The following is a 71,687-nucleotide window of genomic DNA, read 5'->3' as shown; positions in this document are numbered from 1 at the left end:
GCTGGGTCTCCCCTCTCTTTGCTTTGAGTAGCAGGGTTGATGGGAGGGAAAATACATGGCCTGTAAAAGGAGAACGGGGGAACATTAGATGATGCTCCTTTTCTAACACATTCTAAAATATATTACTTTATTTTCAAAGACATTTCCAGAACATTTAAACCTCCAGGTTTTCATAAGCGTTTCTTTCCACTGACAGTAGGTTTTCTAAGTGAGCAAACGGCACGTTGACAAAGGGATTGATGACGCAGCAACAGTCCACCTAAAGTGTAACCGTGAAGTCTCCCATTTACCAATGTCTTCCTCTCTCGTTGCTTCCTTCCCTGCCTGCTGTTAACCAATCAGATGTCTTTACTGTACATTGAGCCTTGCCACTGTAACGTATCCCTGCTCCTGAAAGAGAGGTTGTGGTTCGGTCCTGCATCGCCGTGGAAAATCTGAGTAATCATCATTATTCAGGTCAGTAGCCAAGAGCCCTTCAGTTAAGAGAGGTGAGGCCTGATAGAGGTGTTGGCTTGCCTGGATCTGTATCACAGCAAATACACACACACACACACACACACACACACACACACACACACACACACACACACACACACACACACACACACACACACACACACACACACACACACAGAGAGCACAGAGGGAGAAGTGAGCTCACGTTGAGATTGTCTTCGGGAGCTTATTTTACAGGTTTGACTCAATGTGATCATGATGGAACACTAAGTGTTGGGTTACTGGATGGAAACGACACCAAGACATGAGATCGATAGCACCTTGACGTGGCCCACCCCTGTCTCTCTCTCTCTCACTAGAGCCCACCCTGTCTATCTCTCTCTCTCACTAGAGCCCACCCTGTCTCTCTCTCACTAGAGCCTACCCTGTCTCTCTCTCTCACTAGAGCCCACCCTGTCTCTCTCTCTCACTAGAGCCCACCCTGTCTCTCTCTCTCACTAGAGCCCACCCTGTCTCTCTCTCTCACTAGAGCCCACCCTGTCTCTCTCTCACTAGAGCCCACCCTGTCTATCTCTCTCACTAGAGCCCACCCTGTCTCTCTCTCTCTGTCTCTCTCTCACTAGAGCCCACCCTGTCTCTCTCTCTCACTAGAGCCTACCCTGTCTCTCTCTCTCACTAGAGCCCACCCTGTCTCTCTCTCTCACTAGAGCCCACCCTGTCTCTCTCTCTCACTAGAGCCCACCCTGTCTCTCTCTCTCACTAGAGCCCACCCTGTCTCTCTCTCTCACTAGAGCCACCCTGTCTCTCTCTCTCACTAGAGCCTACCCTGTCTCTCTCTCACTAGAGCCCACCCTGTCTCTCTCTCACACTAGAGCCCACCCTGTCTCTCTCTCTCACTAGAGCCCACCCTGTCTCTCTCTCTCACTAGAGCCCACCCCTGTCTCTCTCTCACTAGAGCCCACCCTGTCTCTCTCTCACTAGAGCCCACCCTGTCTCTCTCTCACTAGAGCCCACCCTGTCTCTCTCTCACTAGAGCCCACCCTGTCTCTCTCTCTCACTAGAGCCCACCCTGTCTCTCTCTCACTAGAGCCCACCCTGTCTCTCTCTCACTAGAGCCCACCCTGTCTCTCTCTCACTAGAGCCCACCCTGTCTCTCTCTCACTAGAGCCCACCCTGTCTCTCACTTGCTAGAGCCCACCCTGTCTCTCACTCACTAGAGCCCACCCTGGTCTTTCTCTCTCACTAGAGCCCACCCTGTGGAGCCCACCCAGAGAGAGCGACAGAGAGAGAGAGCGAGAGAGAGCGAGAAGGAAAAAAAGAGAGCCAGAGAGAGAGCAAAAGAAAGAAAGAGCACGAGAGAGAGGAAAAAGAGAGAGGGAGTGAAAGAGAGAGAGAAGAGAGAGCCAATGAAAGAGAGAGAGAGAAGGAAAAAGAGAGAGGGAGGAAGAGAGAGAAAAGAGAGAGAATGAGAGAGAGAGAGAAAGAGAGAGAGGAGAAAGAGAGAGAGAGAGAGAGAAGAAAAAGAGAGAGAGAATGAGAGAGAGAGAAGAGAAAGAGAGAGAGAGAGAGAGAGAAATGAGAGAGAGAGAGAATGAGAGAGAGAGAATGAGAGAGAGAGAGAATGAAGAGAGACAGAGAGAGAGAGAGAATGAGAGAGAGAATGAGAGAGAGAGAGAGAGAGAGAGAGAGAGAGAGAATGAGAGAGAGAGAGAGAGAGAGAGAGAGAGAGAGAGAGAGAGAGAGAGAGAGAGAGAGAGAGAGAGAGAGAGAGAGAGAGAGAGAGAGAGAGAGAGAGAGAGAGAGAGAGAGAGAGAGAGAGAGAGAGAGAGAGAGAGAGAGAGAGAGAGAGAGAGAGAGAGAGAGAGAGAGAGAGAGAGAGAGAGAGAGAGAGAGAGAGAGAGAATGAGAGAGAGAGGGGAAAAGAAAGAGCGAGAGAGGAGTCACCTGAAACCCTCACCTTTCTGCTGGTGAATGTGAGAGGTAAAGACGTCTTAATGTCCGGTCCACTAGCGCCTGTCAAATAAAAGACAGAAGGGGATTATCCCTAAATAACATCCCAGTTTACTGCAGCTGAACAAGAGCCAGCCACCTAAAGGCAATACTTCATTATTACTTTCACGCTTTCATTGAGTGAGGTGGGGTAGAACTGGGGCGGCAGGGTAGCCTAGTGGTTAGAGCGTTGGACTAGTAACCGGAAGGTTGGAGTTCAAACCCCAGAGCTGACAAGGTACAAATCTGTCATTCTGCCCCTGAACAGGCAGTTAACCCACTGTTCCTAGGCAGTCATTGAAAATAAGAATTTGTTCTTTGCCTGGTTAAATAAAGGTAAAATAAAAAAACTAAATTAGAAAAAACTAGGTGTCTTTACAGTTTGAGCTGAGTGGGACTAACATGGGAGCTGGGGTAGAGCTAGGGTAGCTGAACTTTCATCAGTAGAGGTGAGTGGACTGTCTTTAGGTAGTTTCTGAGCCCTCAGTAGAACTGAACTAGGTAGGTGGACTACATCTGAGCCCTGGGAGGTAGAGGGACTAACATCTGAGCCCTCAGTAGCTAGGTAGAGTGGACTTCTGAGCCTCATGAACTAGAGAGTGTCTTTACAGTTTGCCCTCAGCTGAACTAGTGGGAGGTGGACTACCGTGGGAACTAGGAGAGTGGACTAACATCTTGTTTTAGACTGAACTAGGTCAACATTGCTGTAACTAAATGGACTAACATCTGAGCAGTAGAACTATGCCTGGACTGACATCTGTGTAGACTGAACTAGGTGTGTGTGTAGAACTGTGGTCCCTAAGGAACCCGGTAGAGTGGACTGACTGAGCCCTCAGTCCCTAGGTGCAGCTGAGTCTGAGTTTATTTACCTCAGTAGAACTGAACTAGGTAGAGTGGACTAACATCTGAGCCCTCAGTAGAACTGAACTAGGTAGAGTGGACTAACATCTGAGCCCTCAGTAGAACTGAACTAGGTAGAGTGGACTAACATCTGAGCCCTCAGTAGAACTGAACTAGGTAGAGTGGACTAACATCAGCCCTCAGTAGAACTGAACTAGGTAGAGTGGACTAACATCTGAGCCCTCAGTAGAACTGAACTAGGTAGAGTGGACTAACATCTGAGCCCTCAGTAGAACTGAACTAGTAGAACTGAACTAGGTAGAGTGGACTAACATCTGAGCCCTCAGTAGAACTGAACTAGGTAGAGTGGACTAACATCTGAGCCCTCAGTAGAACTGAACTAGGTAGAGTGGACTAACATCTGAGCCCTCAGTAGAACTGAACTAGAAGAGTGGACTAACATCTGAGCCCTCAGTAGAACTGAACTAGGTAGAGTGGACTAACATCTGAGCCCTCAGTAGAACTGAACTAGGTAGAGTGGACTAACATCTGAGCCCTCAGTAGAACTGAACTAGGTAGAGTGGACTAACATCTGAGCCCTCAGTAGAACTGAACTAGGTAGAGTGGACTAACATCTGAGCCCTCAGTAGAACTGAACTAGGTAGAGTGGACTAACATCTGAGCCCTCAGTAGAACTGAACTAGGTAGAGTGGACTGAACATCTGAGCCCTCAGTAGAACTGAACTAGGTAGAGTGGACTAACATCTGAGCCCTCAGTAGAACTGAACTAGGTAGAGTGGACTAACATCTGAGCCCTCAGTAGAACTGAACTAGGTAGAGTGGACTAACATCTGAGCCCTCAGTAGTACTGAACTAGGTAGAGTGGACTGACATCTGAGCCCTCAGTAGAACTGAACTAGGTAGAGTGGACTAACATCTGAGCCCTCAGTAGAACTGAACTAGGTAGAGTGGACTAACATCTGAGCCCTCAGTAGAACTGAACTAGGTAGAGTGGACTAACATCTGAGCCCTCAGTAGAACTGAACTAGGTAGAGTGGACTAACATCTGAGCCCTCAGTAGAACTGAACTAGGTAGAGTGGACTAACATCTGAGCCCTCAGTAGAACTGAACTAGGTAGAGTGGACTAACATCTGAGCCCTCAGTAGAACTGAACTAGGTAGAGTGGACTAACATCTGAGCCCTCAGTAGAACTGAACTAGGTAGAGAGTGGACTGAACATCTGAGCCCTCAGTAGAACTGAACTAGGTAGAGTGGACTAACATCTGAGCCCTCAGTAGAACTGAACTAGGTAGAGTGGACTAACATCTGAGCCCTCAGTAGAACTGAACTAGGTAGAGTGGACTAACATCTGAGCCCTCAGTAGAACTGAACTAGGTAACTAACATCTGAGCCCTCAGTAGAACTGAACTAGGTAGAGTGGACTAACATCTGAGCCCTCAGTAGAACTGAACTAGGTAGAGTGGACTAACATCTGAGCCCTCAGTAGAACTGAACTAGGTAGAGTGGACTAACATCTGAGCCCTCAGTAGAACTGAACTAGGTAGAGTGGACTAACATCTGAGCCCTCAGTAGAACTGAACTAGGTAGAGTGGACTGACATCTGAGCCCTCAGTAGAACTGAACTAGGTAGAGTGGACTAACATCTGAGCCCTCAGTAGAACTGAACTAGGTAGAGTGGACTAACATCTGAGCCCTCAGTAGAACTGAACTAGGTAGAGTGGACTAACATCTGAGCCCTCAGTAGAACTGAACTAGGTAGAGAGTGGACTCCATCTGAAGTAGAACTGAACTAGGTAGAGTGGACTAACATCTGAGCCCTCAGTAGAACTGAACTTTTAGAACTGAACAAATCATCTGTGGACCTCAGTAGAACTGAACGCTAGAACAACACAAAACTGCTTTTAAAAAACACATCCAACAGCCTGTCACATCTGGTCATTAATGTGTTTGATGTCATCTGCAGAGAACTGAACTAGGTAGATGGACTGATTCACTAGCCCTCAGTTATTACTGGTAGAGGGTACAAACATCTAAGAGACACTGAACTCTTTCCATAACACAGACTGACCAGGTGAAATCTCTGATCCCTCATTGATGTCACTTGTTAAATCCTCTAAATCAGTGTAGATGAAGGAGGTAGACGGGACTAAAGATGAGCCCTCAGGGGAGAACTAGGTTAAAGATGAAGGGAGCCCTCAGAGACACTGAAAGGAAGTGGACTAACATCTGTCAAGATGAAGGGGTAGAGAGGACTAACATCTGAGCCCTTAGATGAACTAGGTAGAGGGACTAAAGATGAGGGGGGAGACTGAAAGATGAAGGGGAGGAGACATCTGGTGAACTAGGTAGAGGACTAACATAAAGATGAACTAGGGGAGTGGACTGACATCTGAGCCCTCAAGATGAAGGGGAGGAGACAGGTTAAAGATGAAGGGGTAGGAGAACATCTAAAGATGAAGGGAGGAGACGGGTTAAAATAGATGAAGGGTTTCATTTGGACATTCATGTTAAAGATGAAGGGGAGGAGACAAAAACGTTGGTTAAAACACCATTAAAACGTTGTGAGAACAACACAAAAACTGGTTAAAGATGAAGGGGAGGAGACATGTTAAAGATGAAGGGGAGAGACTTCATTAAAGATGAAGGGGAGGGTAGACATTAAGAACACCTGTTAAAGATGAAGGGGAAATCTATGATCCCTTATTGATGTCACTTGTTAAAGATGAAGGGGGAGGAGACGGGTTAAAGATGAAGGGGAGGAGACGGGTTAAAGATGAAGGGGAGGAGACGGGTTAAAGATGAAGGGGAGGAGACGGGTTAAAGATGAAGGGGAGGAGACAGGTTAAAGATGAAGGGGAGGAGACGGGTTAAAGATGAAGGGGAGGAGACGGTTAAAGATGAAGGGGAGGAGACGGGTTAAAGAGAAGGGGGGAGGAGACGGGTTAAAGATGAAGGGGAGGAGACGGGTTAAAGATGAAGGGGAGGAGACGGGTTAAAGATGAAGGGGGGAGACGGGTTAAAGATGAAGGGGAGGAGACGGGTTAAAGATGAAGGGGGGAGACGGGTTAAAGATGAAGGGGAGGAGACGGGTTAAAGATGAAGGGGAGGAGACGGGTTAAAGATGAAGGGGAGAGACGGGTTAAAGATGAAGGGGAGGAGACGGGTTAAAGATGAAGGGGAGGAGACGGGTTAAAGATGAAGGGGAGGAGACGGGTTAAAGATGAAGGGGAGGAGACGGGTTAAAGATGAAGGGGAGGAGACGGGTTAAAGATGAAGGGGGTTAGATGAAGGGGACGGGTTAAAGATGAAGGGGAGGAGACATGTTAAAGATGAAGGGGAGGAGACATGTTAAAGATGAAGGGGAGGAGAGAAAGATGAAGGGGAAAGATGAAAGATGAAGGGAGGAGACGGGTTAAAGATGAAGGGGAGGAGACATGTTAAAGATGAAGGGGAGGAGACATGTTAAAGATGAAGGGGGAGACATGTTAAAGATGAAGGGAGGAGACATTAAAGATGAAGGGGGGAGAAGGGGTTGTTAAAGATGAAGGGGAGGAGACATGTTAAAGATGAAGGGGAGGAGACATGTTAAAGATGAAGGGGAGGAGACATGTTAAAGATGAAGGGGAGGAGACATGTTAAAGATGAAGGGGAGGAGACATGTTAAAGATGAAGGGAGGAGACAGGAGACAAAAATGAAGGGGAGGAGACATGACATGTTAAAGATGAAGGGGAGGAGACATGTTAAAGATGAAGGGGAGGAGACATGTTAAAAATGAAGGGGAGGAGACAGGTTAAAAGATGAAGGGGGGAGGAGACATGTTAAAAATGAAGGGGAGGAGACAGGTTAAAAATGAAGGGAGGAGGAGACAGGTTAAAAATGAAGGGGAGGAGACAGGTTAAAAATGAAGGGGAGGAGACAGGTTAAAGATAAAAATGAAGGGGAGGAGACATGTTAAAGATGAAGGGGAGGAGACAGTTAAAGATGAAGGGGAGGAGACAGGTTAAAGATGAAGGGGAGGAGACAGGTTAAAGATGAAGGGGAGGAGACAGGTTAAAAATGAAGGGGAGGAGACAGGTTAAAAATGAAGGGGAGGAGACATGTTAAAGACGAAGGGGAGGAGACATGTTAAAAATGAAGGGGAGGAGACATGTTAAAGATGAAGGGGAGGAGACAGGTTAAAGATGAAGGGGAGGAGACATGTTAAAGGAGGAGTTCTCAGCCTTGAGACCAATGAGACGTGGATTGTGTTTGTGTCAGAGGGTGAACAGCCAAGACAGAATATTGAAGTGTATTTGAACCTGGTAGTATTGAACCTTACTTAACTAGGCAAGTCAGTTAATTAAGAACAAATTATTATTTACAATGACGACCTACACCGGCCAAACGACGCTGGGCCAATTGTGCGCCACCCTATGGGAGTCCAAATCACGGCCGGTTGTGATACAACCTGGATTCGAACCAGGGACTGTAGTGACGCCTCTGCACTGAGATGTAGTGCCTTAGACCGCTGCCCCACTCGGGGCCAAGAAGGTGCCAGGCTCACAGGTTTGCGTTAAGAACTACAACGCTGCTGGGTTTTTCATCCTCAACAGTTGTCTGTGTGTATTAAGAATGGTCCACCACCCAAAGAACATCCAGACAACTTGACACAACTGTGTGAAGCACTGGAGTCAACATGGACCAGCATCCCTGTGGAACACTTTCAACACCTTGTAGAGTCCATGACCTGATGAATTGAGGCTGTTCTGAGGGCAATAGGGTGGTGGAGTGGATTAGTATGAAGGTGTTCTTAATGTTTTGTCCACTCAGTGTAGAGTCCCTTTCTCTTCTGAAATTCTCTCTTCTATAAAAAATAAATAAATCCAAGTAGCCTATGCACACAAATTCGATGAAAATGTCTAAACATAATTTGCAATACATCTTTCATCGATTTGGCATCACGCGAATGTTATTAATACTCAAGTGTTAGCAGGCTGTGTACCCCAACTAACACGTACATACCTATAACATGCATCATGTTCACCCAGTGATTAAACAGGCTATTTGTGCTTTAGTACTTACATTGTAGACAGAGAAGAACACATTAAAAGTAACTGAATCACTACATTCTATAGAGCCTCTGTGTACAAATAAATAATACATTCTACAGAGCCTCTGTGTACAAATAAATAATACATTCTACAGAGCCTCTGTGTACTAATAAATAATACATTCTATAGAGCCTCTGTGTACTAATAAATAATACATTCTATAGAGCCTCTGTGTACTAATAAATAATACATTCTATAGAGCCTCTGTGTACTAATAAATAATACATTCTACAGAGCCTCTGTGTACTAATAAATAATACATTCTATAGAGCCTCTGTGTACTAATAAATAATACATTCTATAGAGCCTCTGTGTACTAATAAATAATACATTCTATAGAGCCTCTGTGTACTAATAAATAATACATTCTATAGAGCCTCTGTGTACTAATAAATAATACATTCTATAGAGCCTCTGTGTACTAATAAATAATACATTCTATAGAGCCTCTGTGTACTAATAAATAATACATTCTATAGAGCCTCTGTGTACTAATAAATAATACATTCTATAGAGCCTCTGTGTACTAATAAATAATACATTCTACAGAGCCTCTGTGTACTAATAAATAATACATTCTATAGAGCCTCTGTGTACTAATAAATAATACATTCTATATGCAGATATTTATAAAATGTTTTCTGTGGCAGTAACTCACCCTACGTCCATCTCTGTTGCAGAGGCTTGTGGGAATGCTGGTGTGTGGTCTGGGCTGTGTGCCTCTGTCTGACCCCACCCCCTGTCCCAGCCTAGTCTACTCTCTCTGCCTCCACCCCTGTCAGCCACAGCCTAGTCTACCCTCTCTGCCTCTCTCTGCCTCCACCCCTGTCAGCCACAGCCTAGTCTACCCTCTCTGCCTCCACCCCTGTCAGCCACAGCCTAGTCTACCCTCTCTGCCTCTCTCTGCTCTGCCTCCACTCTGTCAGCCACAGCCTAGTCTACCCTCTCTGCCTCCACTCTGCCTCCACCCCTGTCAGCTACAGCCTAGTCTACCCTAGTCTGCCTCTCTCTGCCTCCACCCCTGTCAGCTACAGCCTACTCCTCACCGCCTGGCTAACCAGTGTCTTCACTGTTCGTCAACATGCAGCAGAATCTTCTACAGTTTCTCCCATCCTCCAGGTAGAGCAGAAGGACGTGTCTTCTGACTCTTCCAGCCGTCATTCTCCACGCCGTCTACTGCCACCTAATTAGTCTTTCAGAGTGCTGCTTGGGTTACGCTTGAATAAGTCATAAAACACACACAGATGGGTGGTGTGTCAACGTGTTCCTCTGTGTTTCTGGTTGTAAGAACCACGCCATGTCTGTTGACGGATATTTTGTTCTTTAGTTTTAATGAAGGAAGTAGTTGATGACTAAATGAGTGACGGTGTGGTCCTGTGGGGTCCTGTGACGGTCTGGTCCTGTGACGGTGGGGTCCTGTGGGGTCCTGTGACGGTGGGGTCCTGTGACGGTCTGGTCCTGGGGGTCCTGTGACGGTGTGGTCCTGTGACGGTCTGGTCCTGTGGGGTCCTGTGACGGTCTGGTCCTGTGACGGTGGGTCCTGGAGGTGGGGTCCTGTGACGGTGGGTGTGCTGTGACGGTGGGATCCTGTGGGGTCCTGTGACGGTGGGGTCCTGTGACCCTGGTCCTGTGGGGTCCTGTGACGGTGGGGTCCTGTGACGGTCTGGTCCTGTGGGGTCCTGTGACGGTGGGGTGCTGTGACGGTGGGTCCTGTGGGGTCCTGTGACGGTGGGGTCCTGTGACTGTGGGGTCCTGTGACTGTGGGGTCCTGTGACGGTGGGGTCCTGTGGGGTCCTGTGACGGTGGGGTCCTGTGACGGTGGGGTCCTGTGGGGTCCTGTGACGGTGGGGTCCTGTGGGGTCCTGTGACGGTGGGGTCCTGTGGGGTCCTGTGACGGTGTGGTCCTGTGACTGTGGGGTCCTGTGACGGTGGAGTCCTGTGACGGTGGGGTCCTGTGACGGTGGGGTCCTGTGACGGTGGGGTCCTGTGGGGTCCTGTGACGGGTCTGTCCTGTGGGGTCCTGTGACGGTGTGGTCCTGTGACGGTGTGGTCCTGTGACGGTGTGGGTCCTGTGACGGTGGGGTCCTGTGGGGTCCTGTGGGGTCCTGTGACGGTGGGGTCCTGTGACGGTGTGGTGCTGTGGACGGTGGGGTCCTGTGACGGTGGGGTCTGTGGGGGTCCTGTGACGGTGTGGTCCTGTGACGGTGGGGTCCTGTGGGGGTCCTGTGACGGTCCTGTGGACCTGTGGGGTGGGGTCCTGTGGGGGTCCTGTGACGGTGTGGTCCTGTGACGGTGGGGTCCTGTGGGGTCCTGTGACGGTGGGGTCCTGTGACGGTCTGGTCCTGTGGGGTCCTGTGACGGTGTGGTCCTGTGACGGTGGGGTCCTGTGGGGTCCTGTGACGGTGTGGTCCTGTGACGGTGGGGTCCTGTGACGGTCTGGTCCTGTGGGGTCCTGTGACGGTCTGGTCCTGTGGGGTCCTGTGACAGTCTGGTCTTGTGACGGTGTGGTCCTGTGACTGTGGGGTCTTGTGACGGTGGGGTCCTGATACGGTAGGGTCCTGTGACGGTGGGGTCCTGTGACAGTGTGGGGTCCTGTGACGGTGGGGTCCTGTGACGGTGGGGTCCTGTGACGGTCTGGTCCTGTGACGGTGTGGTCCTGTGACGGTGGGGGTCCTGTGGGGTCCTGTGACGGTGTGGTCCTGTGGGGTCCTGTGACGGTGGGGTCCTGTGACGGTGTGGTCCTGTGACGGTGGGGTCCTGTGGGGTCCTGTGACGGTGGGGTCCTGTGACGGTGGGGTCCTGTGACAGTGGGTCCTGTGACGGTGTGGTCCTGTGACGGTGTGGTCCTGTGACGGTGTGGTCCTGTGACTGTGGGGTCCTGTGACGGTCTGGTCCTGTGGGGTCCTGTGACGGTCTGGTCCTGTGGGTGGGGTCCTGTGACGGTGGGGGTCCTGTGACGGTGGGGTCCTGTGACGGTGGGTCCTGTGACGGTGGGGTCCTGTGACGGTGGGGTCCTGTGACGGTGGGGTCCTGTGACGGTGGGGTCCTGTGACGGTGGGGTCCTGTGACGGTGGGGTCCTGTGACGCTGGGGTGCTGTGGGGTCCTGTGACGGTGGGGTCCTGTGACGGTCTGGTCCTGTGACGGTGTGGTCCTGTGGGGTCCTGTGACGGTGTGGTCCTGTGACGGTGTGGTCCTGTGACGGTGGGGTCCTGTGGGGTCCTGTGACGGTGTGGTCCTGTGACGGTGGGTCCTGTGACTGTGGGGTCCTGTGACGGTGGGGTCCTGTGACGGTGGGGTCCTGTGACGGTGGGGTCCTGTGACAGTGGGGTCCTGTGACGGTGGGGTGCTGTGGGGTCCTGTGACGGTGTTGCCCTGTGACGGTGGGGTCCTGTGACGGTGGGGTCCTGTGACGGTGTGGTCCTGTGACGGTGGGGTCCTGTGACGGTGGGGTCCTGTGACTGTGGGGTCCTGTGACGGTGGGGTCCTGTGACGGTGTGGTCCTGTGACGGTGGGGTCCTGTGACGGTCTGGTCCTGTGGGGTCCTGTGACGGTGTGGTCCTGTGACGGTGTGGTCCTGTGACGGTCTGGTCCTGTGGGGTCCTGTGACGGTGTGGTCCTGTGACGGTGTGGTCCTGTGACGGTGTGGTCCTGTGATGGTGGGGTCCTGTGATGGTGTGGTCCTGTGACGGTGTGGTCCTGTGACGGCGGGGTCCTGTGACGGTGGGGTCCTGTCCTGACGGTGGGGGTCCTGTGACGGTGGGGTCCTGTGGGGTCCTGTGACGGTGGGGTCCTGTGATGGTGGGGTCCTGTGACGGTGGGGGCTGTGATGGTGGGGTCCTGTGGGGTCCTGTGGGGTCCTGTGACGGTGGGGTCCTGTGACGGTGTGGTCCTGTGACGTCCTGTGGGGTCCTGTGACGGTGGGGTCCTGTGACGGTGGGGTGCTGTGACGGTGGGGTGCTGTGGGGTCCTGTGACGGTGGGGTAAGGTGACGGTCTGGTCCTGTGGGGTCCTGTGACGATGTGGTCCTGTGGGGTCCTGTGACGGTGTGGTCCTGTGACGGTGGGGTCCTGTGGGGTCCTGTGACGGTGGGGTCCTGTGACGGTGTGGTCCTGTGGGGTCCTGTGACGGTGTGGTTCTGTGGCGGTGTGGTCCTGTGACGGTGTGGTCCTGTGATGGTGGGGTCCTGTGACGGTGTGGTCCTGTGACGGTGGGGTCCTGTGACGGTCTGGTCCTGTGGGGTCCTGTGACGGTGTGGTCCTGTGACGGTGTGGTCCTGTGACTGTGGGGTCCTGTGACGGTGGGGTCCTGATACGGTGGGTCCTGTGACGGTGGGGTCCTGTGACAGTGTGGTCCTGTGGGGTCCTGTGACGGTGTGGTCCTGTGACGGTGGGGTCCTGTGACGGTCTGATCCTGTGGGGTCCTGTGACGGTGGGGTCCTGTGGGGTCCTGTGACGGTGGGTCCTGTGATGGTGGGGTCCTGTGACGGTGTGGTCCTGTGACGGTGGGGTCCTGTGATGGTGGGGTCCTGTGATGGTGGGGTGCTGTGACGGTGGGGTCCTGTGACGGTGGGGTCCTGTGATGGTCTGGTCCTGTGATGGTGTGGTCCTGTGATGGTGTGGTCCTGTGACGGTGGGGTCCTGTGACGGTGGGGTCCTGTGGGGTCCTGTGGGGTCCTGTGACAGTGGGGTCCTGTGACGGTGGGGTCCTGTGACGGTGGGGTCCTGTGACGGTGGGGTCCTGTGGGGTCCTGTGACGGTGGGGTCCTGTGACGCTGTGGTCCTGTGGGGGTCCTGTGGGGTCCTGTGACGGTGGGGTCCTGTGACGGTGGGGTGCTGTGATGGTGGGGTGCTGTGACGGTGGGGTCCTGTGGGGTCCTGTGACGGTGGGGTCCTGTGGGGTCCTGTGGGGTCCTGTGGCGGTGGGGTCCTGTGGGGTCCTGTGACGGTGTGGTCCTGTGATGGTGGGGTCCTGTGACGGTGTGGTCCTGTGGGGTCCTGTGACGGTGTGGTCCTGTGACGGTGGGGTCCTGTGACGGTGGGGTCCTGTGGGGTCCTGTGACGGTCTGGTCCTGTGGGGTCCTGTGACGGTCTGGTCCTGTGACGGTGGGTCCTGTGACTGGTGGGGTCCTGTGACGGTGGGGTCCTGATACTGTGGGGTCCTGTGACGGTGGGGTCCTGATACGGTAGGGTCCTGTGACGGTGGGGTCCTGTGACGGTGTGGTCCTGTGGGGTCCTGTGACGTTGTGGTCCTGTGACGGTGGGGTCCTGTGACGGTCTGGTCCTGTGGGGTCCTGTGACGGTGTGGTCCTGTGGGGTCCTGTGACGGTGTGGTCCTGTGATGGTGGGGTCCTGTGACGGTGTGGTCCTGTGACGGTGAGGTCCTGTGACGGTGGGGTCGTGTGATGGTGGGGTGCTGTGACGGTGGGGTCCTGTGACGGTGGGGTGCTGTGATGGTGGGGTCCTGTGATGGTCTGGTCCTGTGATGGTGTGGTCCTGTGACGGTGGGGTCCTGTGACGGTGGGGTCCTGTGGGGTCCTGTGACGGTGGGGTCCTGTGGGGTCCTGTGACGGTGGGGTCCTGTGACGGTGGGGTCCTGTGACGGTGGGGTCCTGTGGGGTCCTGTGGGGTCCTGTGACGGTGGGGTCCTGTGACGCTGTGGTCCTGTGACGCTGTGGTCCTGTGGGGTCCTGTGGGGTCCTGTGACGGTGGGGTCCTGTGACGGTGGGGTGCTGTGATGGTGGGGTGCTGTGACGGTGTGGTCCTGTGGGGTCCTGTGACGGTGGGGTCCTGTGGGGTCCTGTGGGGTCCTGTGACGGTGGGGTCCTGTGGGGTCCTGTGGGGTCCTGTGACGGTGGGGTCCTGTGGGGTCCTGTGACGGTGGGGTCCTGTGACGGTGGGGTCCTGTGACGGTGTGGTCCTGTGGGGTCCTGTTACGGTGTGGTCCTGTGACGGTGGGGTCCTGTGACGGTCTGGTCCTGTGGGGTCCTGTGACGGTCTGGTCCTGTGGGGTCCTGTGACGGTCTGGTCCTGTGGGGTCCTCTGACGGTGTGGTCCTGTGGGGTCCTGTGACGGTCTGGTCCTGTGGGGTCCTCTGACTGTGGGGTCCTGTGACGGTGTGGTCCTGTGACGGTGGGGTCCTGTGATGGTGTGGTCCTGTGACGGTTGGATCCTGTGACGGTGGGGTCCTGTGGGGTCCTGTGACGGTGTGGTCCTGTGACGGTGGGGTCCTGTGATGGTCTGGTCCTGTGGGGTCCTGTGACCGTGGGTCCTGTGATGGTGTGTCCTGTGACGGTGGGGTCCTGTGACGGTGTGGTCCTGTGACGGTGGGGTCCTGTGACGGTGGGGTCGTGTGACGGTGGGGTCCTGTGACGGTGGGGTCCTGTGACGGTGGGGTGCTGTGACGGTGGGGTCCTGTGACGGTGGGGTCCTGTGACGGTGGGGGTGCTGTGATGGTGGGGTCCTGTGATGGTCTGGTCCTGTGATGGTGTGGTCCTGTGACGGTGGGGTCCTGTGACGGTGGGGTCCTGTGACGGTGTGGTCCTGTGGGGTCCTGTGGGGTCCTGTGACGGTGGGGTTCTGTGGGGGTCCTGTGACGGTGGGGTCCTGTGGGGTCCTGTGACGGTGGGGTCCTGTGGGGTCCTGTGACGGTGTGGTCCTGTGACGGTGGGGTCCTGTGACGGTGTGGTCCTGTGGGGTCCTGTGACGGTGTGGTCCTGTGACGGTGGGGTCCTGTGACGGTGTGGTCCTGTGGGGTCCTGTTACGGTGTGGTCCTGTGACGGTGGGGTGCTGTGACGGTGGGGTCCTGTGGGGTCCTGTGGGGTCCTGTGACGGTGGGGTCCTGTGACGGTGTGGTCCTGTGACGGTGGGGTCCTGTGGGGTCCTGTGACGGTGGGGTCCTGTGGGGTGCTGTGACGGTGGGGTGCTGTGGACGGTGTGGTCCTGTGACGGTGGGGTCGTGTGACGGTGGGGTCGTGTGACGGTGGGGTCCTGTGACGGTGTGGTCCTGTGACGGTGGGGTGCTGTGACGGTGGGGTCCTGTGACGGTGGGGTCCTGTGACGGTGGGGTGCTGTGATGGTGGGGTCCTGTGATGGTCTGGTCCTGTGATGGTGTGGTCCTGTGACGGTGGGGTCCTGTGACGGTGGGGTCCTGTGACGGTGGGGTGCTGTGACGGTGGGGTCCTGTGGGGTCCTGTGACGGTGGGGTCCTGTGACGGTGGGGTGCTGTGACGGTGGGGTCCTGTGGGGTCCTGTGGGGTCCTGTGACGGTGGGGTCCTGTGACGGTGTGGTCCTGTGACGGTGGGGTCCTGTGGGGTCCTGTGACGGTGGGGTCCTGTGGGGTGCTGTGACGGTGGGGTGCTGTGACGGTGGGGTGCTGTGACGGTGGGGTGCTGTGACGGTGGGGTCCTGTGACGGTGGGGTCCTGTGACGCTGTGGTCCTGTGACGCTGTGGTCCTGTGGGGTCCTGTGGGGTCCTGTGACGGTGGGGTCCTGTGACGGTGGGGTGCTGTGATGGTGGGGTGCTGTGACGGTGTGGTCCTGTGGGTCCTGTGACGGTGGGGTCCTGTGGGTCCTGTGGGGTCCTGTGACGGTGGGGTCCTGTGGGGTCCTGTGGGGTCCTGTGACGGTGGGGTCCTGTGGGGTCCTGTGACGGTGTGGTCCTGTGACGGTGGGGTCCTGTGACGGTGTGGTCCTGTGGGGTCCTGTTACGGTGTGGTCCTGTGACGGTGGGGTCCTGTGACGGTCTGGTCCTGTGGGGTCCTGTGACGGTCTGGTCCTGTGGGGTCCTGTGACGGTCTGGTCCTGTGGGGTCCTGTGACGGTGTGGTCCTGTGGGGTCCTGTGACGGTCTGGTCCTGTGGGGTCCTCTGACTGTGGGGTCCTGTGACGGTGTGGTCCTGTGACGGTGGGGTCCTGTGATGGTGTGGTCCTGTGACGGTGGGGTCCTGTGACGGTGGGGTCCTGTGACGGTGTGGTCCTGTGACGGTGGGGTCGTGTGACGGTGGGGTCGTGTGATGGTCTGGTCCTGTGGGGTCCTGTGACCGTGTGGTCCTGTGATGGTGTGGTCCTGTGACGGTGGGGTCCTGTGATGGTGGGGTCCTGTGACAGTGTGGTCCTGTGACGGTGGGGGTCGTGTGACGGTGGGGTCGTGTGACGGTGGGGTCCTGTGACGGTGTGGTCCTGTGACGGTGGGGTCCTGTGACGGTGGGGTCCTGTGACGGTGGGGTCCTGTGACGGTGGGGTGCTGTGATGGTGGGGTCCTGTGGGGTCCTGGTCTGGTCCTGTGACGGTGTGGTCCTGTGACGGTGGGGTCCTGTGACGGTGGGGTCCTGTGACGGTGTGGTCCTGTGGGGTCCTGTGGGGTCCTGTGACGGTGGGGTTCTGTGGGGTCCTGTGACGGTGGGGTCCTGTGGGGACCTGTGACGGTGGGGTCCTGTGGGGTCCTGTGACGGTGTGGTCCTGTGACGGTGGGGTCCTGTGACGGTGTGGTCCTGTGGGGTCCTGTGACGGTGTGGTCCTGTGACGGTGGGGTCCTGTGACGGTGTGGTCCTGTGGGGTCCTGTTACGGTGTGGTCCTGTGACGGTGGGGTGCTGTGACGGTGGGGTCCTGTGGGGTCCTGTGGGGTCCTGTGACGGTGGGGTCCTGTGACGGTGTGGTCCTGTGACGGTGGGGTCCTGTGGGGTCCTGTGACGGTGGGGTCCTGTGGGGTGCTGTGACGGTGGGGTGCTGTGACGGTGGGGTGCTGTGACGGTGGGGTCCTGTGACGGTGGGGTCCTGTGATGGTGGGGTGCCTGTGACGGTGGGGTGCTGTGATGGTGGGGTCCTGTGACGGTGTGGTCCTGTGACGGTGGGGTGCCTGTGACGGTGGGGTCCTGTGACGGTGGGGTCCTGTGACGGTGGGGTGCTGTGATGGTGGGGTCCTGTGATGGTCTGGTCCTGTGATGGTGTGGTCCTGTGACGGTGGGGTCCTGTGACGGTGGGGTCCTGTGACGGTGGGGTCCTGTGACGGTGGGGTGCTGTGACGGTGGGGTCCTGTGGGGTCCTGTGGGGTCCTGTGACGGTGGGGTCCTGTGACGGTGGGGTCCTGTGACGGTGGGGTCCTGTGGGGTCCTGTGGGGTCCTGTGACGGTGGGGTCCTGTGACGGTGTGGTCCTGTGACAGTGGGGTCCTGTGGGGGTCCTGTGACGGTGGGGTCCTGTGGGGTCCTGTGACGGTGGGGTCCTGTGACGGTGGGGTCCTGTGACGGTGGGGTGCTGTGACGGTGGGGTCCTGTGACGGTGGGGTCCTGTGACGGTGGGGTCCTGTGATGGTGGGGTCCTGTGATGGTCTGGTCCTGTGACGGTGGGGTCCTGTGACGGTGGGGTCCTGTGACGGTGGGGTCCTGTGATGGTGGGGTCCTGTGGGGTCCTGTGACGGTGGGGTCCTGTGACGGTGTGGTCCTGTGACGGTGGGGTCCTGTGGGGTCCTGTGACGGTGGGGTCCTGTGACGGTGGGGTGCTGTGACGGTGGGGTCCTGTGGGGTCCTGTGACGGTGGGGTCCTGTGACGGTCTGGTCCTGTGGGGTTCTGTGACGGTGGGGTCCTGTGACGGTGGGGTGCTGTGACGGTGGGGTCCTGTGGGGTCCTGTGACGGTGGGGTCCTGTGACGGTGGGGTCCTGTGACGGTGTGGTCCTGTGACGGTGGGGTCCTGTGGGGTCCTGTGACGGTGGGGTCCTGTGTGGTCCTGTGACGGTGTGGTCCTGTGACGGTGGGGTCCTGTGGGTCCTGTGACGGTGTGGTCCTGTGACGGTGGGGTCCTGTGGGGTCCTGTGACGGTGGGGTCCTGTGACGGTCCTGTGACGGTGGGGTCCTGTGACGGTGGGGTCCTGTGGGGTCCTGTGACGGTCTGGTCCTGTGGGGTCCTGTGACGGTGGGGTGCTGTGACGGTGGGGTCCTGTGGGGTCCTGTGACGGTGGGGTCCTGTGGGGTCCTGTGACGGTGTGGTCCTGTGACGGTGTGGTCCTGTGGGGTCCTGTGGGGTCCTGTGACGGTGTGGTCCTGTGGCGGTGTGGTCCTGTGGGGTCCTGTGGGGTCCTGTGACGGTGGGGTCCTGTGACGGTAGGGTGCTGTGAAAGTGTGGTCCTGTGGGGTCCTGTGACGGTGTGGTCCTGTGGGGTCCTGTGATGGTGGGGTCCTGTGACGGTGGGGTCCTGTGACGGTGTGGTCCTGTGGGTCCTGTGACGGTGGGGTCCTGTGACGGTGTGGTCCTGTGACGGTGGGGTCCTGTGACGGTCTGGTCCTGTGACGGTGGGGTCCTGTGACGGTGGGATCCTGTGGGGTCCTGTGACGGTGGGGTCCTGTGACGGTGGGGTCCTGTGATGGTGGGGTCCTGTGTGGTCCTGTGACGGTGGGGTCCTGTGGGGTCCTGTGGGGTCCTGTGACGGTGGGGTCCTGTGACGGTGGAGTCCTGTGACGGTGGGGTCCTGTGACGGTGGGGTCCTGTGCTTGATCAGGATAATATTTGGAGCATCATTCTCCGTAACACACAGCTAATTCATGCAGACCTACAGCGTCCACTTATCGTTTGTTCTAACATCTCTAATACACTCCAACCAACTTTTCTCCCTCATTCCCCCATTTATCCCTCAACCCCCATATCCCTCCCTCTACACCTCTCTCTCTCTCTCTCTCTCCATCCATCACCCCCATTTCTCCCTCCATTCATCCCCATCTCTCACTCCACCCCCCCATCCCTCCATCCCCCATCTCTCCCTCTATCCCTCCATCCATCTCCCACTCCATCCCCCATTTCTTCCTCCATCCCACTTCTCTCCCTCATCCCCCATTTCCCATCTCTCCCTCCATACCCCATCTATCTCTCCCCTCCATCCATACCCACTCTCTCTCCCTCTATCCCTCCCTCCACCCCCCATCTCCCCATCCCCCCATCTATCCCTCCATCCTTCCCTCCCCCATTTCTTTCTCCATCTCCCATCTATTCCCCCATCCCTCCCTCCATCCCCCATCTCTCCTTCTATCCTTCCCATCTCTCCATCTATCCCTCCACCCCCCGTCCTCCATCCCTCCCTCCATCCCCCACTCCATTCCCCATCTATTCCCCCACCCCCCATCTCCCTCCACCCCCCGTCCTCCATCCATCCCCCACTCCATTCCCCACTTCTCCCTCCATCCCCCATCTCTCCCTCATCTCTCTCCCCATCCCCCACTTCTCCCTCCATCCCTCATTTCTTCCTCCATCTCACTTCTCGTCCTCCATCTATCTCTCCCTCCCTCCATCTCCCCATTCTATCCCTCCAACCCCCTCTGTCCCTCATCCATCCCTCCATCTCCCATTTCTTCCTCCATCCCACTTCTCTCCCTCTATCCCTCCATCTCCCCATTCTATCCCTCCAACCCCCCTCTGTCCCTCATCCATCCCTCCATCTCCCATAGAATAAAGGAGAGGAGACATCTCTATTGGTTAGAATAGAGGAGAGGAGACATCTCTATTGGTTAGAATAAAGGAGAGGAGACATCTCTATTGGTTAGAATAAAGGAGAGGAGACATCTCTATTGGTTAGAATAAAGGAGAGGAGACAGGGAGACATTGGTTAGAATAGAGGAGAGGAGACATCTCTATTGGTTAGAATAAAGGAGAGGAGACATCTCTATTGGTTAGAATAGAGGAGAGGAGACATCTCTATTGGTTAGAATAAAGGAGAGGAGACATCTCTATGAGTTAGAATAAAGGAGAGGAGACATCTCTATTGGTTAGAATAGAGGAGAGGAGACAGGGAGACATTGGTTAGAATAGAGGAGAGGAGACATCTCTATGGGTTAGAATAGAGGAGAGGAGACATCTCTATTGGTTAGAATAAAGGAGAAGAGACAGGGAGACATTGGTTAGAATAGAGGAGACATCTCTATTGGTTAGAATAAAGGAGAGGAGACAGGGAGACATTGGTTAGAATAGAGGAGAGGAGACATCTCTATTGGTTAGAATAGAGGAGAGGAGACATCTCTATTGGTTAGAATAAAGGAGAGGAGACATCTCTATGGGTTAGAATAAAGGAGAGGAGACATCTCTATGGGTTAGAATAAAGGAGAGGAGACATCTCTATTGGTTAGAACAGAGGAGAGGAGACAGGGAGACATTGGTTAGAATAGAGGAGAGGAGACAGGGAGACATTGGTTAGAATAGAGGAGAGGAGACATCTCTATGGGTTAGAATAGAGGAGAGGAGACATCTCTATGGGTTAGAATAGAGGAGAGGAGACATCTCTATTGGTTAGAATAAAGGAGAAGAGACAGGGAGACATTGGTTAGAATAGAGGAGACATCTCTATTGGTTAGAATAAAGGAGAGGAGACAGGGAGACATTGGTTAGAATAGAGGAGAGGAGACATCTCTATTGGTTAGAATAGAGGAGAGGAGACATCTCTATGGGTTAGAATAAAGGAGAGGAGACATCTCTATGGGTTAGAATAAAGGAGAGGAGACATCTCTATTGGTTAGAATAGAGGAGAGGAGACAGGGAGACATTGGTTAGAATAGATGAGAGGAGACATCTCTTTTCATGGGTTAGAATAAAGGAGACTCATCCTGGAGACATCTCTATTGGTTAGAATAGAGGAGAGGAGACATCTCTATTGGTTAGAACAGAGGAGATCAGAATCAGGACATTGGTCATAGAAAAGGAGAAGACAGGGAGACATTGGTTAGAATAGAAGAGAGGAGACATCCGTGTCATGGGTTAGAATAAAGGAACTGAGTGAGACATCTCTATGGGTTAGAATAAAGGAGAGGAGACATCTCTATGGGTTAGAATAAAGGAGATAGAGAACATTGTCTATTACATTGAACAGAGTGAGGAGACAGTGGAGACATTGGTTAGAATCCTCAAAGATGGTTTAAAAGTTGTGTTGTGGTGGTGTGTGTTGTAGGCAACTGACGTCATTCTAAATTTGCGTCTGAATGATAAAGTTGATCCTGGATGGAAGTAGCTGCTTCAGAACAGAGAATTCAGTACTTTATTTTACAGTTTCCAATGGTATTTACCTGGTAATTACTAGGAAATGATGCAGTAACACAGAATTCAACACAATTACTTTCTGAAATAAATGTAATTAGCTACCTACATAGTCAAGTTTGAGATATAAGTACTATTTTACTTTGTGACTCATCCTGTCCTCCTGTGTTCCAACAGTGTGACATGATCAATGTATAGTTTAATGAACAATCAATAAATAACCTGTTATTCTGCATTTACATTCCACTGAAAACAAAATGATCCCGTTCAGGTCTGTTCCAACTCAATCTCTTTTCACATAGTGCAAGAACTGTCACAAGGCAAAGTGAATCATTACGACTCTTATCTACTGTAATTCTGTCTCAATAAATATTATCTCATTACAGTCCTTGTAAAAGAGATTATATACAACGATCTCATCACCAATCAGGACATTTCATAGAAAAACAATACAAAGTGGATGAATTATTACGGTTGCCAGACATCACGAAGAGAAGCATCGACACCCGTGTCATTGGACACTGGCTGGCCTGCCAGAGGAACTGTAGTGTGAGGTCTTCTTCCTCACTCACACCTCCGGTAGAAGTTGAAGTGGTAGTCTGTGAACAGCGCCCCCACGAAGCCACGGTCGGTATTGCAGTCTGCCTGGCCCTGGATGGAGATAGACCAACATTGTCTATTACATTGACAAGTGACGGCTCTAACAGTGGAGATACTGTACAAGTCCTCAAAGATGGAAGGCAAGCGTGAGGAGGCGAGATCAGGTGGAACCATTCTAGCCAATGACAGGGTAGATAGGCCTTAGAGATAGAGTTCTCATCTTTGTATCTGTGCCATTTTAGCTTCTGCGCCAGCATGGGCAGCATCTCCATTTTAATGTAGTCAATTTTCTTCTTCTTCACTATTGTTCAGTTTCCAATACCAGTGTGAGACGAGAGCATTACGGGGAGACGATGAGACGAGAGCATTACGATGAGACGAGAGCATTACGGGAGACGAGAGCATTACGGGGAGACGAGAGCATTACGGGGAGACGAGAGCATTACGGGGAGACGAGAGCATTACGGGGAGACGAGAGCATTACGGGGAGACGAGAGCATTACGGGGAGACGAGAGCATTACGGGGAGACGAGATGGGGAGACGAGAGCATTACGGGGAGACGAGAGCATTACGGGGAGACGAGAGCATTACGGGGAGACGAGAGCATTACGGGGAGACGAGAGCATTACGGGGAGACGAGAGCATTACGGGGAGACGAGAGCATTACGGGAGACGAGAGCATTACGGGAGACGAGAGCATTACGGTGAGACGAGAGCATTACGGGGAGACGAGAGCATTACGGGAGACGAGAGCATTACGGGGAGACGAGAGCATTACGGGGAGACGAGAGCATTACGGGGAGACGAGAGCATTACGGGGAGACGAGAGCATTACGGGGAGACGAGAGCATTACGGGGAGACGAGAGCATTACGATGAGACGAGAGCATTACGGGGAGACGAGAGCATTACGGGGAGACGAGAGCATTACGGGGAGACGAGAGCATTACGGGGAGACGAGAGCATTACGGGGAGACGAGAGCATTACGGGGAGACGAGAGCATTACGGGGAGACGAGAGCATTACGGGAGACGAGAGCATTACGGGAGACGAGAGCATTACGGGGAGACGAGAGCATTACGGGAGACGAGAGCATTACGGGGAGACGAGAGCATTACGGGGAGACGAGAGACGATTACAGGGAGACGAGAGCATTACGGGAGACGAGAGCATTACGGGGAGACGAGAGCATTACGGGAGACGAGAGCATTACGGGGAGACGAGAGCATTACGGGGAGACGAGAGCATTACGGGGAGACGAGAGCATTACGGGGAGACGAGAGCATTACGGGAGACGAGAGCATTTACGGGAGACGAGAGCATTACGGGAGACGAGAGCATTACGGGAGACGGAGCATTACGGGGAGACGAGAGCATTACGGGAGACGAGAGCATTACGGGGAGACGAGAGCATTACGATGAGACGAGAGCATTACGGGAGACGAGAGCATTACGGGAGACGAGAGGGAGACGAGAGCATTACGGGGAGACGAGATCATTACAGGGAGACGAGAGCATTACGGGGAGACGAGAGCATTACGATGAGACGAGATCATTACAGGGAGACGAGAGCATTACGGGGAGACGAGAGCATTACGGTGGGTTGAGTAAAGGGAGGGTGTGGTTATCATACTAATGTTATCATACTAATGTTTAACAACTCTATTAGATTGTGGTTATAAGATCGGGTCGTTTTCCCCCCACAACAAACAACACGTAGTAGTTGTGAGGCTACTGGGACAGTGTCGTTTGACATTGATATTTTAGGAAAGGACACATTGGAGAAATCTTTTAGTTCTTACAGCCACTGCTGAGCGGAAGTGGTAGGAGCTCCTGTAGAATCGAGACACTGGCAGAGGCCATTCATGGACGTAGCCCTGGAGAGAACAAAAGAGAAACACTTTCAAGCTTTATACTCTCTTACTTTCTTTGTTCACTTTTATCACACAAAGAGCAGAGAGTTTGCAATTATCAAACAGAGAGCAACCACAGTATAGTGTTGTCTGTGGATGCCATACCTGTGTATTTATGAAATTGTATTCTTCGTTGGTTTGATCGTGGTCCATCAAGGCAGAGCATTTAAACATCTCATCATTATGACACAGGTGGACAACCAGCAGCTCTGTAGTACTGCGTCAGAGGAGAGGAGACACCTAGTGGTCATTTACGGTACTTTCAACAAACCCACAGTGCAAGTACCAAGTGCTCTGTGACCATTTGTAATTAGTGTGAACAACAATGAGAGAATGTGCCTTATGCAACTCTGTCTTAGTAGAGGCCTTCATCTCCTCATACAGAACAGGAAGTCCTGCCACACTGGGGTCCAATGTCTGATTCAGACAAAGCCTCAAGTCTCGATTCAATCCGTAGCGCTGAAGGTCTGCGGTAGTATGGTGTGATTGACATTTAAAGGTAATTTCCCATTGAGACGACATACGCAGCAACTACGTGACTGCAGTCTCCGCAAATGCCCAGAAACATTGCCTTTAAATTCTAAATCGCAACCCTACTGCACTAAGGATTAAATGGAGCCCTTAGACTCACAAGCTCCCGCTAGTTCCCCCCCCGTGCATGGACTCTGCTAGTTCCCCCCCCCGTGCATGGACTCTGCTAGTTCCCCCCCGTGCATGGACTCTGCTAGTTCCCCCCGTGCATGGACTCTGCTAGTTCCCCCCCGTGCATGGACTCTGCTAGTTCCCCCCGTGCATGGACTCTGCTAGTTCCCCCGTGCATGGACTCTGCTAGTTCCCCCTGTGCATGGACTCTGCTAGTCCCCCCCCGTGCATGGACTCTGCTAGTTCCCCCGTGCATGGACTCTGAATGTCTGGGAGGATCCAGACCATCATCAGCCCCGGAGGTAAAACAACCTCTTAGAAACTATCCCCTGCTCCTTCCAGAGTCCACAGTCAATGCCAACCTGTCACCACCACAGTGGGAAGACAAGACCTATTGCATTATTCAAGTGGAAAACAAAGTGGAGACAAGAGGAAGCATGTCTCATGTCCTGGTCACTCACTTCATCTGGACAGTGACACGCATGTTGGTGGGGACGAACTTGCTGATAGGGATTTGGAAGGAGTAGTTTCCTGACCTGAATGGAAACAGATCAACATAGAGATGAAGTATACCATCGGTTTGGCAGTCTGAATCTACATCTATTAAATGAGTTCAAACGGACTGAATTACGTACCCGCAGCTTCCCCTCTCACAGTACCGAGAGTCAATGATCTGTTCGTTTTCTTTGATGAAAAAGACTTTATTGTTGTGTTTGTCCCTGAAAATAGAACAACAATCTGATGTCCAACTCTAAAGTATTGTGAAATAAAGTCAGAAAATAACACATTTGGATTAAGCATTAAAACGTGTGTTCAAACGTATGTGATAGAATTTGACTTACAATCTCCGGCACCTTTGATTTCTTCATTGAATTTGTCTTTCCCTTTATCTGAGAAGGCAGAATTGGAACCAAGAGAAGAAGTGAGATTACTGCCTGTCACAAGCAGCACAATGCCAACACTTTATAGAGCATCAGAATTATGTCTATGTGGTCCTTCTGTGGCACAGTTGGTAGAGCATGGCGCTTGTAACGCCAGGGTAGTGGGTTCGATTCCCGGGACCACCCATACGTAGAATGTATGCACACATGCACACATGCACACATGACTGTAAGTCGCTTTGGATAAAAGCGTCTTCTAAATGGCATATATTATATGTCTCATTCAAGGTCAGCAACATGTAGGTTTTACGTCAAGATAAGCTAGCATGAAGAAAGAAATACAGTGGAGAATGCTGTTGGTAAATGAAGACAGGAGTAGCCAGCTCACCTGCTAGAGAGGGCCAGGTAGTGGGAGATACAGGAGTAGACAGCTCACCTGCTAGAGAGGGCCAGGTAGTGGGAGATACAGGGAGTAGACAGCTCACCTGCTAGAGAGGGCCAGGTAGTGGGAGATACAGGGAGTAGCCAGCTCACCTGCTAGAGAGGGCCAGTTAGTGGGAGATACAGGGAGTAGACAGCTCACCTGCTAGAGAGGGCCCGGTAGTGGGAGATACAGGGAGTAGACAGCTCACCTGCTAGAGAGGGCCAGGTAGTGGGAGATACAGGGAGTAGACAGCTCACCTGCTAGAGAGGGCCAGGTAGTGGGAGATACAGGGAGTAGACAGCTCACCTGCTAGAGAGGGCCAGGTAGTGGGAGATACAGGGAGTAGACAGCTCACCTGCTAGAGAGGGCCAGGTAGTGGGAGATACAGGGAGTAGACAGCTCACCTGCTACAGAGGGCCCGGTAGTGGGAGATACAGGGAGTAGACAGCTCACCTGCTAGAGAGGGCCAGGTAGTGGGAGATACAGGGAGTAGACAGCTCACCTGCTAGAGAGGGCCAGGTAGTGGGAGATACAGGGATAAGACAGCTCACCTGCTAGAGAAGGCCTGGTAGTGGGAGATACAGGGAGTAGACAGCTCACCTGCTAGAGAGGGCCCGGTAGTGGGAGATACAGGGAGTAGCCAGCTCACCTGCTAGAGAGGACCAGGTAGTGGGAGATACAGGGAGTAGACAGCTCACCTGCTAGAGAGGGCCAGGTAGTGGGAGATACAGGGAGTAGACAGCTCACCTAATAGAGAAGGCCAGGTAGTGGGAGATACAGGTAGTAGACAGCTCACCTGCTAGAGAGGGCCCGGTAGTGGGAGATACAGGGAGTAGACAGCTCACCTGCTAGAGAGGGCCTGGTAGTGGGAGATACAGGGAGTAGCCAGCTCACCTGCTAGAGAGGGCCAGGTAGTGGGAGATACAGGGAGTAGACAGCTCACCTGCTAGAGAGGGCCAGGTAGTGGGAGATACAGGGAGTAGACAGCTCACCTGCTAGAGAGGGCCTGGTAGTGGGAGATACAGTGGAGGAGAGGAGCTCACCTGAGAGATGGTGCTGGTATTATCCATGGAGGCTGTAGTGGGACAGCAGAACACTTCTTCACAGTAGATCAGGCTACAGAAGTCCACATCAGGGGTCCACGGGACAGGGGGTTGTTGGGTTTACTAATAAATAAACAAACAAACAAACGTCAATTTCCACATAAAGGACTACTCATGACAGACAGCAATACTTTTACCACCTCTTTGTACAATAGAATTGAATGAGACACCACAACGTTACTACGGTGAGACACCACAACGTTACTACGATGAGACACCACAACGTTACTACGATGAGACACACAACGTTACTACGATGAGACACCACAACGTTACTACGATGAGACACCACAACGTTACTACGATGAGACATCACAACGTTACCACGATGAGACATCACAACGTTACCACGATGAGACACCACAACGTTACTACGATGAGACATCACAACGTTACCACGATGAGACATCACAACGTTACCACGATGAGACACCACAACGTTACTACAATGAGACACCACAACGTTACTACAGATGAGACATCACAACGTTACCACGATGAGACATCACAACGTTACCACGGTGAGACACCACAACGTTACTACAATGAGACACCACAACGTTACTACGATGAGACACCACAACGTTACCACGATGAGACACCACAACGTTACTACGATGAGACATCACAACGTTACCACGATGAGACATCACAACGTTACTACGATGAGACACCACAACGTTACCGTGATGGGACACCACAACGTTACTAAATGAGACACCACAACGTTACTACGATGAGACACCACACCGTTACTACGATGAGACACCACACCGTTACCACGATGAGACATCACAACGTTACCACGATGAGACATCACAACGTTACTACGGTGAGACACCACAACGTTACTACGATGAGACACCACAACGTTGTACGATGAGACACCACAACGTTACTACGATGAGACATCACAACGTTACTACGATGAGACATCACAACGTTACCACGATGAGACATCACAACGTTACCACGATGAGACATCACAACGTTACTACAATGAGACATCACAACGTTACTACGATGAGACATCACAACGTTACCACGATGAGACACCACAACGTTACTACAAGACACCACAACGTGAGAGACATCACAACGTTACCACGATGAGACATCACAACGTTACCACGATGAGACATCACAACGTTACCACGATGAGACACCACAACGTTACTGTGATGAGACACCACAACGTTACTAGACACCACAACGATGAGAGACACCACAACGTTACTACGATGAGACACCACAACGTTACTACGATGAGACACCACAACGTTACCACGATGAGACATCACAACGTTACCACGATGACTGATGAGACATCACGTTACGATGAGACATCACGTTACTGATGAGACACCACAACGTTACTACGATGAGACACCACAACGTTACTACGATGAGACACCACAACGTTACATCGATGAGACACCACAACGTGAGACACACAACGTACTACGATGAGACATCACAACGTTACTACGATGAGACACCACAACGTTACTACGATGAGACACCACAACGTTACTACGATGAGACACCACACCGTTACCACGATGAGACATCACAACGTTACCACGATGAGACATCACAAGACACCACAACGTTACTGGTGAGACACCACAACGTTACTACGGTGAGACACCACAACGTTACTACGGTGAGACACCACAACGTTACTACGATGAGACACCACAACGTTACATCACAACGTTACTACGATGAGACACCACAACGTTACCACGATGAGACACCACAACGTTACGATGAGACACCACAACGTTGAGACACCACAACGTGAGACATCACAACGTTACTACAATGAGACACCACAACGATGAGACATCACAACGTTACTACGATGAGACACCACAACGTTACCACGATGAGACATCACAACGTTACCACGATGAGACACCACAACGTTACCACGATGAGACACCACAACGTTACTGTGATGAGACACCACAACGTGAGACATCACAACGTTACGATGAGACACCACAACGTTACTACGATGAGACACCACAACGTTACTACGATGAGACACCACAACGTTACCACGATGAGACATCACAACGTTACCACGATGAGACACCACAACGTTACTACGATGAGACACCACAACGTTACAACGTACGATGAGACATCACAACGTTACAACGTTACTGATGAGACATCACAACGTTACTACGATGAGACACCACAACGTTACTACGATGAGACACCACAACGTTACTACGATGAGACACCACAACGTTACCACGATGAGACACCACAACGTTACTACGATGAGACACCACAACGTTACCATGAGACATCACAACGTTACTACGATGAGACACCACAACGTTACCACGATGAGACACCACAACGTTACTACGATGAGACACCACAACGTTACTACGATGAGACACCACAACGATGATGAGACATCACAACGTTACCACGATGAGACATCACAACGTTACTACGATGAGACACCACAACGTTACTACGATGAGACACCACAACGTTACTACGATGAGACATCACAACGTTACTACGATGAGACACCACAACGTTACTACGATGAGACACCACAACGTTACTACGATGAGACACCACAACGTTACTACGATGGGACACCACAACGTTACTACGATGAGACACCACAACGTTACGATGAGACACCACAACGTTACTACGATGAGACATCACAACGTTAGACACCACAACGTTACTACGATGAGACACCACAACGTTACTACGATGAGACACACAACGTTACTACGATGAGACACCACAACGTTATGAGACACCACAACGTTACGATGAGACACCACAACGTTACTACGATGAGACACCACAACGTTACTACGTTAGACACCACAACGTTACCACGTGAGACATCACAACGTTACTACGATGAGACACCACAACGTTACTACGATGAGACACCACAACGTTACTACGATGAGACACCAACGTTACCACGTTACAACGTTACTGATGAGACATGATGAGACACCACAACGTTACTACGATGAGACACCACAACGTTACTACGATGAGACACCACAACGTTACTACGATGAGACACCACAACGTTACCACGATGAGACATCACAACGTTACCACGATGAGACATCACAACGTGAGACACCACAACGTTACTACGATGAGACACCACAACGTTACTACGTTACAACGTTACTACGATGAGACACCACAACGTTACTACGATGAGACACCACAACGTTACTACGATGAGACACCACAACGTTACTACGATGAGACACCACAACGTTACTACGATGAGACACCACAACGTTACTACGATGAGACACCACAACGTTACTACGATGAGACACCACAACGTTACTACGTTACTACGATGAGACACCACAACGTTACTGTGATGGGACACCACAACGTTACCACGATGAGACACCACAACGTTACTACGATGAGACACCACAACGTTACCGATGAGACATCACAACGTTACCACGATGAGACACCACAACGTTACTACGATGAGACACCACAACGTTACTGATGACACCACAACGTTACTACGATGAGACACCACAACGTTACTACGATGAGACATCACAACGTTGACACCATGAGACACCACAACGTTACTAGACACCACAACGATGAGACACCACAACGTTACTACGATGAGACACCACAACGTGATGAGACACCACAACGTTACTGTGATGAGACATCACTACGTTACCACGATGAGACATCACAACGTTACTACGATGAGAGACACCACAACGTTACATACAATGAGACACCACAACGTTACTGAGACACCACAACGTTATGATGAGACACCACAACGTTACTGTGATGAGACATCACAGTCCAACGTTACTGGATGAGACATCTGAGGTAGACACCACGTTACTGTGTGGTGATGAGAGACATCACAACGTTACTGTGATGAAAGTAGAACTATATAAAGAGCATTTATGGGTTGTTTACCTAAGGTAGTCCTGACTGTTGTGGTGTAGAGAGGTTGTTTACCTAAGGTAGTCCTGACTGTTGTGGTGTAGAGAGGTTGTTTACCTGAGGTAGTCCTGACTGTTGTGGTGTAGAGAGGTTGTTTACCTGAGGTAGTCCTGACTGTTGTGGTGTAGAGAGGTTGTTTACCTGAGGTAGTCCTGACTGTTGTGGTGTAGAGAGGTTGTTTACCTAAGGTAGTCCTGACTGTTGTGGTGTAGAGAGGTTGTTTACCTAAGGTAGTCCTGACTGTTGTGGTGTAGAGAGGTTGTTTACCTGAGGTAGTACTGACTGTTGTGGTGTAGAGAGGTTGTTTACCTAAGGTAGTCCTGACTGTTGTGGTGTAGAGAGGTTGTTTACCTGAGGTAGTACTGACTGTTGTGGTGTAGAGAGGTTGTTTACCTAAGGTAGTCCTGACTGTTGTGGTGTAGAGAGGTTGTTTACCTGAGGTAGTCCTGACTGTTGTGGTGTAGAGAGGTTGTTTACCTGAGGTAGTCCTGACTGTTGTGGTGTAGAGAGGTTGTTTACCTAAGGTAGTCCTGACTGTTGTGGTGTAGAGAGGTTGTTTACCTGAGGTAGTCCTGACTGTTGTGGTGTAGAGAGGTTGTTTACCTAAGGTAGTCCTGACTGTTGTGGTGTAGAGAGGTTGTTTACCTGAGGTAGTCCTGACTGTTGTGGTGTAGAGAGGTTGTTTACCTAAGGTAGTCCTGACTGTTGTGGTGTAGAGAGGTTGTTTACCTGAGGTAGTACTGACTGTTGTGGTGTAGAGAGGTTGTTTACCTAAGGTAGTCCTGACTGTTGTGGTGTAGAGAGGTTGTTTACCTGAGGTAGTCCTGACTGTTGTGGTGTAGAGAGGTTGTTTACCTGATGTAGTCCTGACTGTTGTGGTGTAGAGAGGTTGTTTACCTGAGGTCGTCCTGACTGTTGTGGTGTAGAGAGGATGCACAGTAGTCTCGTTGCTGCAAATAAATAAAAACATGATATGACCTTTGAAATGAATTTCACATTCCCATTCTGGATAGCATTTGGCACAGAGGATACAGTTTGAGTCTCAGTAGTATTCTTGGCACCGTATTCTTGGCAGATAAAGGCTGGCGGCAACTGTAGTTGGTGACGCCAGATCAGTGGTGTATCTTACGTGTTTCCAGGAAGCAGCATGCCGGCGTCGTCTCTCAGAGTCAGCATGTAGAGAGCTGTGATGGCAATAGAACTGTGGAAGAGACATAGGGATGTCATAACCCTTCATAACACATTCATAAACATTACATAAGAAGAAAAAAACCGTTGTCAGGCCCAGACCAGGGGACTTACAATACAGGTACATCAACAACAACAAAAACTTAGAGTCGATTTATGAAAAGGAATAGTAAACTTCTATATTCTAAACTCTCCAATGCTTTTATACAGTCATGTCCCACCCCATCTGATCTGATAGTCAACCTTTTCTCACATTCTCTGATACAGTTGCGAGTTCAAACCCCCGAGCTGACAAGGTACAAATCTGTCGTTCTGCCCCTGAACAGGCAGTTAACCCACTGTTCCCAGGCCGTCATTGAAAATATGAATATGTTCTTAACTGACTTGCCTGGTTAAATAAAGGTCAAATAAAAAAATAAAAAAATAAAAATAAATAAAGTTATCAGAATAGATAAAGCTTTATGCATTCAATATTATGTTATATTCAGGTAGAGGTAACTGCCAAAATAATGGAAACACTTGAGTAAATGAGGGATACAAAGTATATTGAAAACAGTCGCTTCCACAGAGGTGTGGTTCCTGAGTTAATTAAGCAATTAACATCCTGGCCTGCTTAATAAGGGTTATTATTTATATGACCATGTCTAAGGGTTATTATTTATATTATCATGTCTAAGGGTTATTATTTATATTATATTATCATGCTTAATGGTTATTATTTATATTATCATGTCTAAGGGTTATTATTTATATGACCATGTCTAAGGGTTATTATTTATATTACCATGTCTAAGGGTTATTATTTATATTATCATGTCTAAGGGTTATTATTTATATTACCATGTCTAAGGGTTATTATTTATATTATATTATCATGCTTAAGGCTTATTATTTATATTATCATGCTTAAGGGTTATTATTTATATTATCATGTCTAAGGGTTATTATTTATATTATCATGTCTAAGGGTTATTATTTATATTACCATGTCTAAGGGTTATTATTTATATTATATTATCATGCTTAAGGGTTATTATTTATATTATCATGCTTAATGGTTATTATTTATATTACCATGCTTAAGGGTTATTATTTATATTATATTATCATGCTTAAGGGTTATTATTTATATTATCATGTTTAAGGGTTATTATTTATTTTATCATGCTTAAGGGTTATTATTTATATTATCATGCTTAAGGGTTATTATTTATATTATCATGCTTAAGGGTTATTATTTATATTATCATGCTTAAGGGTTATTATTTATATTATCATGCTTAAGGGTTATTATTTATATTATCATGCTTAAGGGTTATTATTTATATTATCATGCTTAAGGGTTATTATTTATATTATCATGCTTAAGGGTTATTATTTATATTATCATGCTTAAGGGTTATTATTTATATTATCATGCTTAAGGGTTATTATTTATATTATCATGCTTAAGGGTTATTATTTATATTATATTATCATGTCTAAGGGTTATTATTTATATTATCATGCTTAAGGGTTATTATTTATATTATATTATCATGCTTAAGGGTTATTATTTATATTATATTATCATGCTTAAGGGTTATTATTTATATTATCATGCTTAAGGGTTATTATTGATATTATCATGCTTAAGGGTTATTGTTTATATTATCATGCTTAAGGGTTATTATTTATATTACCATGCTTAAGGGTTATTATTTATATTATCATGTCTAAGGGTTATTATTTATATTACCATGTCTAAGGGTTATTATTATTTATATTATCATGTCTAAGGGTTATTATTTATATTATCATGCTTAAGGGTTATTATTTATATTATCATGCTTAAGGGTTATTATTTATATTATCATGTCTAAGGGTTATTATTTATATTACCATGTCTAAGGGTTATTATTTATATTATATTATCATGCTTAATGGTTATTATTATTTATATTATCATGTCTAAGGGTTATTATTTATATTATATTATCATGCTTAAGGGTTATTATTTATATTATATTATCATGCTTAAGGGTTATTATTTATATTATATTATCATGCTTAAGGGTTATTATTTATATTATCATGCTTAAGGGTTATTATTTATATTATATTACCATGCTTAAGGGTTATTATTTATATTATATTACCATGCTTAAGGGTTATTATTTATATTATATTATCATGTCTAAGGGTTATTATTTATATTATATTACCATGCTTAAGGGTTATTATTTATATTATATTACCATACTTAAGGGTTATTATTTATATTATATTATCATGCTTAAGGGTTATTATTTATATTATCATGCTTAAGGGTTATTATTTATATTATCATGCTTAAGGGTTATTATTTATATTATCATGTCTAAGGGTTATTATTTATATTATCATGCTTAAGGGTTATTATTTATATTATCATGCTTAAGGGTTATTATTTATATTATCATGCTTAAGGGTTATTATTTATATTATCATGCTTAAGGGTTATTATTTATATTATCATGCTTAAGGGTTATTATTTATGTTACCACACTTAAGGGTTATTATTTATATTATCATGCTTAAGGGTTATTATTTATATGACCATGTCTAAGGGTTATTATTTATATTATCATGCTTAAGGGTTATTATTTATATTATATAATCATGCTTAATGGTTATTATTTATATTACCATGCTTAAGGGTTATTATTTATATTACCATGCTATGATGATGACAATGCCCAGATCCACAGGGGTCGAGTGGTCACAGAATGGTTTGATGAGCATGAAAACAAAGTAAACCATATGCCATGGCCGTCTCTGTCACCAGATCTCAACCCAATTGAACAATTATGGTAGATTCTGAAGCAGCGCCTGAAACCACCGTCAACAAAACACCAAATGATGAATTGTCTGGTGGAATAATGGTGTCACATCCCTCCAATAGGGATCCAGACACGTGTAGAATCGATGTCAAGGTGCATTGATGCTGTTCTGGCTGGTGGAGACCCAACGCCCCTCGTAAGACACTTCATGTTTCCTTTACTTTGGCAGTTACCTGTATATTGCAGTGCTTCAATATCCAGAGGTATTTTCTAACAAAGCAGTCATACTTTTTGTTTCAATATGAAAGTAACATGAACATCTGCTCCTCAGTTGTAACAGGAAGTCTTACCAGAAAGCCATTGTTGCTGCCAGAATGATCACGCTGACTTGAACAAACTTGTGTTTTAAGCAGCGGTGGAACTTTGCCTACAAGAGAATAAATATGAATATTAATGGTTTTAGTTTAGTTTGATTCAGACTTGCTGTACACCTGTTCTTATACAAGTCTACAGTCTTTCTGCAGTTCTCCCTCACCTTGACAGATTTGAGAGGTGTTGGCTTCTGTGGTGGTGGAACACTGCTGTGTCTGTTTATTTTCCTGTGTGACACAACACATATATTATCAACACAGCACGTTAAATAATGACAGTTGAAACACGTTAAATAATGACAGTTGAAACACGTTAAATAATGACAGTTGAAACACGTTAAATAATGACAGTTGAAACACGTTAAATAATGACAGTTGAAACACAGCACGTTAAATAATGACAGTTGAAACAAAGCACGTTAAATAATGACAGTTGAAACACGTAAAATAATGACAGTTGAAACACGTAAAATAATGACAGTTGAAACACGTAAAATAATGACAGTTGAAACACGTTAAATAATGACAGTTGAAACACGTTAAATAATGACAGTTGAAACACGTTAAATAATGACAGTTGAAACACGTTAAATAATGACAGTTGAAACACGTTAAATAATGACAGTTGAAACACGTTAAATAATGACAGTTGAAACACGTTAAATAATGACAGTTGAAACACGTTAAATAATGACAGTTTAAACACAACACGTTAAATAATGACAGTTGAAACACAACACGTTAAATAATGACAGTTGAAACACGTTAAATAATGACAGTTGAAACAAAGCACGTTAAATAATGACAGTTGAAACAACACGTTAAATAATGACAGTTGAAACACGTTAAATAATGACAGTTGAAACACATTAAATAATGACAGTTGAAGCACGTTAAATAATGACAGTTGAAGCACGTTAAATAATGACAGTTGAAACACGTTAAATAATGACAGTTGAAACACGTAAAATAATGACAGTTGAAACACGTTAAATAATGACAGTTGAAACACAACACGTTAAATAATGACAGTTGAAACACGTTGAATAATGACAGTTGAAGCACGTTAAATAATGACAGTTGAAGCACGTTAAATAATGACAGTTGAAACATGTTAAATAATGACAGTTGAAACACGTTAAATAATGACAGTTGAAACACGTTAAATAATGACAGTTGAAACAACACGTTAAATAATGACAGTTGAAACACAGCACGTTAAATAATGACAGTTGAAACACGTTAAATAATGACAGTTGAAACAACACGTTAAATAATGACAGTTGAAACACAGCACGTTAAATAATGACAGTTGAAACACACACGTTAAATAATGACAGTTGAAACACGTTAAATAATGACAGTTGAAACATGTTAAATAATGACAGTTGAAACATGTTAAATAATGACAGTTGAAACATGTTAAATAATGACAGTTGAAACACGTTAAATAATGACAGTTGAAACACGTTAAATAATGACAGTTGAAACACGTTAAATAATGACAGTTGAAACACGTTAAATAATGACAGTTGAAACACGTTAAATAATGACAGTTGAAACACTTTAAATAATGACAGTTGAAACACGTTAAATAATGACAGTTGAAACACGTTAAATAATGACAGTTGAAACACTTTAAATAATGACAGTTGAAACAACACGTTAAATAATGACAGTTGAAACAACACGTTAAATAATGACAGTTGAAACACGTTAAATAATGACAGTTGAAACAAAGCACGTTAAATAATGACAGTTGAAACACGTAAAATAATGACAGTTGAAACACGTAAAATAATGACAGTTGAAACACGTAAAATAATGACAGTTGAAACACGTTAAATAATGACAGTTGAAACACGTAAAATAATGACAGTTGAAACACGTTAAATAATGACAGTTGAAACACGTTAAATAATGACAGTTGAAACACGTTAAATAATGACAGTTGAAACACGTAAAATAATGACAGTTGAAACACGTTAAATAATGACAGTTGAAACACAACACGTTAAATAATGACAGTTGAAACACGTAAAATAATGACAGTTGAAACACGTAAAATAATGACAGTTGAAACACGTTAAATAATGACAGTTGAAACACGTTAAATAATGACAGTTGAAACACGTTAAATAATGACAGTTGAAACACGTTAAATAATGACAGTTGAAACACGTTAAATAATGACAGTTGAAACACAACACGTTAAATAATGACAGTTGAAACAAAACACGTTAAATAATGACAGTTGAAACACGTTAAATAATGACAGTTGAAACAACACGTTAAATAATGACAGTTGAAACAACACGTTAAATAATGACAGTTGAAACAACACGTTAAATAATGACAGTTGAAACACGTTAAATAATGACAGTTGAAAATGTATTAGAAACCAAAGAACGTTGAGCATTCAGTCAGCCAGTCCATTACAAGTATAAACTCAGTCCCTCCAAAAGGCGAGATTCCTAAGCTACAATAAAGTGGAGATATTTGACAGTACAGGAGGCACAATGCAGAAGGCTGTTATGGTTGAGCTGAGAAAGTGTTGATGGTCCCCATGAGAGTGACCCTGGTCATAAAGACAGACACACAACACATCCACAGGTCAACCATCCTCAGTACAGCCCCACCGTCTCATACACACCAGGCTGTATCACAACCGGCCGTGACTGAATGTACTTAAAGAAATGTTTTTATGTTGGGTGAAAATCTCTCAATGTCTCCAAAATATTTTGAAAACTGAAAGAGAACTTGTAGGCAATAGGCCATAGAGAAATAGCACCCCCTGGTGGCACTGTGACATTACCCTTTAGTGCTGCTGTTAGCAGGGTTTCTGCTGTTAGCAGGGCTGCCCATGTCCTTTAGCTTGGCTGACCTTGTGTTCCACCCCTCCAGCTCCTGAATCCTGTTCTCCAGGTTGTCAGTCACCTTGCACAGCTGCTTCACAGCCCCTACATTCTCCATGAAGATCTGCTCCTATGGGGGACAAATAGCATAGAAATGGTACAGTATTTTGTTCTTCAAAGTAAAACTTTATTTTTATTTTTTATTGAACCTTTATTTAACTAGGCAAGTCAGTTAAGAACAAATTCTTATTCACAATGACGGCCTACCGGGGAACAGTGGGTTAACTGCCTTGTTCAGGGGCACAAAGACAGATTCTTACCTTGTCAGCTCGGGGATTCGATCCAGCAAACTTTCGGTTACTGGCCCACTGCTCTAACCACTAGGCCACCCTGCCTCTAACCACTAGGCTACCCTGCCTCTAACCACTAGGCTACCCTGCCTCTAACCACTAGGCTACCCTGCCTCTAACCACTAGGCCACCCTGCCTCTAACCACTAGGCCACCCTGCCTCTAACCACTAGGCCACCCTGCCTCTAACCACTAGGCCACCCTGCCTCTAACCACTAGGCCACCCTGCCTCTAACCACTAGGCTACCCTATCTCTAACCGCTAGGCTACCTGCCTCTAACCGCTAGGCTACCCTATCTCTAACCGCTAGGCTACCCTATCTCTAACCGCTAGTCTATCCTGCCTCTAACCGCTAGGCTACCCTGCCTCTAACCGCTAGGCTACCCTGCCTCTAACCGCTAGGCTACCCTGCCTCTAACCACTAGGCTACCCTGCCTCTAACCACTAGGCTACCCTGCCTCTAACCACTAGGCTACCCTGCCTCTAACCACTAGGCCACCCTGCCTCTAACCACTAGGCCACCCTGCCTCTAACCACTAGGCCACCCTGCCTCTAACCACTAGGCCACCCTGCCTCTAACCACTAGGCCACCCTGCCTCTAACCGCTAGGCTACCCTATCTCTAACCGCTAGGCTACCCTATCTCTAACCGCTAGGCTACCCTATCTCTAACCGCTAGTCTATCCTGCCTCTAACCGCTAGGCTACCCTGCCTCTAACCGCTAGGCTACCCTGCCTCTAACCGCTAGGCTACCCTGCCTCTAACCACTAGGCTACCCTGCCTCTAACCACTAGGCTACCCTGCCTCTAACCACTAGGCTACCCTGCCTCTAACCACTAGGCTACCCTGCCTCTAACCACTAGGCTACCTGCCTCTAACCACTAAGCCACCCTGCCTCTAACCACTAAGCCACCCTGCCTCTAACCACTAGGCTACCTGCCGCCCCAAAGTGGGACCATAACTCAGATCTCTTGACAATCCTCATGCTGATTATCACACTGATCATATGTTATCAGGCCTTAAATCTCACGCGGACGGACACGTACTTTGTCCACCATGAGGAAGTTGCGTATCCTCTCTCCGTCGCTACAGGTGATGTCCCCCACCACTTTGACAGCAGTGGGCAGCAGCTCCTTCACCTCCTGGGCTAGGACGCCCGTTTCATGTATGTGATCGATCCCCATCTCTGAGGCGAACTCAGGCTTGTAGTCATACTCCACAATCCTCATCTGAGATATTCTCTTCAACTGTTCTGTTGAATCCACCTACACAGTTGAAATATTGTCCCGTCAGGTAAGACATCATTCCCTGGGCCACTGTGAAGGCATTTTCTATGTTCCTTCCTGTTATTTCACACCAAAACCATTCATTTGATAGCTATTATATAAGAGCATGTGTTGCTTCCTACCTCTTGTATGTTGTGTTTTGCGCGGCTGTCGGAGGGATGCATAACCTGCCCCATGATCTTAGCGTTGCCACAGACCACCAGGGCTTCATCGGGGGTGTCTGTGTTGATGCCCACCCTCCCCTGGCACACCACCGCGTCCGGAGCCTGTCCTCGTTGCCACAACACCTCACTGTCGTTCTCAAACTGGCCCGGGTTCGACGCCTGTAGTGGAAGAACACGGAAGAGTTTAGAGTTCTGGTTACGGTTGGTTCCATTCAGAACACGGTGCATTCTAGAACTAATTGTCCAATGGAATCATGGTAGGAACTACATTTGATTTAATTTTTATATATTCTTTATTTAATATTAATTTTAGCAAGGAGTCTCATGCTTTAGTATGCTTTAGTACTTAGTGCTTGAGTCTCATGCTTTTAAATACTTTAGTACAGGGTTCCCCAACTGGTGTTCTCCGCGCCAAATTTGGCCCCCGGGGTGGTCTCATTTGGCCCCCCAAGTTTTCAGAGAGAAAATAAATAAATAATCTGCTCAACAGTTGATGATCCCTGCTTTAGTACTTCTGGTTCAGTACTGACCCTGACTACGATCCTCTCTGACATGAACGCTATCAGCAGGTAACTCTCTTCCCTCACTGTGGCGTACAGACCCACCACCATCAGGAAGTACCTGGTCATAACACAAGGAACGACATGTTGTAACGGCTTTCAATGCCGATATTAGTATCATGGCAATGACACGGCAATGACACGGCAGTAACACGGCAGTAACACGGCAGTGACACGGCAGTAACACGGCAGTAACACGGCAACGACACGGCAACGACACGGCAGTAACACGGCAGTAACACGGCAGTGACACGGCAGTAACACGGCAGTAACACGGCAACGACACGGCAACGACACGGCAACGACACGGCAGTAACACGGCAATGACACGGCAGTGACACGGCAGTGACACGGCAGTGACACGGCAGTGACACGGCAGTAACACGGCAGTAACACGGCAAATGGCAATAACACGACAATAACACGGCAGTAACACGGCAGTAACACGGCAATAACACGGCAGTAACACGGCAGTAACACGGCAGTAACACGGCAGTAACACGGCAGTAACACGGCAAATGGCAATAACACAGCAGTAACACGGCAGTAACACGGCAGTAACACGGCAGTAACACGGCAAATGGCAATAACACGGCAATAACACGGCAGTAAACGGCAGTAACACGGCAGTGACACGGCAAATGGCAATAACACAGAAATAACACAGCAATAACACGGCAGTAACACGGCAGTAACACGGCAGTAACACGGCAGTAACACGGCAGTAACACGGCAGTGACACGGCAGTGACACGGCAGTGACACGGCAGTGACACGGCAGTAACACGGCAGTAAAACGGCAGTAAAACGGCAGTAACACGGCAGTAACACGGCAGTAAAACGGCAGTAACACGGCAGTAACACGGCAGTAACACGGCAGTAAAACGGCAATAACACGGCAATAACACGGCAGTAACACGGCAGTAACACGGCAATAACACGGCAATAACACGGCAATAACACGGCAGTAACACGGCAGTAACACGGCAGTGACACGGCAGTGACACGGCAGTGACACGGCAGTGACACGGCAGTAAAACGGCAGTAACACGGCAGTAACACGGCAGTAACACGGCAGTAACACGGCAATAACACGGCAATAACACGGCAGTAAAACGGCAGTAACATGGCAGTAAAACGGCAGTAACACGGCAATAACACGGCAGTAACACGGCAGTAACACGGCAATAACACGGCAGTAACACGGCAGTAACACGGCAATAACACGGCAATAACACGGCAGTAACACGGCAATAACACGGCAGTGACACGGCAGTGACACGGCAGTGACACGGCAGTAACACGGCAGTAACACGGCAGTAACACGGCAGTAACACGGCAATAACACGGCAGTGACACGGCAGTAACACGGCAATAACACGGCAGTAACACGGCAGTGACACGGCAGTGACACGGCAGTAACACGGCAGTGACACGGCAGTGACACGGCAGTAAACAAACCTCTGGTCAGGGTTGGGTTTACCCTTTTTCCTCATGTTGTTGGCAGTGGTCTCACTGAAGTGCAGTCTTCCCAGAGTAACTCTAGTGATCTTGTCCCCTGGTAGACTCACTCTGAGGGACGAGATGTTATTCAGAAATTTAGGCCAGAGATTCCATCCAAATCGCCCCTTTTTTGGCTATGCACGGTATACCTCTTGAATCACAGTTGTGTCATTGTTCAGATATGAATGACAGATTACACTCCCAACGTTGAACACGGCAGTCTACAGTACAGAGTATAGTGACATGGAGGACGGGACACTCACTTGACTGGCAGGAATGGCTTCTTGCTGCGATCCGGCTGGGACTGCTCTATGGTGACTTTGTGAGTCTGTGCCTCAAGCTGCAGAGAACAAACGGTCATAGTATAGATAACTAGCAGGGTTGGGGAGAACAAACGGTCAAAGTATAGATAACTAGCAGGGTTGATGAGAACAAACGGTCAAAGTATAGATAACTAGAAGGGTTGGGGAGAACAAATGGTCATAGTATAGATAACTAGCAGGGTTGGGGAGAACAAACGGTCAAAGTATAGATAACTAGCAGGGTTGGGGAGAACAAACGGTCAAAGTATAGATAACTAGCAGGGTTGGGGAGAACAAACGGTCAAAGTATAGATAACTAGCAGGGTTGGGGAGAACAAACGGTCAAAGTATAGATAACTAGCAGGGTTGGGGAGAACAAACGGTCAAAGTATAGATAACTAGCAGGGTTGGGGAGAACAAACGGTCAAAGTATAGATAACTAGCAGGGTTGGGGAGAACAAACGGTCAAAGTATAGATAACTAGCAGGGTTGGGGAGAACAAACGGTCAAAGTATAGATAACTAGCAGGGTTGGGGAGAACAAACGGTCAAAGTATAGATAACTAGCAGGGTTGGGGAGAACAAACGGTCAAAGTATAGATAACTAGCAGGGTTGGGGAGAACAAATGGTCAAAGTATAGATAACTAGCAGGGTTGGGGAGAACAAACGGTCAAAGTATAGATAACTAGCAGGGTTGGGGAGAACAAACGGTCAAAGTATAGATAACTAGCAGGGTTGGGGAGAACAAACGGTCAAAGTATAGATAACTAGCAGGGTTGGGGAGAACAAACGGTCAAAGTATAGATAACTAGCAGGGTTGGGGAGAACAAACGGTCAAAGTATAGATAACTAGCAGGGTTGGGGAGAACAAACGGTCAAAGTATAGATAACTAGCAGGGTTGGGGAGAACAAACGGTCAAAGTATAGATAACTAGCAGGGTTGGGGAGAACAAACGGTCAAAGTATAGATAACTAGCAGGGTTGGGGAGTACCGGGGGACATTTAGAAAGTAATCTCCCCAACTCTGCTAACTTACATACTAACAAAAAAAACGAGTGCTTTTAATGTCCTCGGCATCATCTGAAGTAGTCTGCCGAGGACAAACGCTGATGTTCCAGGGAAGTTCGTGTTGCATATTTGGAAGGCGTTAAACTAACCTTCACGCCAAACACCTTGATGTGGAAGCTCTCTATCGGCGCAGGGCCGTTGGGTGTTTTGACGTACAGGGGGTCTCCGGCCATCCCTACGTGAACTGTGACCTGAAAGTGGTTCTTTTTCTGACACACGAAGGACTCGTCAGCTGTGGAGTAGTTGAAACCTTTATCGGTGTCCACATGGTAACCGGGAGAAGGGCTGTGGAGAGACGATAGAGCGAGCTACACTGAGTGACAAAACATTAGGAACACCTGCTCTTTCCATGACATAGACTGACCAGGTGAATCCATGACATAGACTGACCAGGTGAATCCACGACATAGACTGACCAGGTGAATCCACGACATAGACTGACCAGGTGAATCCACGACATAGACTGACCAGGTGAATCCATGACATAGACTGACCAGGTGAATGCATGACAGACTGACCAGGTGAATGCATGACACAGACTGACCAGGTGAATGCATGACAGACTGACCAGGTGAATCCATGACATAGACTGACCAGGTGAATCCATGACATAGACTGACCAGGTGAATCCATGACATAGACTGACCAGGTGAATCCATGACATAGACTGACCAGGTGAATGCATGACATAGACTGACCAGGTGAATCCATGACATAGACTGACCAGGTGAATCCATGACATAGACTGACCAGGTGAATCCATGACATAGACTGACCAGGTGAATCCATGACATAGACTGACCAGGTGAATCCATGACATAGACTGACCAGGTGAATCCATGACATAGACTGACCAGGTGAATCCATGACATAGACTGACCAGGTGAATCCATGACATAGACTGACCAGGTGAATCCATGACATAGACTGACCAGGTGAATCCATGACATAGACTGACCAGGTGAATCCATGACATAGACTGACCAGGTGAATCCATGACATAGACTGACCAGGTGAATCCATGACATAGACTGACCAGGTGAATCCATGACAAAGACTGACCAGGTGAGTCCATGACATAGACTGACCAGGTGAATCCATGACATAGACTGACCAGGTGAATCCATGACATAGACTGACCAGGTGAATCCATGACATAGACTGACCAGGTGAATCCATGACATAGACTGACCAGGTGAATCCATGACATAGACTGACCAGGTGAATCCATGACATAGACTGACCAGGTGAATCCATGACATAGACTGACCAGGTGAATCCATGACATAGACTGACCAGGTGAATCCATGACATAGACTGACCAGGTGAATCCATGACATAGACTGACCAGGTGAATCCATGACATAGACTGACCAGGTGAATCCATGACATAGACTGACCAGGTGAATCCATGACACAGACTGACCAGGTGAGTCCATGACAGACTGACCAGGTGAATCCATGACATAGACTGACCAGGTGAATCCATGACATAGACTGACCAGGTGAATCCATGACATAGACTGACCAGGTGAATCCATGACATAGACTGACCAGGTGAATCCATGACATTAGACTGACCAGGTGAATCCAGGTGTTTGAAGATATGATCCCTTCTTGATGTCACCTGTTAAATCCACTTCAATCAGTGTAGATGAAGGGGAGGAGACAGGTTAAAGAAGGAGTTTTAAGCCTTGAGACAATGGAGACATGGATGATGTGTGTGTCAGAGGGTGGAGGGGCAAGACAAAATATTTAAGGGCCTTTTAACAGGGTAGCCCTTAACTGTGGTATATTGGCAATGTACCACAAAGCTATGAGATGCCTTTTTGCTATTTTAAACTGGTTACCAACGTAATTAGAATAGTAAAAATACATGTTGTGTCATACGGTCTGATATACCACAGCTTTCAGCCAATCAGCATTCAGGGCTCAAACCACCCAGTTTATAATTATGAATGACCAAGTACGATAAGAATAACATACAGTAGGAGTCAATTGTGTCAATTTAAGTCTATAATTTAACCAAATGGGGTTTGTTTACAACGACTCATGACTAAAACCATTTTACTGCTGGCTAAGAAATGACAAAGATGTTACTGATGAGTTATGACATTGTCAGACATAGAAAGTGAAAAATATTTGCTCCCCCTGCACTTAACTTGAACAAAAACCAGTCCCTTAAAATAATGTAGCGTTAGTTGAATAGCATTTGAGTTTAGAGACTAAGACAGGCAGTTTAGAAGGCATGAGCCTTGGTGATGAGTGAGGGAATGTCAAGAAGGACACTCACAGGATGTCATAGTTACTGTTGTAGAGCGGTGTCCACAGGCCAGGCTGGTAGCGATCCCAGGTGAGGAGCTGATAGGTCCCCATCCCAGAGCTGCTCTCTGTGGCCCCGTCACTGTCATAGGACGGGACGTCACCGCCTCCCCTCTCGGAGCCCCCTGCTAGAGGAACAGCCGCTAAATGGTTCTGTACCTCAAGGGGTTCTGTTAGTCTTCTCTTCCTACAGTCAGGCAATATAAGCCTGTGGAGGAAGAGGAGGAGGAAGAGGAGGAAGAGGAGAGGAGGGAACTGTTAAAACATTAATATCCCGTTAAAGTAAAACATATTTTGACTGTCATTTTCAAACTGATATGTACTGTACGGTAGTTTAGTAGTTTATGTACTGTACGGTAGTTTAGTAGTTTATGTACTGTACGGTAGTTTAGTAGTTCATGTGCTGTACGGTAGTTTAGTAGTTTATGTACTGTACGGTAGTTTAGTAGTTTATGTACTGTACGGTGGTTTAGTAGTTTATGTACTGTACGGTAGTTTAGTAGTTTATGTACCCATATGTACGGTAGTTTAGTAGTTTATGTACTGTACGGTAATTTAGTAGTTTATGTACTGTACGGTAGTTTAGTAGTTTATGTACCCATATGTACTGTACGGTAGTTTAGTAGTTTATGTACTGTACGGTAGTTTAGTAGTTTATGTACTGTACGGTAGTTTAGTAGTTTATTTACCCATATGAACTGTTGGGTAGTTTAGTAGTTTATGTACCCATATGTACTGTTGGGTAGTTTAGTAGTTTATGTACTGTACGGTAGTTTAGTAGTTTATGTACCCATATGTACGGTAGTTTAGTAGTTTATGTACCCATTTGTACGGTAGTTTAGTAGTTTATGTACCCATATGTACGGTAGTTTAGTAGTTTATGTACTGTACGGTAGTTTAGTAGTTTATGTACTGTACAGTAGTTTAGTAGTTTATGTACTGTACGGTAGTTTAGTAGTTTATGTACCCATATGTACTGTACGGTAGTTTAGTAGTTTATGTACCCATATGTACTGTACGGTAGTTTAGTAGTTTATGTACCCATATGTACTGTACGGTAGTTTAGTAGTTTATGTACTGTACGGTGGTTTAGTAGTTTATGTACTGTACGGTAGTTTAGTAGTTTATGTACCCATATGTACGGTAGTTTAGTAGTTTATGTACTGTACGGTAATTTAGTAGTTTATGTACTGTACGGTAGTTTAGTAGTTTATGTACCCATATGTACTGTACGGTAGTTTAGTAGTTTATGTACTGTACGGTAGTTTAGTAGTTTATGTACTGTACGGTAGTTTAGTAGTTTATTTACCCATATGTACTGTTGGGTAGTTTAGTAGTTTATGTACCCATATGTACTGTTGGGTAGTTTAGTAGTTTATGTACTGTACGGTAGTTTAGTAGTTTATGTACCCATATGTACGGTAGTTTAGTAGTTTATGTACCCATTTGTACGGTAGTTTAGTAGTTTATGTACCCATATGTACGGTAGTTTAGTAGTTTATGTACTGTACGGTAGTTTAGTAGTTTATGTACTGTACGGTAGTTTAGTAGTTTATGTACCCATATGTACTGTACGGTAGTTTAGTAGTTTATGTACCCATATGTACTGTACGGTAGTTTAGTAGTTTATGTACCCATATGTACTGTACGGTAGTTTAGTAGTTTATGTACTGTACGGTAGTTTAGTAGTTTATGTGCTGTATGGTAGTTTAGTAGTTTATGTACCCATATGTACTGTACGGTAGTTTAGTAGTTTATGTACCCATATGTATTGTACGGTAGTTTAGTAGTTTATGTACCCATATGTACTGTACGGTAGTTTAGTAGTTTATGTACCCATATGTACTGTGCGGTAGTTTAGTAGTTTATGTACCCATATGTACTGTACTGTAGTTTAGTAGTTTATGTACCCATATGTACTGTACGGTAGTTTAGTAGTTTATGTACCCATATGTACTGTACGGTAGTTTAGTAGTTTATGTACCCATATGTACTGTACTGTAGTTTAGTAGTTTATGTACCCATATGTACAGTAGTTTAGTAGTTTATGTACTGTACGGTAGTTTAGTAGTTTATGTACTGTACGGTATTTTAGTAGTTTATGTACCCATATGTACTGTACAGTAGTTTAGTAGTTTATGTGCCCATATGTAATGTACGGTAGTTTAGTAGTTTATGTACCCATATGTACTGTACGGTAGTTTAGTAGTTTATGTACTGTACGGTGGTTTAGTAGTTTATGTACTGTACGGTAGTTTAGTAGTTTATGTACCCATATGTACGGTAGTTTAGTAGTTTATGTACTGTACGGTAATTTAGTAGTTTATGTACTGTACGGTAGTTTAGTAGTTTATGTACCCATATGTACTGTACGGTAGTTTAGTAGTTTATGTACTGTACGGTAGTTTAGTAGTTTATGTACTGTACGGTAGTTTAGTAGTTTATTTACCCATATGTACTGTTGGGCAGTTTAGTAGTTTATGTACCCATATGTACTGTTGGGTAGTTTAGTAGTTTATGTACTGTACGGTAGTTTAGTAGTTTATGTACCCATATGTACGGTAGTTTAGTAGTTTATGTACCCATATGTACGGTAGTTTAGTAGTTTATGTACTGTACGGTAGTTTAGTAGTTTATGTACTGTACGGTAGTTTAGTAGTTTATGTACCCATATGTACTGTACGGTAGTTTAGTAGTTTATGTACCCATATGTACTGTACGGTAGTTTAGTAGTTTATGTAACCATATGTACTGTACGGTAGTTTAGTAGTTTATGTACTGTACGGTAGTTTAGTAGTTTATGTGCTGTATGGTAGTTTAGTAGTTTATGTACCCATATGTACTGTACGGTAGTTTAGTAGTTTATGTACCCATATGTACTGTACGGTAGTTTAGTAGTTTATGTACCCATATGTACTGTACGGTAGTTTAGTAGTTTATGTACCCATATGTACTGTGCGGTAGTTTAGTAGTTTATGTACCCATATGTACTGTACTGTAGTTTATTAGTTTATGTACCCATATGTACTGTACGGTAGTTTAGTAGTTTATGTACCCATATGTACTGTACGGTAGTTTAGTAGTTTATGTACCCATATGTACTGTACTGTAGTTTAGTAGTTTATGTACCCATATGTACGGTAGTTTAGTAGTTTATGTACTGTACGGTAGTTTAGTAGTTTATGTACTGTACGGTATTTTAGTAGTTTATGTACCCATATGTACTGTACAGTAGTTTAGTAGTTTATGTGCCCATATGTAATGTACGGTAGTTTATGTACCCATATGTGCTGTACAGTAGTTTAGTAGTGTATGTACTGTATGGTAGTTTAGCAGTTTATGTACCCAGGTGTGCCGTACGGTAGTTTAGTAGTTTATGTACCCATATGTACTGTCTGGTAGTTTAGTAGTTTATGTACTGTACGGTAGTTTAGTAGTGTATATACCCGTATGTACCCGTATGTGCTGTACAGTAGTTTAGTAGTTTATGTACTGGGGGTAGTTTAGTCATTTATGTGCTGTTTGGTAGTTTAGTAGTTTATGTACCCATATGTACTGCACTGTAGTTTATGTACCCATATGTACTGTACTGTAGTTTAGTATTTTATGTACCCATATGTACTGTACGGTAGTTTGGTAGTTTATTTACCCATATGTACTGTAGTTTAGTAGTTTATTTACCCATGTGTACTGTACGGTAGTTTGGTAGTTTATTTACCCATATGTACTGTAGTTTAGTAGTTTATTTACCCATGTGTACTGTACGGTAGTTTGGTAGTTTATTTACCCATATGTACTGTAGTTTAGTAGTTTATTTACCCATATGTACTGTACGGTAGTTTGGTAGTTTATTTACCCATATGTACTGTAGTTTAGTAGTTTATTTACCCATGTGTACTGTACGGTAGTTTGGTAGTTTATTTACCCATATGTACTGTAGTTTAGTAGTTTATTTACCCATGTGTACTGTACGGTAGTTTGGTAGTTTATTTACCCATATGTACTGTAGTTTAGTAGTTTATTTACCCATGTGTACTGTACGGTAGTTTGGTAGTTTATTTACCCATATGTACTGTAGTTTAGTAGTTTATTTACCCATGTGTACTGTACGGTAGTTTGGTAGTTTATTTACCCATATGTACTGTAGTTTAGTAGTTTATTTACCCATATGTACTGTACGGTAGTTTAGTAGTTTATGTGCTGTACGGTAGTTTAGTAGTAGTTCTCACCCTGTGTATTGACCAGCTGTGGGAGGCAGGTATGAATATCCTGGTTCTGAAGGGCATCCAGGCACAGGTAGTAGGCAGGATGAGGGCAGCCCGAGGCCTGGGGCTAGGTATGGGGCTTGGCCTGGAGGTAGTTCTGGGACCGGGGGTGCGTTGGCCCTGGGGTAGCTGTCTGCCAGGCCCTGGCATGGAGGAGGCTGATGCTGCTGGGGAGCCTTGTGGTGGACTGGCGGTGTGGGGGCAGTGTTAGACTGTATATAGCTCTCCCCTGGGCTCAGGTAGTGGGGGTGGTGGAGGGGGTTGTGGGGCAGTGAGCCTGGAGATGTGCCTGCCTTGGTGTAAGAGTTAGTCAGCCCCTGGTGGTATGGCAGTCCTGGGTGGTGGGGGGTTGTGGTGCCAGCTCTTTATATCGGCACAGTGAGGCTGGAGGACGTGTCACTGTCTGGAACACTTCCTGGTAGCCGTAGCTCACGTCTAGGTTAGGAACGGGCAAAGGCAGTCATATCATTCATTAAAATAGGAACATTTTATTATTATGATATGGTTGTACTGTTTGTAACACTTGGCATTAACAGAGATTCCTATCAACTGTTGTTGATAAAGTATTGCCAATAAAGGAAGAGGTTTCATTATCACAGTGGCTCACCTGGTATTTGCGGAGGTGAACACGGTTCTGAACCAGAATCTGGTGGTGACTCTGGTAACATGCTAGGAAGACAAAGACACAGTCAGACACGGCCCTCCAAAGTCACAGTCAGACACGGCCCTCCAAAGACACAGTCAGACACGGCCCTCCAAAGACACAGTCAGACACGGCCCTCCAAAGTGACACACGGCCCTCCAAAGTCACAGTCAGACACGGCCCTCCAAAGCCACAGTCAGACACGGCCCCCAAAGACACAGTCAGACACGGCCCTCCAAAGACACACGGCCCTCCAAAGTCAGTCAGACACGGCCCTCCAAAGTCACAGTCAGACACGGCCCTCCAAAGTCACAGTCAGACACGGCCCTCCAAAGTCACACAGACACGGCCCTCCAAAGTCACAGTCAGACACGGCCCTCCAAAGTCACAGTCAGACACGGCCCTCCAAAGTCACAGTCAGACACGGCCCTCCAAAGTCACAGTCAGACACGGCCCTCCAAAGTCACAGTCAGACACGGCCCTCCAAAGTCAGTCAGACACGGCCCTCCAAAGTCAGTCAGACACGGCCCTCCAAAGACACAGTCAGACACGGCCCTCCAAAGTCACAGTCAGACACGACCCCCCAAAGACACAGTCAGACACGGCCCTCCAAAGTCACAGTCAGACACGGCCCCCCAAAGACACAGTCAGACACGGCCCTCCAAAGACACAGTCAGACACGGCCCTCCAAAGTCACAGTCAGACACGGCCCTCCAAAGTCACAGTCAGACACGGCCCTCCAAAGACACAGTCAGACACGGCCCTCCAAAGACACAGTCAGACACGGCCCTCCAAAGACATAGTCAGACACGGCCCTCCAAAGACACAGTCAGACACGGCCCTCCAAAGACACAGTCAGACACGGCCCTCCAAAGACACAGTCAGACACGGCCCTCCAAAGACACAGTCAGACACGGCCCTCCAAAGACACAGTCAGACACGGCCCTCCAAAGTCAGTCAGACACGGCCCTCCAAAGACACAGTCAGACACGGCCCTCCAAAGACACAGTCAGACACGGCCCTCCAAAGACACAGTCAGACACGGCCCTCCAAAGACACAGTCAGACACGGCCCTCCAAAGACACAGTCAGACACGGCCCTCCAAAGACACAGTCAGACACGGCCGTCCAAAGACAAGGTTTCTAGAACTAGCCTTTCTCTCTGCAAAGGGTCAAAGTATAGATAACTAGCAGGGTTGATGAGAACAAACGGTCAAAGTATAGATAACTAGCAGGGTTGATGAGAACAAACGGTCAAAGTATAGATAACTAGCAGGGTTGGGGAGAACAAACGGTCAAAGTATAGATAACTAGCAGGGTTGGGGAGAACAAATGGTCAAAGTATAGATAACTAGCAGGGTTGGGGAGAACAAATGGTCAAAGTATAGATAACTAGCAGGGTTGGGGAGAACAAACGGTCAAAGTATAGATAACTAGCAGGGTTGGGGAGAACAAACGGTCAAAGTATAGATAACTAGCAGGGTTGGGGAGAACAAATGGTCAAAGTATAGATAACTAGCAGGGTTGGGGAGAACAAACGGTCAAAGTATAGATAACTAGCAGGGTTGGGGAGAACAAACGGTCAAAGTATAGATAACTAGCAGGGTTGGGGAGAACAAACGGTCAAAGTATAGATAACTAGCAGGGTTGAGGAGAACAAACGGTCAAAGTATAGATAACTTGCAGGGTTGATGAGAACAAACGGTCAAAGTATAGATAACTAGCAGGGTTGGGGAGAACAAACGGTCAAAGTATAGATAACTAGCAGGGTTGGGGAGAACAAACGGTCAAAGTATAGATAACTAGCAGGGTTGGGGAGAACAAAGGGTCAAAGTATAGATAACTAGCAGGGTTGGGAGAACAAACGGTCAAAGTATAGATAACTAGCAGGGTTGGGGAGAACAAACGGTCAAAGTATAGATAACTAGCAGGGTTGGGGAGAACAAACGGTCAAAGTATAGATAACTAGCAGGGTTGGGGAGAACAAAGGGTCAAAGTATAGATAACTAGCAGGGTTGGGGAGAACAAACGGTCAAAGTATAGATAACTAGCAGGGTTGGGGAGAACAAACGGTCAAAGTATAGATAACTAGCAGGGTTATCCCTAACGTGTCATTGTCTTGACTAGCTAACAACAAAGCCTACAGCTGTAGCTGTTGATGCCATGGTGGAGAGCTGCCCACCTGCAGCAGGTACAGTGTAGGGCAGGAACAAAAGCCTGCAGAACCAGTAGGTCTCCAGGAGGAGGGTTGGCCACCCCAGCTCCAGGATTGTGCAGTTGTGTTGTAAACACTTATGTGTGTCATCCATTCCATTTAACACAGCTGCTGTGTTTATGGGTGGTAGATGGACTAAGAATATGGATGCTTACCAGGTATTAGATGGTACTGGAAACAGATTTACCCTCAGGTACAATAAAGTAAACATGGATGCTTACAATGTTGGGTCCATGTCGTTGCTGAGGTACTGTTCCAGTATGCTGGTGTCCACCACAGCACTCTCCAGGACCCCACTCATATCCTGGCATCCTGGAAACACACACACTTTTCATTACAATTCACAAGTGTCTCATTCTGGTTCACAGTCGCTCTCTAAATCTTGCTCCCTCTCTCTCGCTCTAAATCTTGCTCCCTCTCTCTCGTTCTCTTAATCTTGCTCCCTCTCTCTCGTTCTCTTAATCTTGCTCCCTCTCCCCCTCTCTAAATCTTTCTCTCTCTAAATCTTGCTCCCTCTCTCTCTCTAAATCTTGCTCCCTTTCTCTCTCTAAATCTCGCTCCCTCTCTCTCTCTAAATCTTGCTCCCTCTCTCTCTCTAAATCTTGCTCCCTCTCTCTAAATCTTGCTCCCTCTCTCTCTAAATCTCGCTCCTTCTCTCTCTCTAAATCTTGCTCCCTCTCTCTCTCTAAATCTTGCTCCCTCTCTCTCTCTAAATCTTGCTCCCTCTCTCTCTCTAAAATCTTGCTCCCTCTCTCTCTCTAAATCTTGCTCCCTCTCTCTCTCTAAATCTTGCTCCCTCTCTCTCTAAATCTTGCGCTCCCAAATCTTTCTCTAAATCTTGCTCCCTCTCTCTCTCTAAATCTTGCTCCTTCTCGCTCTCTCCCCTACAAAGCATGAATCTCTAAATCTTGGTCACCAGGTGAAACTCCCATCTCTAAATCTTGCTCAGTCTTCCCCCTCAGGCTTTCTCTCTAAATCTTTCTCTACTAAATCTTGCCAGGACCCTCTCATCTCACTCAAGATCTTTATCAGCCAGGACACAGCTCATCTCCCTACTGTAGGAGATCATGAATCTGCCAGGTTATAGGTCACCAGGTGAAACTAACCCATGTTAATTTCAGTAGAACACTGTTACAGCGTATCAGCTCTCATAGTGTGGTCCATCACCAGGACAGCTCTCATAGCTTGTACTATAGCCTGGCCAGGATACAGAGGCTCCCTGTACTGTAGGAGATCACTGTTATCAGCCAGGACACAGCTCTCATAGAGGCTCCCTGTACTGTAGGAGATCACTGTTATCAGCCAGGACACAGCTCTCATAGAGGCTCCCTGTACTGTAGGAGATCACTGTTATCAGCCAGGACACAGCTCTCATAGAGGCTCCTGTACTGTAGGAGATCACTGTTATCAGCCAGGACACAGCTCTCATAGAGGCTCCCTGTACTGTAGGAGATCACTGTTATCAGCCAGGACACAGCTCTCATAGAGGCTCCCTGTACTGTAGGAGATCACTGTTATCAGCCAGGACACAGCTCTCATAGAGGCTCCCTGTACTGTAGGAGACAGTAGTAATCACTGTTATCAGCCAGAAAAGAGGCAGGTCGTTAGAAGAAATGACTGCTCAGTGTGTGCTGTGGTTGATGTCCCAGTCCTGCTGTGTGTCTGGGGTGGCAGGGTAGCCTAGTGGTTAAAGCATTGGACTAGTAACCGAAAGGTTGCAAGTTCAAACCCCTGAGCTGACAAGGTCGTTCTGCTGCCCCTGAACAGGCAGTTAACCCACTGTTCCTAGGCCGTCATTGAAATTAAGAATTTGTTCTTAACTGACTTGCCTAGTAAAATAACAAATAAATACAAAATCTACTGTGTGTACACTCCCCTACGTATTACATTTGGGCAGAAGCTTAGTATCTGGTCCCATATATACTGCTTAAATACACCAGAGGTGAATTTGTCCAAAGACCCTTCAAATCTTTATTAGTCCCATGCTCCGTATACAACAGGTAAACCTTACAGTGAAATGCTTACTTACTTATGACCCCTTCAAATCTTTATTAGTCCCATGCTCCCTATACAACAGTTAGACCTTACAGTGAAATGCTTACTTACTTACGAGCCCAAAAACCAACAGTGCAGTTTCAAAGAAAATACTGGAGGGGACAAGATACATAAAGCACATTTATTTCTAAAATCCTCAAAATAAAAAAAAGGTGACATTCTGTAATGTTGCTTCATATAAAACATTTGAACTCAAATCCAAAATGCTGGAGTTTAGAGCCAAATGTTTTAGCTTCACTGTCCAAAGGCATCAGTAGAGGAGTCTATGTCTACGGTGAGCTCACCTCAGAGCCATATACAGCCTGTATATACATGTACACACACAGTACTGGCTGGGCTCTGCTTCCAACACATCAGTGTAGTGACTAGGATAGGACACATATTATAGACAAGACCTGGGTAAAAATACATACCTAGCATACCAAATACATACCAAGCGTACCAAATACATCCCTAGCGTACCAAATACATCCCTAGCGTACCAAATACATACCTAGCATACCAAATACATACAAGCATACCAAATACATACAAAGCATACCAAATACATACCAAGCATACCAAATACATCCCGAGCGTACCAAATACATACCTAGCGTACCAAATACATACCTAGCGTACCAAATACATACCAAGCATACCAAATACATACCTAGCATACCAAATACATACCTAGCATACCAAATACATACCAAGCATACCAAATACATACCAAATACATACCTAGCATACCAAATACATACCAAGCATACCAAACACATACCAAGTACATACCTATCATACCAAATACATACCAAGCATACCAAATACATACCTAGCATACCAAATACATACCTAGCATACCAAATACATACCTAGCATACCAAATACATACCTAGCATACCAAATACATACCTAGCATACCAAATACATACCTAGCATACCAAATACATACCAAATACATACCTAGCATACCAAAAAGATACCTAGCATACCAAATACATACTTAGTACGCAAGTTAAATGCAAGGAGACATTTTAAAGTCACAAACACTCACGCAACAAACAAAGACCTGAACTTAAAAAACATTTTTAAACGTTATCTAAGTTCTTTAAAGAATGTCCTACTAGCTTGTCCCTGAGAGTGATGTGTTTGGCCTTGATCTAATTACTGTGTGACTGATTGAGGGACAGGTGGCCTTGAGCTGCCCATGACGTCAGAGCTCTGCTGCACCTGTGTAGATACGGGGCTGGGAAGTGTCTCTGGTCTGCTAACCCTATGACCGTATTTCAATTGTCATAAGCATCTTATCTGTCCTCGTATGCTGTCCATTTTTAGCCCACAAAACGTGAAATAACTGGCTCCTTTGAACTTTAACTCCAGATATGGAATGTGTGAGTATGGAAGAGGACCAAGCTTTTGTAGAACTATCAACACAGAACCGGGATATTTTATTTCAGCTCTTGAAACATGTGACCAACACTTTACATTTCTATTTGTTTTCAGTATATATGGTCAGTCACCGGCTTCATTAGGAAATGTGTTGATGATGGTGTACCCACAATAACAATCCGGACAAACCCCCAACCAGAAACCCTGGATGAACGGAGATATCCGTACAATGCAGAGAGCCCGTACTGCAGCATTCAATGTCAGCAGAACGGATCCCGATGACTCTGTGGGGGCGCTGCGCGGCTAGCAGGTACGAGCTCTGCAAATCCATTAGGGACGCAAAACACAACACAGCCTCAAACTTGAATTGATGTTCCACAACTCAGACTCACAACGCATGTGGCAAGGACCACAGACTATCAGACAAAAGGCAAATCCAGCTGTGTGGTGCCCACAAGCTCCCAGCTGAGTTGAACACATTCTGTTCTTGGACTGAGGCAGACAATAGCGAGACAATCCGGGAAGTTCCTCCTCCAGACAACCAGGAAGTTTCCATGGACCAGACAACCAGGAAGTCTCTTGCTCAAGAGACACAACAGGAAGTCTCTACTCCTCCAGACAACCAAGAAGTCTCTCGCTCTCCAGACAACCAGGTCTCTCGCTCCTCCTGACAACCAGGAAGCTCTCGCTCCTCCAGACATCCAGAAGTCTCTCGCTCCTCCAGACAACCAGGAAGTCTCTCGCTCCTCCAGACAACCAGGAAGTCTCTCGCTCCTCCAGACAACCAGGAAGTCTACTCGCACTTCCAGACAACCAGGAAGTCTCTCGCTGCTCCAGACAACCAGGAAGTCTCCCTGCTCCAGACAACCAGGAAGTCTTGCTCTCCAGACAACCAGAAGCCTTCCTTTGACAACCAGGAAGTCTCTCGCTCCTCCAAAACCAGGAAGTATTCTACTGAGACATTTATTTTCAGGAATTCTCTATTTTATAGATTTCCAGGTTGTCTGCATTGTTCTAGACAACCAGGAAGTCTCTCATTGCTCCAGACAACCAGGAAGTCTCTCGTGCTCCAGACAACCAGGAAGTCTCTGAACAACCAGGAAGTCTCTCGCTTTCCAGACAACCAGGAAGTCTCTCGCTCCTCCAGACAACCAGGAAGTCTCTCGCTCACCAGACATGACCAGGAAGTCTAACTCATCCAGACAACCAGGAAGTCTCTCTCTCCAGACAACCAGGAAGTCTATTAACTCAAACTAACTGTAGTCTCTCGCTCCTCCAGACAACAGACCTATTAGACAACCAGGAACTGTAGTGACTCCAGACAACCAGACCTCTCGCTAACTCATCTACCAGGAAGTCTAACTCGCTCCTCCAGACAATTAACTCAGGAAGTCTCTCGCTAGTAACTCCAGACAACCAGGAAGTCATCTAACTGTAGACAACCAGAAAGACCTATTAGACAACCAGGAAGTCTCTCGCTAACTCCAGACAACCAGGAACTCATCTAGACAACCAGGAAGTCTCACAACCATGACCTAGGAAGTCTCATCTAGACAACCAGTAGTCTCTCGCTCAGACAACCATGAAGTCCTCGCTTAACAGATCTAACCAGGAAGTCTCTCGCTCCTCCAGACATGACCAGGAAGTCTCTCGCTCCTCCAGACAACCAGGAAGTCTCAACTCCTCCAGACAACCAGGAAGTCTCTCGCTCCTCCAGACAACCATGAAGTCTCTCGCTCCTAGACAACCAGGAAGTCTCTCGTCCTCCAGACAACCAGGAAGTCTCTATTAACTCAGACAACCAGGAAGTCTCTCGCTCCTCCAGACAACCAGGTGCTTTCACTCATCTGAGGCTGATGTGAGGAAAACTCAAAACAGTGTGCTGACCAGCTAGTCTCCACTGACATCTTCAACCTGTCCCTGTCCCAGGCTGTAGTCCCCACCTGCTTTAAGGAGACCACCATCATCCTAGTGCCCAAGAAAATAGAGTGGCATGCCCAAATCATCTATCTGTAGTTCACCTCAGTCCTCATGAACTGCCTAGACTGGTCATGGCCCACATCAAGGCCTATTAAGGCCAATGGACCCACTTACATCTGGAAAGAGGAAGACCTATGACAATGCTGTTCATCTACAGTTCAGCATTCAACACTATTGTTCCCTCCACGTTTGTTACAAACTCAGAGCCCTGGGTCAGGACACCAAGCTCTGCAAATGGATTCTGGATTTCCTGACAGGCAGACCACAGGCTGTGAGGATCTCAACAATACCTTCTCCACACTGACTCAACACAGGTCCACTCCCAGGGGTGTGTCCCCAACTCTGCTCTACTTCCTGTTCATCAACCATCCAACTGTGTAACTTTGCACCACACCAACTCCATCATCTAGTCTCATGACTAACCACGGTTGTAGGCCTGATAACCTACCAAGAACAACGAGTCAGCCTATTAGGAGGTAATCTGAACTGGCATTTTGGTGTCAGGACAACAACCTCTTAACCATCAATGTCAGTGACAACAACAAAATGACCTGATTGTTGACTTCAGGAAGCAGAGGAGGGAACACGCCCGATCCACATCAGCGGGACTGCGGTAGAAGAGTCACACGTTTTAAGTTCCTCGGCATCCACATCACAGAGTACTTATCATGGACAAACAACACCACCACTCTTGTCAAGGGCACTAAGCGTCTCTAAGGCGGCTGAAGAACATGACCTAACTAACTCATCTAAATACAGTAACTGCACCATCGACATCCTGACTGATAACATCATCTAACTGTAGTAACTCACAACATGACCTCACAACTCATCTAACTGTAGTTACTCACAACATGACCTATTAACTCATCTAACTGTAGTGACTCCAATACACCTGAAATATTGACTCATCTAACCTTTATTATACTTAATACAACAAAACCTATTAACTCATCTAACTTTATTTTCAAACTTATGATATTAACTCATCTAACTGTTGCATGTAACATTTCATTGGACCTATGCATGTACGGGTTATGCGTGGTATACGACCAATAAAAACTAACTTGACAGTGGACTCACAAATGACCTATTAACTCATCTAACTGTAAACTCACAACATGACCTATTAACTCATCTAACTGTAGTAACTCACAACATGACCTATTAACTCATCTAACTGTAGTAACTCACAACATGACCTAATAACTCATCTAACTGTAGTAACTCACAACATGACCTATTAACTCATCTAACTGTAGTAACTCACAACATGACCTATTAACTCATCTAACTGTAGTAACTCACAACATGACCTATTAACTCATCTAACTGTAGTAACTCACAACATGACCTATTAACTCATCTAACTGTAGTAACTCACAACATGACCTATTAACTCATCTAACTGTAGTAACTCACAACATGACCTATTAACTCGTCTAACTGTAGTGACTCACAACATGACCTATTAACTCATCTAACTGTAGTAACTCACAACATGACCTATTAACTCATCTAACTGTAGTAACTCACAACATGACCTATTAACTCATCTAACTGTAGTAACTCACAACATGACCTATTAACTCATCTAACTGTAGTAACTCACAACATGACCTATTAACTCGTCTAACTGTAGTGACTCACAACATGACGTATTAACTCATCTAACTGTAGTAACTCACAACATGACCTATTAACTCATCTAACTGTAGTAACTCACAACATGACCTATTAACTCATCTAACTGTAGTAACTCACAACATGACCTATTAACTCATCTAACTGTAGTGACTCACAAAATGACCTATTAACTCATCTAACTGGTGACTCACAACATGACCTATTAACTCATCTAACTGTAGTAACTCACAACATGACCTATTAACTCATCTAACTGTAGTAACTCACAACATGACCTATTAACTCATCTAACTGTAGTAACTTACAACATGACCTATGAACTCATCTAACTGTAGTAATCGTTACAACATGACCTATTAACTCATCTAACTGTAGTAACTCACAACATGACCTATTAACTCATCTAACTGTAGTAACTTTGGGAAGATGAATCACTGTTTGAATATATTTTCAACTGACGGGTGATCGTTACACCTGACGGGTGATCGTTACACCTCTGATGGGTGATCGGGTGATCGTTACACCTCTGACGGGTGATCGTTACACCTGACGGGTGATCGGACGGGTGATCGTTACACCTCTGACGGGTGATCGTTACACCTCTGATCGTTACACCTCTGATGGGTGATCGTTACACCTCTGATGGGTGATCGTTACACCTGACGGGTGATCGTTACACCTCTGAATGGTGATCGTTACACCTGACAGGTGATCATTACAAGTAATGGGTGATCATTAGACTGTTCTGAGAGGTTAGAGACATCGAATCAGAGCCTCTCTCTCCCCTCACCGCCTCACTACTTCCCCTAAAGATTACGTGTTGAAAAACACACACTCATAATTCCATACACACTCACTTACTCACTAGAGGAGGCTGGTGGGGGAGGAGGTTAAGGAGGATGGGCTCATTGTAATGGCTGGAATGGAATTAGTGCAACGGAGTCAAACATGTGGTTTCTATGTGTTTGATTCCGTTCCATTTATTCCATTCCAGCCTTTACAATGAGCCCATCCTCCTAAAGTACCTCCCACCAGCTTCCTCTGACTCGCACAACCCTCTCTCTCACACACACACACACACATACTAGGGAATAGGGTGCTGTTTTGGGACACAACTATAGAATGTCTTACCGTCAAAGAACTGCTGCAGCGCTTCATTCTCTCCCAGAACATCAACGGGCACTGGGAGTCCTCCGGGGGGCTCCATGGTGATCAGCTGCCTGAGATACATAACTGTTATTGGGGGTGAAACAGTAGGCAAGGCCTAGGCTTGAGCACTGTGTAGGCCCAAGCATGTTCATGAGGAGGTAAACACACAGACTGTACAAAATGGAAGAAACCCCTTCACCAATGCCAACCTAATCTTTTTCAGGCTTGCATGGTAGGCTTTGAATGTAACTCCAGACTCTTAGAAAATTGGAGGCTCTGCTATTTCTGTAAGGAAAACATTCTGCCCGAGGTCAAACTACTTCTGTCAGGAAAACATACTGGCCGAGCTAAAACTATTTCTGTCAGGAAAACATAGTAGCCTAACAAACTATTTCTGTCAGGAAAACATACTGGCCTTGGTCAAACTATTTCTGTGAGGAAAACATACTGCCCTAGGTCAAACTATTTCTGTCAGGAAAATATACTGCCCTAGGTCAAACTATTTCTGGTCAAACTATTTCTGTCAGGAAAACATACTGCCCTAGGTCAAACTATTTCTGTCAGGAAAACATACTGGCAGAGCTAAAACTATTTCTGTCAGGAAAACATAGTAGCCTAACAAACTATTTCTGTCAGGAAAACCTAGAGGCCTAACTGAAAGTCAACCTGCCATGGAGTAAACTAACTGTCCGTATCCCCTGGTAACAGTTTCATAAAGCTGTTCTTCACCTGACATGGAGTAAACTAACTGTCCGTATCCCCTGGTAACAGTTTCATAAAGCTGTTCTTCACCTGACATGGAGTAAACTAACTGTCCGTATCCCCTGGTAACAGTTTCATAAAGCTGTTCTTCACCTGACATGGAGTAAACTAACTGTCCGTATCCCCTGGTAACAGTTTCATAAAGCTGTTCTTCACCTGACATGGAGTAAACTAACTGTCCGTATCCCCTGGTAACAGTTTCATAAAGCTGCTCTTCACCTGACATGGAGTAAACTAACTGTCCGTATCCCCTGGTAACAGTTTCATAAAGCTGTTCTTCACCTGACATGGAGTAAACTAACTGTCCAAATCCCTGGTAACAGTTTCATAAAGCTGTTCTTCACCTGACATGGAGTAAACTAACTGTCCGTATCCCTGGTAACAGTTTCATAAAGCTGTTCTTCACCTGACATGGAGTAAACTAACTGTCCGTATCCCCTGGTAACAGTTTCATAAAGCTGTTCTTCACCTGACATATGAGTAAACTAACTGTCCGTATCCCCTGGTAACAGTTTCATAAAGCTGTTCTTCACCTGACATGGAGTAAACTAACTGTCCGTATCCCCTGGTAACAGTTTCATAAAGCTGTTCTTCACCTGACATACTAAATGATGTAAACTAACTGTCCGTATCCCTGGTAACAGTTTCATAAAGCTGTTTCTTCTTCCTGACATGGAGTAAACTAACTGTCCTCAGTGTTTTCCTGGTAACAGTTTCATAAAGCTGTTCTACACCTTCACAACGACATGGATATTGTAAACTAACTGTCCGTAACCCCTGGTAACAGTTTCATAAAGCTGTTCTTCACCTGACATGGAGTAAATAACTGTCCGTATCCCCTGGTAACAGTTTCATAAAGCTGCTGTTCCCTTTGTAGTACACCTTTAGACCATGGACTAAAAGTGATGTGTAAACTGGGAAGACGACTTCTGTATTTGGATAGCATTGCCAGGTGTTCACGGAGTAAGAAAAAGCGATTAGACAGGTCTGACTGGTTGAAGATCTGTGCTTCCACTAACAAGACCTTTTAAAGACAAAAACGTCTTCCTCCTCTTCACTTTGTGTTGCTCTTCCAGGAAGGCCTTTCTCTATTGAGTTAAAAACGGTCCATCCGGTCTTCTGTTGGCCTCTTCTCTGCGGCTGTTAGTGTTTTTCTCTGGGAAAGCAGTTTTCAACTGTAGTAGGTTTCTCTTCTCTCTGCAAGGAAGCAATGGTTTCTCTTCTCTACTGACTGTTAGAAGGGAAGCGTAATGTCTCTCTCTCTGCAAGGTAATGGTTTCTCTTCTCTACTGACTGTTAGAAGCAATGCTTTCTCTACTGACTGAAAACCTTCTCTACTGACTCTTCACAACGTTCCTGACTGCTGTTATGTCGTTATGGTGTTAATAATAATTCATAATAAGTATTGCCTGCTTGACTGACAGGGTGTGTGTGTGTGTACTGTGTTAGTGTTTCCGTGTGTGTAATATACTGTAGAAGCATTATTGCTAATCCATGATTAATCATCATTACTATTGTCTCTAGTCTCAGCTCATTTATGGAATCTGTAATTTCTCTCTTGCTTTGGCTGGTCTGTTACCAGGGATACGGAAGCTAATGTCTCTCTCAGCTCAGCTCATTTAGGTAAATGTGTCTCTACTGACTGTGCTTTGGCTTCACACCTGAGAGGCTTTCTGTAATAATATACACGATGCATCCCAAATGACACCCTGTTCCCTTTGTAGTACACAGCTTTAGACCAGGGCCTACTGATAGGGACTATTTTCTCTTCTCTACTGACTGTTAGAAGGGAAGCTAGTCTGTCATTTGGGACAAAGATACAGTGACTAAACTGCTGTGAATAACGTTAGGCTATTTTCTCCTAGATATTGACTTTATAGCATTGTCAGTTTTGTTCTATGAATTAAAGCTACTCTTCTCTACACTGTTAAAGTCAGCCGATACATGATGAGAAACGGTCAGCTTCTTATGACTGTTAATGAAGAAGGTGTTCAAAATGACTGAAACAGAAGGAAGCTAATGGTTGTCCGTCTCTACTGACTGTTAGAAGGGAAGCTAATGGTTTTCCGTCCCTACTGACTGTTAGAAGCTAATGGTTTCTACATTTACATTTACATTTAAGTCATTTGAGCTCTTATCCAGAGCGACTTACAAATTAGTGCATACACCTTACTTGACAACCAGTGGAACAGCCACTTGCATCTAAATCTTGTGGGGGGGAGAAGGATTACCTACCCTTACTTACCCCTATCCTAGGTATTCCTTGAAGAGGTGGGGTTTCAGGTGTCTCCGGAAGGTGGTGATTGACTCTTCTCTACTGACTGTTAGAAGCTAATGGTTTTCTGTCTCTACTGACTGTTAGAAGCTAATGGTTTTCTGTCTCTACTGACTGTTAGAAGGAAGCTAATGGTTTTCTATTCTCTACTGACTGTTAGAAGGAAGCTAATGGTTTCTCTTCTCTACTGACTGTTAGAAGCTAATGGTTTCTCTTCTCTACTGACTGTTAGAAGGAAGCTAATGGTTTATCTTCTCTACTGACTGTTAGAAGGAAGCTAATTTGGTTTCTCTTCTACTACTGACTGTTTCTCTTCTCAGACTGTTAGAAGGAAGCTAATGGTTGTCTGTCTCTACTGACTGTTAGAAGGAAGCTAATGGTTTCTCTTCTCTACTGACTGTTAGAAGGAAGCTAATGGTTTTTTCTCTACTGACTGTTAGAAGGAAGCTAATGGTTTCTCTTCTCTACTGACTGTTAGAAGGAAGCTAATGGTTTCTCTTCTCTACTGACTGTTAGAAGGAAGCTAATGGTTTCTCTTCTCTACTGACTGTTAGAAGCTAATGGTTTCTCTGTCTCTACTGACTGTTAGAAGGAAGCTAATGGTCTCTTCTCTACTGACTGTTAGGTTGAAGCTAATGGTTTCTCTTCTCTACTGACTGTTAGAAGGAAGCTAATGGTTTCTCTTCTCTACTGACTGTTAGAAGGAAGGCTAATGGTTTCTCTTCTCTACTGACTGTTAGAAGGAAGCTAATGGTTTCTCGTCTCTACTGACTGTTAGAAGGAAGCTAATGGTTTTTCTTCTCTACTGACTGTTAGAAGGAAGCTAATGGTTTCCGTCTCTACTGACTGTTAGAAGCTAATGGTTTCCTTCTCTACTGACTGTTAGAAGGAAGCTAATGGTTTCTCTTCTCTACTGACTGTTAGAAGCTAATGGTTTCTCTTCTCTACTGACTGTTAGAAGCTAATGGTTTCTCTTCTCTGACTGTTAGAAGCTAATGGTTTCTCTTCTCTACTGACTGTTAGAAGCTAATGGTTTCTCTTCTCTACTGACTGTTAGAAGCTAATGGTTTCTCTTCTCTACTGACTGTTAGAAGGAAGCTAATGGTTTTCCGTCTCTACTGACTGTTAGAAGGAAGCTGGTTTCTCTTCTACTGAGTTAAAGCTAATGGTTTCTCTTCTCTACTGACTGTTAGAAGGAAGCTAATGGTTTTCTTCTCTGACTGTTAGAAGGAAGCTGATGGTTTCTCTTCTCTACTGACTGTTAGAAGGAAGCTAATGGTTTCTCTTCTCTACAGACTGTTAGAAGGAAGCTAATGGTTGTCTGTCTCTACTGACTGTTAGAAGGAAGCTAATGGTTTCTCTTCTCTACTGACTGTTAGAAGGAAGCTAATGGTTTCTCTTCTCTACTGACTGTTAGAAGGAAGCTAATGGTTTCTCTTCTCTACTGACTGTTAGAAGGAAGCTAATGGTTTCTCTTCTCTACTGACTGTTAGAAGGAAGCTAATGGTTTCTCTTCTCTACTGACTGTTAGAAGGAAGCTAATGGTTTTCTCTTCTCTACTGACTGTTAGAAGGAAGCTAATGGTTTCTCTTCTCTACTGACTGTTAGAAGATAATGGTTTTCTGTCTCTACTGACTGTTAGAAGGAAGCTAATGGTTTCCGTCTCTACTGACTGTTAGAAGGAAGCTAATGGTTTTCCGTCTCTACTGACTGTTAGAAGGAAGCTAATGGTTTCCGTCTCTACTGACTGTTAGAAGCTAATGGTTTCTCTTCTCTACTGACTGTTAGAAGCTAATGAAGCTAATGGTTTTCTGTCTCTACTGACTGTTAGAAGGAAGCTGGTTTCTATTCTCTACTGACTGTTTTCCGGTTTTCGTCTCTACTGACTGTTAGAAGCTAATGCTGTCTCTACTGACTGTTAGAAGCTTTTCCGTCTCTACTGACTGTTAGAAGGAAGCTAATGGTTTCTCTTCTCTACTGACTGTTAGAAGGAATGGTTTCTCTTCTCTACTGACTGTTAGAAGCTAATGTCCTTCTCTACTGACTGTTAGAAGGAATGGTTTCTCTTCTCTAACTGGAAGCTAATGGTTTCTCTTCTCTACTGACTGTTAGAAGCTAATGGTTTCCTTCTCTACTGACTGTTAAGGAAGCTAATGGTTTCTCTTCTCTACTGACTGTTAGAAGCTAATGGTTTCTCTTCTCTACTGACTGTTAGAAGCTAATGGTTTTCTCTTCTATCTACTGACTGTTAGAAGGAAGCTAATGGTTTCTCTTCTCTACAGACTGTTAGTTGAAGAAGGTTTCTCTTCTCTACAGACTGTTAGAAGGAAGCTAATGGTTTTCTGTCTCTACTGACTGTTAGAAGGAAGCTAATGGTTTCTCTTCTCTACTGACTGTTAGAAGGAAATAATGGTTTTCTCTTCTCTACTGACTGTTAGAGGAAGCTAATGGTTTCTCTTCTCTACTGACTGTTAGAAGGAAGCTAATGGTTTCTCTTCTCTACTGACTGTTAGAAGGAAGCTAATGGTTTCTCTTCTCTACTGACTGTTAGAAGGAAGCTAATGGTTTCTCTTCTCTACTGACTGTTAGAAGGAAGCTAATGGTTTTCTCTTCTCTACTGACTGTTAGAAGGAAGCTAATGGTTTTCCGTCTCTACTGACTGTTAGAAGGAAGCTAATGGTTTTCCGTCTCTACTGACTGTTAGAAGGAAGCTAATGGTTTCTCTTCTCTACTGACTGTTAGAAGGAAGCTAATGGTTTCTCTTCTCTACTGACTGTTAGAAGGAAGCTAATGGTTTCCTTCTCTACTGACTGTTAGAAGGAAGCTAATGGTTTCTCTTCTCTACTGACTGTTAGAAGCTAATGGTTTCTCTTCTCTACTGACTGTTAGAAGGAAGCTAATGGTTGTCCGTCTCTACTGACTGTTAGAAGGAAGACTGTTAGAAGGAAGCTAATGGTTGTCCGTCTCTACTGACTGTTAGAAGGAAGCTAATGGGTTGTCCGTCTCCACTGACTGTTAGAAGGAAGCTAATGGATTTCCCGTCTCACTGACTGTTAGAAGGAAGCTAATGGTTTTCCGTCTCCACTGATTGTTAGAAGGAAGCTAATGGATTTCCGTCTCTACTGACTGTTAGAAGGAAGCTAATGGTTTTCCGTCTCTACTGACTGTTAGAAGGAAGCTAATGGTTTTCCGTCTCTACTGACTGTTAGAAGGAAGCTAATGTTTCCGTCTCTACTGACTGTTAGAAGGAAGCTAATGGTTTTCCGTCTCCACTGACTGTGAGAAGGAAGCTACTGATTTATCCCGTCTCTACTGACTGTTAGAAGGAAGCTAATGGTTTTCCGTCTCTACTGACTGTTAGAAGGAAGCTAATGGTTGTCCGTCTCCACAGTCAGTAGAGAAGGGAAAGGCTGAATGTGAACCTTACCTTTTCTCCAAAATGGAGTCCTGGCTGGTAGTTCCGTTGACAACCTTCTCTCCGACTTCAGGTACAATCCATTTGGCAAACAATATCCATTATATCTCAGAGCCCAGTTACTCCACGTTTGTTCACCCACCCAGGTAGTTGTTTCGGTAGATTTAGGCCTTTTGGTGTTGACAATAATATTCCCAGAATTGTGTATCCAAAATAATGTATATGTCACAGGTGTCTCTCCTGTGTACTTTGTTCTCTAGTCTGAAAGGTAAAACCATTCATACCCTGCGCAGGCGTTCTGCCTGTGTGTGCCAGGTGTCCTTGCCCTGGATCATAAAGCAGGTATTCATTACAGGTGACACAGAGGGTAGTACACTAAAAAGCAGTCTTGTATCTCTGGCCGACACTCTGCAAATAGAACACTGTCCATACAGATATACAGTACTGTCCATGCAGATATACAGTACTGTCCATACAGATATACAGTCCATACAGATATACAGTCCATACAGATATACAGTCCATACAGATATACAGTACAGTACTGTCCATACAGATATACAGTACAGTCCATACAGATATACAGTACTGTCCATACAGATATACAGTACAGTCCACTTCAGATATACAGTACAGTCATACAGATATACAGTACAGTCCATACAGATATACAGTACGTCCATACAGATATACAGTACGTCCATACAGATACAGTACAGTCCATACAGATATACAATGCGTCCATACAGATATACAGTCCATACAGATATATACAGTATCCCATACAGATACTACAGTACTGTCCATACAGATATACAGTACAGTACTGTCCATACAGATATACAGTACTGTCCATACAGATATACAGTACAGTCCATACAGATATACAGTACAGTCCATACAGATATACAGTACAGTCCATACAGATATACAGTAGTCCATACAGATATACAGTACAGTCCATACAGATATACAGTACAGTCCATACAGATATACAGTACAGTCCATACAGATATACAGTACTGTCCATACAGATATACAGTACAGTCCATACAGATATACAGTACTGTCCATACAGATATACAGTCCATACAGATATACAGTACAGTACAGTCCATACTCAGTACTGTCCATACATATGTACAGTACCATACAAATGTACAGTACTGTCCATACATATGTACAGTACTGTCCATTAAAATGTACAGTACTGTACATACAAATGTACAGTACTGTCCATACTGTTCCTAGGCAGTCATTGAAAATAAAAATTTGTTCTTAACTGACTTTCCTAGTTAAATAAAGGTAAAATAAATAAATAAAAACTATAAACAATTAATGAACATGCACCTGTGGAATAGTTGTTAAGACACAAACAGCTTACAGACGGTAGGCAATTAAGGTCATAGTTATGAAAACTTAGGACACTAAGAGGCCTTTCTACTGACTCTGAAAACACCGATCTGCATGAACATGCTAGGCATTCTGCAAGGTGGCATGAGGACTGCGGATGTGGCCAGGGCAATACATTGCCATGTCTGTACTGTGAGTCGCCTAAGACTGCGCTATAGGAGACAGGACGGACAGCTGATCGTCCTCGAGTGGCAGACCACGTGTAACAACACCTGCAGGATCGGTACATCCGATTGCGGGACAGGTACAGGATGGCAACACTGCCCGGGTTACACCAGGAATGTACAATCCCTCCATCACTGCTCAGGCTCTCTGCAATAGGCTGAGAGGGCTGGACTGAGGGCTTGCAGGCCTGTTGTCAGGCAGGTCCTCACCAGATATCACAGAGACAACGTCGCCTATGCTCTTGATGTTGCAGCTGTAGAACCTTGAAGATCTGAGGACCCATACCAAATCTTTCTAGTTTCCTGAGGGGAATAGGCTTTGTCGTGTCCTCTTCAAGACTGGTCCAAACACACACCAAGACATTCTAGTTTGTTGGTGAAGGAACTTGAAGCTCTCAACCTGCTCCACTACAGCCCCGTCAATAATATAATAATAATAAATATAATAATAATAATAATATAATATAAAATGAGAACGGGGGCGTGCTCGGTCCTCTTTTTTCTGTTGCCCACAATCATCTTCTCTGTCTTGATTGCGTTGACGGATAGATTGTTATTCTGGCATCACACGGCCAGGTCTCTGACCTCCTCCCCTATCGGCTGTCTAGTCGTTGTTCAGACCTACCACTGTTGTCGTCTGCAAACTTAATGAAGGTGTTGGGTGTGCCTGGCCACGAGGTCGTGGGTGAACAGGGAGTACAGGAAGGGACTGAGCACACACACCCCTGAGCTCAGTGTTGAGGATCAGCATCGCGGATCAGTGTGTGTTGCTACCTACCCTCACCACCTGGGGAGTCGACCCCGTCAGGAAGTACAGGATCCAGTTGCAGAGGGAGGTGTTAAGTCCCAGGATCCTTAGCTTAGTGATGAGCTTTGAGGGCACAGTGTTGGCTTACTGGGCTGTAGTCAATGAATAGCATTCTCACATAGAGTGTTCCTTTTGTCCAGGTGGGAAGGGCAGTGTGGCGTGCAAAAGAGACTGTGGATCTGTTGGGGCGGTATGCAAATTGAAGTGGGTCTAGAGTTTCTGGGATAACGGAGTTAATGTGAGCCATTACCAGCCTTTCAAAGCACTTCATGGCTACGGATGTAAGTGCTACGGGTCTGTAGTAATTTAGGCAGGTTGCCTTTGGGGACTATGGCGGTCTGCCTTGACTCATTTTGGGTCTTGTTTCTAGTAAACCAACGTAGCAGGTGTAGAAAGACACCTGAACGGCGTCCCTACCTCTTCATGGGGACCAGAAGTTAGGTTGAAGGGGAGCAGATGGAGAGCTGTCTCTGCCAAGACCTTTCCACTCGTTTCCACTTGAGAACACTGGGACGACAATACAGTCATTTCTCAGTACACAGTCTACGTCAGAGCCCAGAGTCATATTTCAGTACAGTGGTTCCTGTTCCCTAGACCAGTGGTTCCTATTCCCTAGACCAGCGGTTCCTATTCCCTAGACCAGCGGTTCCTATTCCCTAGACCAGCGGTTCCTATTCCCTAGACCTGTGGTTCCTATTCCCTAGACCTGTGGTTCCTATTCCCTAGACCAGTGGTTCCTATTCCCTAGACCAGTGGTTCCTATTCCCTAGACCAGTGGTGCCCATCCAGGGCTACTAGGATCCCTAGGGGGAACTTGGCCTATCCACAGGGGGTACATGAGAAGGCTCATGATGAGACCATAGGGTTACTGCTAAAAAGCACACGAGTGGGTACTACAGGTGTACTCTGGGAAGAGCAAAATTCCGTTGGTGGTACAGTAACCGAAAAAGGTTGGGAACCACTGCCCTATAGAGTGCACTACTGCTGACCAGAGCCCAACATGCATGTACCCTAGTCAAAAGCAGTGCACTATATAGGGAATAGGGTTCTGGTCTAAAGTAGTGCATTATATAGGGAATAGGGCTCTGGTCTAAAGTAGTGCACTATATAGGGGATAGGGCTCTGGTCTAAAGTAGTGCACTATATAGGGAATAGGGCTCTGGTCTAAAGTAGTGCACTATATAAGGAATAGGGCTCAGGTCTAAAGTAGTGCACTATATAGGGAATAGGTTACCATTTGTGATGCACAACATGGGTATTGAACCAGGAAGTATTTTATATGCAGTATAATTGTGTTCAGTCCAAGATAATAAAGTTTATAGTGTTGAATCTATACTGCAGAGGAGGCTGGTGGGAGGAGATATAGGAGTGTTGAATCTATACTGCAGAGGAGGCTGGTGGGAGGAGACATAGGAGTGTTGAATCTATACTGCAGAGGAGGCTGATGGGAGGAGATATAGGAGTGTTGAATCTATACTGATGAACTCTGTGATTGTGAAAGACGACAACAAATTGACATTTTTAAATGCAATAGAATTGCAAAACATATTGAAACAGTAACATCGTCAAAACTACTGTATTGAAAGGACGTCATTTCACCAAGATTTACAATCCAGTTGAAAGCCCAGAGACGTGGCAGGAAGAAGAACCATTAGCAGGAAGTTACCCTACTTTTATAAGACAACGCTTGGACAACGTGCAGAATGTACTGAACAGATCTATTTGTATTACGCAGTAGAATTGTGTCCTGACAATTTTACCCTTAAATGTGTC

The 71,687-nt window shown here is 46.6% G+C and overlaps 3 protein-coding genes and 2 long non-coding RNA genes across 23 annotated transcripts; 2 read left to right on the top strand and 3 right to left on the bottom strand.

Moving 5' to 3' along the window:
• Positions 1-21,393: 21,393 nt before the first annotated feature.
• LOC127923356 (myelin regulatory factor-like protein) lies at positions 21,394-25,454 on the bottom strand. Its single transcript, XM_052507363.1, has 6 exons — positions 25,404-25,454; positions 25,197-25,280; positions 25,023-25,097; positions 24,025-24,136; positions 23,809-23,883; positions 21,394-22,057 (listed from the first exon to the last, which is right to left on the bottom strand). The coding sequence occupies exons 3-6, from the start codon at positions 25,043-25,045 to the stop codon at positions 21,971-21,973; spliced, it is 297 nt and encodes a 98-aa protein (XP_052363323.1). The 5' UTR covers positions 25,046-25,097; positions 25,197-25,280; positions 25,404-25,454; the 3' UTR covers positions 21,394-21,970.
• A 5,454-nt stretch (positions 25,455-30,908) lies between these two features.
• Positions 30,909-50,281, bottom strand: LOC127923357 (myelin regulatory factor-like protein). The gene is made up of 15 exons (XM_052507364.1): positions 49,983-50,281; positions 45,725-45,961; positions 43,521-43,716; positions 42,325-42,401; positions 42,020-42,130; positions 40,530-40,620; positions 39,958-40,158; positions 39,596-39,814; positions 38,162-38,331; positions 35,511-35,574; positions 35,326-35,402; positions 32,116-32,187; positions 31,884-31,936; positions 31,758-31,841; positions 30,909-31,085 (listed from the first exon to the last, which is right to left on the bottom strand). The coding sequence occupies exons 2-15, from the start codon at positions 45,805-45,807 to the stop codon at positions 30,910-30,912; spliced, it is 1,674 nt and encodes a 557-aa protein (XP_052363324.1). The 5' UTR covers positions 45,808-45,961; positions 49,983-50,281; the 3' UTR covers position 30,909.
• On the top strand, positions 31,139-31,736 carry LOC127923359 (uncharacterized). The gene is made up of 3 exons (XR_008114225.1): positions 31,139-31,258; positions 31,385-31,468; positions 31,721-31,736. It is a non-coding gene; the product is annotated as an uncharacterized LOC127923359 (long non-coding RNA).
• LOC127923358 (uncharacterized) lies at positions 43,770-45,050 on the top strand. 19 transcript variants are annotated; one of them, XR_008114214.1, is made up of 5 exons: positions 43,778-43,850; positions 43,903-43,928; positions 44,003-44,444; positions 44,497-44,860; positions 44,911-45,043. It is a non-coding gene; the product is annotated as an uncharacterized LOC127923358 (long non-coding RNA). The 19 variants fall into 19 exon arrangements; XR_008114219.1 differs by lacking the exon at positions 43,903-43,928 and adding an exon at positions 43,953-43,978 and having other exon boundaries at positions 43,784-43,824; positions 44,055-44,444; XR_008114216.1 differs by having other exon boundaries at positions 43,784-43,824.
• A 47-nt stretch (positions 50,282-50,328) lies between the features above and the next one.
• On the bottom strand, positions 50,329-67,796 carry LOC127923355 (myelin regulatory factor-like protein). Its single transcript, XM_052507362.1, has 5 exons — positions 67,542-67,796; positions 61,060-61,148; positions 53,097-53,187; positions 50,626-50,687; positions 50,329-50,453 (listed from the first exon to the last, which is right to left on the bottom strand). The coding sequence occupies exons 2-5, from the start codon at positions 61,133-61,135 to the stop codon at positions 50,329-50,331; spliced, it is 354 nt and encodes a 117-aa protein (XP_052363322.1). The 5' UTR covers positions 61,136-61,148; positions 67,542-67,796.
• Between the last annotated feature and the right edge of the window lie 3,891 nt (positions 67,797-71,687).

Source organism: Oncorhynchus keta, unplaced genomic scaffold, assembly GCF_023373465.1.
Source record: "Oncorhynchus keta strain PuntledgeMale-10-30-2019 unplaced genomic scaffold, Oket_V2 Un_contig_29411_pilon_pilon, whole genome shotgun sequence".
Taxonomy (NCBI): Eukaryota; Metazoa; Chordata; class Actinopteri; order Salmoniformes; family Salmonidae; genus Oncorhynchus; species Oncorhynchus keta.
This window is presented reverse-complemented; position numbering and strand designations above follow the sequence as displayed.

Excerpts from the sequence above, each read along its gene's own strand:
- LOC127923357 (XM_052507364.1), bottom strand. The coding sequence starts at position 45,807 with ATGGGGACCTATCAGCTCCTCACCTGGGATCGCTACCAGCCTGGCCTG. Across the intron at positions 40,621-42,019 it reads AAACCCAACCCTGACCAGAG|GTACTTCCTGATGGTGGTGG; the intron begins GTTTGTTTACTG and ends TGTTATGACCAG. Across the intron at positions 35,575-38,161 it reads GCTAACAGCAGCACTAAAGG|GAAAATAAACAGACACAGCA; the intron begins GTAATGTCACAG and ends TGTGTCACACAG.
- LOC127923356 (XM_052507363.1), bottom strand. The coding sequence starts at position 25,045 with ATGCGTGTCACTGTCCAGATGAA. Across the intron at positions 24,137-25,022 it reads CGTGTCACTGTCCAGATGAA|TACTACAGAGCTGCTGGTTG; the intron begins GTGAGTGACCAG and ends CCTCTGACGCAG. Across the intron at positions 22,058-23,808 it reads ACTTCCGCTCAGCAGTGGCT|GGCCAGGCAGACTGCAATAC; the intron begins GTAAGAACTAAA and ends ATCTCCATCCAG.
- LOC127923355 (XM_052507362.1), bottom strand. The coding sequence starts at position 61,135 with ATGGAGCCCCCCGGAGGACTCCCAGTGCCCGTTGATGTTCTGGGAGAG. Across the intron at positions 50,688-53,096 it reads AACGACATGGACCCAACATT|CATGTTACCAGAGTCACCAC; the intron begins GTAAGCATCCAT and ends TTGTCTTCCTAG. Across the intron at positions 50,454-50,625 it reads TTCACCTCCGCAAATACCAG|ACGTGAGCTACGGCTACCAG; the intron begins GTGAGCCACTGT and ends TTCCTAACCTAG.